Here is a 72089-nt window from a genome sequence, read left to right as displayed (position 1 = left end):
CTTCACTATTTTCCCTCCGACTTGTATAGATGTTAATTGAAGGACATGTTACTGAAAGATTTTTTTTTTTTTTTTTGATAAGTAATGTTGTGTATAACAAAAAAGCGTAAAGAGATTATTTGCAATAGATAGGAATGAACTTGAAGAAGGCAACATCATTATAAGATAGAAAGAGAAAAGCATGTCAAGAGAATATGACCCAATAAGTGAGAATGAAGAATAAAAAAGCAATCAGTAACAAGCTCTTAAGTTGCAAAGAAAAAGATAATGAACAGAAAAGTAAGGGATTTAAACAATAATAATATTGACGATTATAATAACAAACCTATAATATAATATAATATAATATAATAACTTATCAAAAAAAATATAATATAATATAATATAATATAATATGATTTAATCATAAATAACATAAGATAAGAACTTTTTTTGGGGTAAATGGTGTGAATCAAAAACTAGATGCAACTTGCATAAAATTCCCCTACGACATAGGTATTCTTGAAATATAATAACTTTGTTAAACAAAAACAAATGCGAGTATAGATCTTCGCAATTTGAACATGATTAACCATGTAAAGAAGAGTAGTTAAACATTCTTCAAGGGCTATTATTGTAAGAAGAATCATTTGTCATACCGCCAGGCAAAACAAAAATCATGAAAAAATCTCGTCAACCCAATTCCATTCTATCGGAAGAGGAATGTGTTAGTTTGCATGTGTTAGGAATGTAAAATGTTGTACAATTTTATTGCTATTGCAGCATACAGTCATTTCAAATGCATAAGACAGATCCAGAATAATTACTGCTTTAAGAAATATTAAGGCAAATAAAAATCTTCTCCAACCTCTTCGTCTGTTGGTGCATTTATCCGCACATTCAAGCAGCGGGACCGGATTGCTTCAGTAACCTTTGAAGAACTGTTGCAGCATAGTATAAGTCTACAATAAGCACTATATTTCTCCATAGTTCTTCGGAGAGAATGTTGGGCTTCTCTCGAAAGTTTGTCTACCTCATTGAGCACTAATACTGGCCATGCACAATTAGAGAAATCATCAGTAAATGAAAATTACAGACAGTGTTATGAGACTAGAATCCCAGCATCTCATCACTACTATCTCAATTCCTCTGTTAAGCTAATCAACCTGGATATTAGCAGGCCCATTCAACAAAACTTAAAAGGTAAATAAGAGAAAAGCTTGGCTGGTGGGCAAAATCCTTGAAAAATTACCTTTGAGTATCAATAGGCATAAATCAGAGAATGAAAGGGAGAAAAAAGAAAGAATCGTTCAGCAGTACCTTTAAATCCTCTTTTTCCTTTTGTGTCAATAGGTCTATTTTTAGCTATTTCTTTAATTATTTCTTGAACAACATATCTGTCCTGAAACCCTGCATCACTGGGACTCAGTTCCACATGGTTGGTGCTTGACAATGTGGTAAGCTCTATATCAAGAGTTCTACTTCCAGCCTGAAACAAAATCATCGAAACATCATTCAAAGCTAAATGATCAATTTCATGTTTCACCGTGTACTATCGCTTTACTAGGATTAATAACAAAAAAAAGTAAAGAGAAAAAAAGGAGAGAGAGAGAGAGAGAGAGAGAGAGAGAGATAATCTCACATAGAAACCATGTTCAATAGGAAATTATATATAAATTCACAATTAACTAGCAAAAGGAAAAGCTTACATCGACTTTCCATGTCTTATTCTCCACCTTCACCTGCAAACAAACAAAGACAATTTTTCATAATCCACCATAAGATGTTACCAAACAATAGCCCTCAGCTCAGATAACTGAGAAAACCAAGAAAGATTAAAGAACGAATAAATTCATGAACCTTTCGTTTAACGCTGTTTTAATTACCAGGGGAAAAGAATCTGGAGAAAGCATTATTATATTTATGTTACAATAATAGGCTCAATTAGGTGAGAAATTATGTATTATTACTTTTTCCCCAAATTTTCTCCGCAACCAAAAATACCCAAGACACCCCATTTGGTTGACATTCAAGAAAAAAAATAAAAAATAAAAAATAAAAATTGCTAGGGCCAATCTTTTTCTCTCTTCTTTATGAATCCAGTAACACCAAAAAGATGAAGAAAATTAAAAATTAAAAATAAATAAAGGACCTTCTCAGCGCTAGGGCCGAACATCTGACGAATGAGGGCCATGATTAGGGTTTTCTTGCCGGAGCCCGGAGGACCATAGAAGAGCAGATGCGGGCAATCCTGCTCCGTGACCTGCGTGTGAGGAAAAGCGATTGGGAAAAACAGATATAAGACACCCAAAAAAAAAAAAAAAAACCCTAGAAAAAATTAGAAAGAAAAGAGAAATCGATTAGGGTACCAGTTTCTTAAGGTTTTGGGCGATGTCTTGGTGGACCATGACATGGTCTAAGGTTTTGGGTCGGTACTTGTCCACCCATAGCATCTTTGCATTCAAACCTTCAACGCTGTATACAGAGAGTGAGAGTGAGAGTGAGAGCGAGCGCGACAGTTGACGGTGTAAAAGAGAGAGAGACAGTATTGGAGAGGGCAAAAATGGCGGGAAAGGTAAGAGGACCTCGCACCTGGATACCAGTCTTTGCACACGTGGCTCGCATTTAGTGTCGTGGATTTTATTTCTTATTTTTTGTTTAAGGCCATGCTTTTTCAATAATGTCAAATGTTATATATATACACAATCTTATTATTTAAAATAAAATTCCAAAATTATTAACAATAAGCTTAAAAAATAGGCAAAAAGAAAGCCCAAAACACTATCAAAAGTCCTTATATAAAAAGCGGTTATCGGTTTTAATAACGGTAACCACTAACCACTTAAGCAAAGTAGTTGCGGTAATTTAAATCCAATAACCGTCTTAGACGATTGTGGTTAGTGGTTTTAACCAATAACCACTAGCTAATAACCGCTTCCGCTTGTACACTCCTAATCTGAACTAGGTTAAAGGAAATTTCCTCTAACACATTCAAAATAATGTCAAATGTTTTATAACATATGAGATGCACATATATTTTCTAACAGATATAAATAAAGGGCATTTACTGAAGTACTAAAAATTGGTATGAAATTTGATTGTGATGATAGTGCATTTGAGTTTTATAAAGAATATGCTCATCAAATAGGCTTTAGAGCTTGTTTGAGATTGCAGTGGTAAAGAGCTTTAGGATATAGAGCTTTTGCTCCTGAGCTTTTGGCAAAAGTGTTATTACTAAAAAGCTGTTTACATGTTTGGTAACTGCATGTCTTAAGTGTTTTTTTTATGTTACTGATGTTTAGTAACAAAATTAAAAAAAAAAGTGTTTTTAGTTGCAAAAATGACAATAAAGGGCATGTAATGATTTTTTTTTTTTTTTTTAGTATAGGCTCAAAAAAAATCATTACATGTTCCACCAAATATATATCCTTCTACGTGAAATCATTATATGTTTTTCAATCAAGGCCTAAGGTTGGCAATGATTTTTTTTTTTTTTTTTTTTTTTTACATTTTATACCAACATTTTTATATAAAAATGTTTAATGTTAGCTTTCACAAGTAAAAATTAAACGTCAACATTTTCTTGCTTTTATACTTATATGCAATAAAAGTAATGTCAATTATTTTCTTTATTTCTTTTTTAAAATTATTTAAAAGTATTTAACATTTCAAAGTATTTAACACACTTTTTAACACCACAACACTTCAAAGTATTTAACACATAAAAAAGAACAACATTCAAGGAGATCCTTACAACATTTTAAATAGTTTATAACAAAACAACATTAAAAAATAAAAATAAATAAAAACGTCAGTGGGTCATAAGTAGATTAGCAATATGATCACACTCAATGTTCACAGAATTTTTATTGGACGTCTCTGGTTGTTGTATGCTTGACTCATCTTGTGCTTCGTGATCGCCTATACTGTCAGTAGGAAGTAAATCATCATCATCATCATCATATGGTTGGAACTCAGCATCCTTTATTGCATGTTTCTAATAAAGTTATGAAGAGCCATAGATGCCACCACGATTTTCACTTATTTATCATAAAGAAAATTCGACATGCAATGTAATAACTTCCACTTATTTTTTCAAACTCCAAATGTTTTTTCAATAGTGCATCTAAGTGATGAATGTGCATGATTAAAAATTTCATACATACCCATCGGTTGGCTTCCGCAACAAAAGTCTGGTAGATGATAGCGCTCCCCTTTGTATGGCCCCATATATCCCTTCATGTGAGGATATCTTGCGTCTACCAAGTAATATTTTCCTGCAAAAAAATATACGAATAACGGTTATAAAAAGCTTTTGAATTTTTTTTTTTTTCATGTATAATTCATAATTGTTATTTTTATTAAATACAAACCTCTAGGTGGGTGTGGAAATCATAATTCTTCCTTTCGAATAACTTCCAAAAAAATACGTGTATCATGTGCAGTACCTTCCCATCCAACCCAAACAAAGGTGAAATACATACGAAAATTCCAAACAGCCATAACATTCTGAGTAAGAATCCATTTTCGACCAATATATGGTATTTGTTTTGATGGAGAAATTTTAACTAGCACATAGATTTTATCAATGGCTCCAATACAATCTTTGAAGTATGGCCAATACCGCTCATCATCACGAATTTTGCCTGGAACATTCCTAAACTTCCTATCAATAGGATTAATAATGCCAATTGCCATTTTTGAAACGGCCATTAAAACACTAGTAAAATGTCTACTAATTGTTTCTTTTGAATGTTGAAACCTTTCTTGCAATATTCTATTCCCAAACCCATGGCCTAAAGTATTCAAAAGCATAGCCACCAACTCTTTAACAGTTAATTTCCTAGTACCTCTTAAATGATATCTTTCCTTCAACTCTTCACACAAATAAATGAATCCATGTATTTCCATTCTGAAATTTTGTTTGCATCTATCAGGATTACCTTGTAAAATCTCCATAACCCACTTATAACCTATTTGATAAGAGGTCCTACAAGGTTCCTTTGCAATATATGGCATATAATAGTTCTCAACAAATTCTACTGATGTAGCTGCTAGAATAAAAACATCATTTTCATTTTCATTTCTTCCTCACCGTAATCATGATCACTTGTGTCATCTTGAGTGCTATAATCATTATTGTCCATGTTTGTAAGGAAAAAAAATAAAGAAATAAACACAAAATAAATATATAAGCACCCATAAAAATAAGAAAAAGAGATAAAAAATAAATAAATAACATTCAAATAAATCCTTATAACTTTTCAAATAGTTCATAACAAAACAACATTAAAAAATAACAAGATTATTCCATGCTACGACGATTAATTTCTCTATTCCCATTTGCTTGATAAAGTCAATCTGCAACCATGGCTCTTTAATAATCACAAACATCTCTCTATATGGCCTCTTAAGAAATACCTCTGTTGCAAACTTAAGGATGTCAATGTCATTTTCTCTTTTAGCAATCCCCTGAACAACATCCATAACCACTTCAATATTACATCCAGACTTATCGTAGCTCTTAGATGTCACTATATTCTTACTTTCTATTACATCACAAATACGACTCAAATGTTGACTAACGATTTGAACTCCTTTATTTCTTTTCTTACATTGAATTGCAAGACCAAGCTTCTTATTTCTTTTATCCCGCGTATCTAAATCACCAGAAATATCATCAATGCCATGTGTATTGAGATTTGGTTCACATCCAAAACATCTAAACCTTCTACAACATTGTCATCTTCATCAAGCATTACAGTTGCAGCATCTATGCCACCAATATCATTAGGAACCAACCCTATGGATGGTGCCCAAGATCCCTCACCGGTAGCAGTTATATTTCTAAGCAATATTTCCAGCGTCATAGCATAAACCAAATCTGTCGTGCGAAACTTAGTTGCTTCTAGAACTTCTTGTATTTAGGTATTTGTAAAAATCAATAATAAACAATTTTTTAAATCATTTAAACAAAAACAAATAAGTACAAATATTGTACCTGCAATTTTTTTTCCCACCATTCATCGGGCGCATCAATTGTCTTTTTCACCGGATCCCATCCAAGGCCAATTTTCTTGCCTATCAATCTCTTTCAAATGTTCCACTATTTTTCAAACTATCACACTTGTTCTTTAGTTGTTTATAGCAATATTGTTTTCCAATTTTTTCATTAAATTTATTTATCACATTTTCCCATCTTGTCCTATTAAAATGTGTTCCTGGGCGGTTACCAGCATGAATCTCAATAATACATATGTCAAGATAATCTTCTAGCATTTTTTCAATCCAAACTACTTTCTTTATTTGATTATTTGTAGTAGTAGCAATGTTGCTTTGACCTTTTCTACTCATGTTTGTCACACAATAAATAAGTTGATAAAATTATAAATAAAAAAAGTATGTTAAGAACTATTAATAATTAAAAATTTGTTTCAAGTGATCAATGGATAAAATGCTAAAATTTATATTTACATGAATAATATGCATGTCTATCAAATAAAAGGGCAACATAAAAAAAAAAAAAAAAATGGAATCAAGTTTCTGCAACAAGAATAACATTAAACAGTTCACATACACTAATATATATATATATATATATATATATATATATATATATATATAAAGTAACTGAAACTTTGAATTTGTTGGTTTCTTTACATGTTCTTTTGGTTTCCAAGAAAATGAACGAGTTGTTATCCCATCATAAGCTTTATACATATATATAGCATGCTATACATCGAAATTCACGCCTTCTATTGTTTACAGCTATTTCAGTCTTCAACTCACGCACAACTGCACAAGCCTACTCCTTGTAGGCATTTTTTTTCCTTAAAAAATTTCATTATTATCTTTTAAGTTTTAACCACTCATTTCTAGAAGATTTCCACGAGACCCTCACTCGTCACCCCTGACCTTCTCATCTTCAATCTCTTACCTTCTCATCTCCTCTCAGTGCTCTCACCTCTTCTCTTCCCATCTCAAACTCAAACCTTCAAACAAATGAACAACCAAACACCCACTAGGACTACTACTTGTAGAAAAGATGAGAAGGTGAGGAGAAGATGGGGTGTCGTGGTAGGAAAAAAGAAATTTTTTTTTTTGTTTTTTTTTTTTTTTAAAATCACGGCACCCCCAAAGACCATAGTGGATCCGCCACTGCAGTGATCCAGGCATGTGAGTTATCTCTCCTTTATCTTCTTCCCTTCGATTTATTCTATATACTATTCGATGTTAATCTATATTTTTCCTATATGTATTGTGTAATAAATGTCAAAATATGTGTTTTATTGGAAAAAAAAAAAAAGATAGATGAGCAAAATCAAAATTAAACGGAGCTATAGCTCACCTGCCTGGATCTCTCTCTCTCTAGAGCAGCTAGAGGCAAAGAGAAGGATTTATTGAAGGTGGGAAGAGAAGCTTATCTATGGATTTTGTTGTTATTTTGTGAAATTTGTAAGGGTATATTTGTTTGTGCATATATTTCATTAATCACAAAATTGCGGCGCGCCTTTCTTCTAATCGTCCATTTGAGCAGAAGCTTCATTATTCAGCTTATGCTCAAACGTGAGTTTCAACGTTTGAAACTTCAAAAGCACTTTCACAACCATTTTACCAAACAACTGTATTTTGGCTGAAACGAGCTTTTGATGCTCCAAACGTGCGTTTTGGGTCTGCAACCGCAGACCCAAAACATGCTCTTAGTGTAAGAAAATAATTTGTGAAGCGAACAAAGTCAATACTTGTTAAAAGGACATTTTCCAGCTCGAAAGAGAGTAAACGAGTTGTTAACAAACAATAAAAACAAATATATTTTTGTCATGCAGTTTTCACGTGTGGGCGAAACGATAAGCTAGAAATGACTTATCAACTTCAAAATGATAATATGCTAGAAGTTGTTTCCTTTCATGAGCAACATAATTATAAATTTGCATCTTCTCCAACGAAACATATGTTAAGATCAACAAGACAAATTGCATCTGCTCAAAAAGCTGTTGCAGATGATGTTGAGAAGTTTGGAATATTGATCAAATAAACTATAGATTTGTTGAGTATGCAAATTGCATCCTTTTTTTTTTTTTTTGAATATTAATTATAGAAATTACATACAGTCTAAGAGGAGAACATCTTTGAGGAAAGAGCATGTTCGTGCTGTGATGGAGTATTTTCACATGATGCAATGTGACGCCCCCAAAACAAGCCTTGGCCATTTTAGTAGGGTTATTGGCAATTCCTCATTTTCAATTAACTGGTAACTAACTGAAGGGATCGTCCATTAAGCATACTCAAAGTAAATGTAATAGAAGGTGAAAATGACAAATCTAAGATATCTATAATAAGTCACCAGGCATGCATATATTATCATCAAGGGGAAAATGCAGTTTACCTCCCTAAAGTTTCAGGGATTTTGCAATTTTAACCCCGAAGTTCAAAAATTGGCAATCTACCCCCCTAAAGTTTCAAAATTTGGCAATTTAAACCTTCCATTTGATTTTTCTGTCTAAACGGACGGAACTCGGCCCACGTGCTCCTCACGTGACTTTTTCACTCAATACCTTCCAATTTTGCCCTCAATATTATTACATGCTGACCGACCCTCCCCTTTTGAACCCCACCCACACACTTGCTTGACATTTTCACTCCAACAAACCCACACACCCACACACCCCACACACCCACACGTTGAAGCACGACAAGGTGAAGAAGAAAGTTCCAAAGGCGTGGTCCCCTCGTGTATTCAAGCAGCAAATCGCGTGGTCTCCTTTGGTTTCTACCCCACCCACGCGACACATCACGACAACACCCAGCCGACAATTTCGGTGAAGTTGTTTGTGGTCCCCCGTTCGTGGTCCCTTGTTCGTGGTCCCATTGCGTGGAGAAAGGGGACAGCAAAAAGCAAACAACTTGTTCCCATAAATTTCGCTTGCTATCTAAGTATGCCCCAATTTTACAACTAATTATCAACCATCTACTCTAGGGTTTTTTGTAAAATTGGGGGTTTTGGGGGTTTTGGGTTTAGGGTGTTGAAATGTTTTGGGGTTACAATGCCCCAATATTGTGAATTGTTGAATATTTTAGCGTTCATCATTTTTGTCGGTATGCCCGAATTTAGCAAGTAATTTTGGACCATGTACTAGGGTTTTTTTGTTAATTTGGGGTTTGGGGGCAATATTGGTTTTGGGGTTATTTGTGAATTGTTGAATATTTTGGGTTCATCATTTTTGTCGGTATGCCCCAATTTTGCAATTAATTTTGGACCATCTACTAGGGGTTTTTGGGGGGAATTTTTTTTAGGGTTTAGACTTCTTCCAAATGAGTTACAATTTTGAACCCCCATTTCTGAAAATGGCAATGGGAAATGTCAATTATCTTTTGTGAATCAAACTTTCTTTGGAAGAGATGCACACACACACACACACACACACATATATATATATATATATATATATATATACTTGGAAGTTGGATGAGGGACAAATGTAAGCAACCACATATTGGATTTTGGTTGGAATTTAAAGTAAAAACAGTATTGGTGTTTGGCTATATATATCTCCCTATTTTTATAATGAAGCTACAATCTTGATAGACTTGAAAAATGTGACTTACAAATCATCATCATATGCTCCATCTCCTTGTTGCACATGTGATTATATTCACTTAGAATTAGATTTTTTTTGTCTACTCCTTCCTATTGATTTACAATTTTGAAACCCCATTTCTGAAAATTGCAATGGGAAATGTCAATTCTCTTTTGTGAATCAAACTTTTCTTTGAAGAGATGCACACACACACACATATGCATATAAAATATGTACCAGATAAAATGAGGGCCACACACTAGTATAATTCACGTTTATTGCTGGCATGCACCCACTAGGTGGGTGATTCGGAGAATCTTAGGGTTTCTGTTTTTTGGCAAACCACCATTTGAAGGAAACAAAAGAAATTAAGAAATAAATAAATTAAATACACACACACACACACACACACACACACACACACACACATATATATATATATATAATTTATTTATTTCTTTATTTCTTTTGTTTCCTTCAAATGGTGGTTTGGGTTTGTTGGCTTTTGGATGGAATTAACTATGTCAATTTCTAATGCATCTCCTATATGTGACATGTTATTGAGTTTGAAATTAATTTCAAATTATTAGTTTAGGATGGCCAATTGAATCAAATTATTCACTAAAAAATGTTTATTTCAGTTTGTAGGATGGCCAATTCAAGGTTATTGTTTGATGTCCACCATGGTGGTAGATTCAACAGGACACTTGGATGTGAGTACGTGGGGGGTGATGTGGCAGTACATACAGAGAATGTTGACCCTGATGAGTTGTCATACTTCGAATTGGAAGGCATATGTCGACAGTATGGGTACAACTCGGGGAATTTAATCTCTTTTCAATAACATGGTAAAAGTCTAGTCAATGGCTTGCATTTGATTACATCTGACCATAATGTACTTTTTATGGTTGCTACGCACACTTGTCATAGCGTAGTTCACTTATTTGTTGTTTCTTTTGGAGAGGGTGTAGTTGATGAGGATAGTGCAATGTATTGTTTTCATATGAGGATATTGCAATGTAATGTACAGCTTGAGAATTTTTGGTATATTGTTTTGGTATGAGGATAGTTCAATGTAATGTAAAGCTTGAGAATTTTGGGTCTATTGTTTTGGTATGAGGATATTTCAATGTAATGTAAAGCTTGAGAATTTTTGGTCTATTGTTTTCATATGAGGATATTGCAATGTAATGTACAGCTTGAGAATTTTGGGTATATTGTTTTGGTATGAGGATAGTTCAATGTAATGTAAAGCTTGAGAATTTTGGGTCTATTGTTTTGGTATGAGGATATTTCAATGTAATGTACAGCTTTGGTATTATTTTTGGTATATTGTTTTGTATCAGTATCTTTAATCAAATTTATAGCTTTGGTATTTTTCGTATGTTGTTTTGGTTTTAGGATCTTTATTGAAAGTTGTTGAACACAATAAGGTCTTCAACACTATCTCGCATACTACATACTCGTTGGAAGGTCTTGAACACACCTCCCCCCAGTCTTCAACACAATAATGCAAGATAAATCGCACTTGGGACTAATGGAGTTAAACTAGGGTTGAGGTCCAATTTAGGGTTTATGGTTTAACCCTAAACCCTTAAACTAAACAAATCCCACATGGGACTAATGCATTTAAACTAAACAAATCTCACATGGGACTAATGGAATTGGCGAATTCATGATCCAACACAGGGACTAATACCTATAAAACAAAATAACTCCGGTTAAATAAACCCTGATTTATGGAAACCTTCTAAGGTTTATCTTATACGTTTAGTAAGCAACGCGTGGCAACAACATATTGCTCATAACCCAAAAAATAAAAAATAACAAATAAAAAAAGAAAAAGAAAATCCTCCAAACAACACATATTGGCTAAGATTAGTGTCACAACACATGACACTAATGTATTTAAAGTAAACAAATTCCCATGGGACTACTAGATTCATAATCCAACATATCGACTAATGTCATTAACAAAGTAACTTCACATACAACTACATAGTTCTATCATACTACACATTGGTAAATATATTAACATATCACAAAATCACAACAAAAAACTACACCACGATCCACTAGCTCAACCATGACGACCAACCTCAGGATAGCATCACACGACCTAATTTGCAGACGTGGTGACCATTGGGAATGTATCCAAAGAACAACATGAATAATGCACACATCATTATGATACATGAACATACAATGATTGTAAGGTAATTCTTTTTCATTGCATTCATCTTTATGTCCACAATCTCGAGTTGTTTACGATATTGGGATATCTTATTCAGCAGTTGTTCCTTCACATGCCGAGCTTCACTCTCCATTTTTGCCTTCAGCTGCACAGTTTTTTTCTCATGTTCTGCTCTCACCTTCCCAACATCAACTTCAACCAATGTTTCATATCGTTTTGCTTGAACCTCCAAATATTCATGCCTTTGATGCAAACGATGTACCACCTTCTTACCAAAGGAGCACATTTTAGGATCAAGCCATTCAAAGAAACCACAGTCATGGTTAATCTAGAAAACACATTACAACTAACAATTACTAACCGAAATTAATTGAATAAACTAAACAAAAGCAGTAAACAATGACAGGTCCTATATTGATTACATAAAATATCAAGTACTTGCCTTCCAGTTTTCGCAACTCACAAACCTCATTCCAAAGTTTTTCTCAGTGTTGGTTGTTTTGACAATAATCGGCCACTTGCAGAAGCAAACGCGCTGCACCGTAGATGAACCACTGCTATGAGCTGAACCAAAAGAGCTTGCACCTTCATTTGAGGTATCCATTCTACATGATATAGTAATACATAATTAGTCCGTTTCCACATTTGTTTTATTGTTGATCACATTTCAAATGGGTAATAATGCATGCATGTGACCAACGTATTCTGAAACCTACGCTATTCTTTTTTTTTGGAAAATAATTAGAGAAGGAGAAGAGTGTAGGAAGCTTATTTCAGCCTGAGCTTTGGGCTTACATTGTTCAGCTTTGTCTGCTCCTCTTCATATTTAATTAATTACGTAGCATTTTGTTAACTACAACCTCAAACCATAGAAAATAACCACGGCCAACCAAGCTACAAGTGCTTACAACCGTTCATCCATTAATCGTTGTAGCATGAAAAAGTAATGTTTATTGGAAGCTAAACCATAATAAAGAAGAATAAATAAGAGGCATATAATATTCCCCTAAACATAAACAACCCTGATCAATATTCCAACAAAACCCCCAAATTTTTCTCTACACAAAACCCTAAAACATTAGATGATCTAATATTTTGAAATTTGGGCATACCTTATAAGAAATGGCAAAGATGGTAGATGGCGAACTTTTGGACTTCGTTGCTGTCACTGGGCAAAACTTTTGGAGCACGAGATCCTGGAACTTTCTTCTTCACCTTGCGTGCTTTAGCGTGTGGGTGTGTGGGTTTGTTGGAGTGAAAATGTCGAGCAAGTGTGTGGGTGGGGTTCAAAAGGGGAGGGTCGATCAGCATGTAATAATATTGAGGGCAAAATTGGAAGGTATTGAGTGAAAAAGTCACGTGAGGAGCACGTGGGTCGAGTTCCATCCATTTAGACGGAAAAATCAAACGAAAGGTTTAAATTGCCAAATTTTGAAACTTTAGGAGGGTAGATTGCCACTTTTTGAACTTCGGGGTTAAAATTGCAAAACTCCTGAAACTTCAGGGGGGTAAACTGCATTTTCCCCTATCATCAATCATAGACTGGGAGCTACTAATTGAAATACGGTTATCCTATCAAACATGGTATAAGTACACTAATCATCATTGTGACGTCTCACATCGCCTAGGTATGGAGATGAGGATGTACTTAAATGTATTAATACACCCTTAATGACAACAACGCGTTTTAAAGCCGTGATGGTCATGATCCCATCAGAACTCCGCAGTTAAGCGTGCTTCTGCTGGAGTAGTACCAGGATGGGTGACCTCTTGGGAAGTCTGGTTTGGGGGAGCCAAAAGCGGACAATATTGTGTGTCATTGAGGTGGGGTGTTACATATGGTATCAAAGCCATTGTCCAGCCTGATATAGGAGGAGCGTGCACAAGCCCATGAAGGTCGCTAGCGGGCGCTCGCTGGGGCAGACGCCAAGAATGGGCTAATCCCTTGGGGGTTGCCAGCGAGGACGCTGGGTCCTAAGAGGGGGTGATTGTGAAGTCCCACATCGCCTGCGTATGGAGATGAGGATGTGCTTAAATGTATACTACACCCTTAATGACAACAACGCGTTTTAAAGCCGTGATGATCATGATTCCATCAGAACTCCGCAGTTAAGCGTACTTCTGCTGGAGTAGTACCAGGGTGGGTGACCTCCTGAGAAGTCTAGTTTGGAGGAGCCAAAAGCGGACAATATTGTTTGTCATTGAGGTGGGGTGTTACAATCATACTTTTTCTCCTTCAAGTCTTTTTAAAACAGATAACCTGACAAGCCGCAAAAACTGTGTAAGTCTAAATCTCACAGTCGAGTATGATATGAACTCTTGTTATAGGCATAAGTAAATATGCATTGCTTTGTAGTAAGTAAATGAGGTGTTGCCTATTTTATTATAGCATAAAAAATAGATTTGGTTTCTGAGATGTATAGGTATAATCCCAATGACAATCGTCTATAATTTTAATGTAGAAAACTAATATGTTAATAGGTCATAACTATCACATATGATCTACCTCAGATATTACCAACTCTCAACAGAGTTGGCGCTGACCTGAGGGATCTATAATACAATATTGGTGCATTGGCTATTGTACATTACCATCCATAACACTAACAACCCAATTGAGTCCAACTCCAAGTGTACATCCTGTAGTGATCTACCAATCAAACATAGTTGTGCCAGTTATAAAACAATGATTGGATCCAAGGCCCATATAAAACGCACACATTTGATTTGACCATATATATATATATATATAAGTCAATGGCCATTATACTGCACATACTGGTGTATCATGTCATACAATACATCTCATAAATCAGTTATTAAGACCGTTACTAAGTTGCTCAAAAAGTAATTATACTCATAACATGCGTGTGCTCAGCCAGCTAACATATTACATGTTTTTAAGGAAAACAATCGTAAATATTTATTTACCTCATATACTCGCTCGAGTCCTCAGACATTTTGAACCCTTATAATAACGAAACATAGTTTATCGTTATACGCAGTATTAAAGAATATATTATAAACACAAAAGGTCTTAGTCGAGAAAAATTCTAACTAAAAAGTCATAAAACCCTAATTTCACTCATTATGTACACTGGTCGAACATTTGCAGCTTCTGTCCAAACTTTTGGGCTCGGGTCGAACGTTTGATCAGTATATAAGGAACGTTCGGTCAGATGCCAGAATGCATGCATGCTTCTATCCTCAAACAACTACATAACAAATCACATCTTAGGTCCTTAATGAGTGCATGCAATAATAATATAGTATGACATAATGAAAACTTGGGAAAACAGTAGGTGTTCTCAAAACGTTTGAAAACCCTTTCACTTTTTAAAGAGAATAATAATGCAAACTCACCATAGTATCCTCAAGACTTGTAAAGAGCATAAAAATTACCAGAATATGGCTGAGGGTGAGAGCCATCTACTACTCTCACCTCTACTGCCAATCTTTTGTGAGACCCATCATTGTGCCAAGCCACACAATGTGTGAGGGATGGTTTAGTAGACTTGATTGATCGCATCTTTACCTACCAAACTACAATGTCACTTCTCCCTCCAATGAGACAACTCATGGGCTTGATTCACGGTTTCCACGATGCGGGTGAGAGCCGGGTATGGCCGAGGGTGGCTAAGCTTGTGTAGAGGTTTTTCCTTTTTTGACGTCTACACACTTGAGTGGTTGTTGATCTAGCTCTTTGCACGCTAGAGGGGCTTAGTCTGTGTAGAAGGCGATCATGTGACATCTTTTAATAATGATGAGACTTTATTTTGCAATCCTTAACTTTCATGTTTTTTCTAAGAGGCCAAGGTTTGATGTGGATTCCTTTTAGTATTTTACTTTCTCATGGGCCACCTCTTCAAGTATTTGACCAAAATTGATATGGGCCGGTATGGCCCTCTTTTTCCATCAAGCTCTGGTTGACCAGCTTAGCCAATAATGTTAAGCTCTCTCTAAGTGAATAGGGAGACGTTGATCAGCCATTTGGACCTAATTGACCCAACCAATATTGAACCAAGTTGTGATGAATCATAGACACTACTGTTGTCTTTGTATAACGGTTGTTGTTGTTGTTGTATGGTTGATTTCAGACGCCCGGGTTGGTCGTTAAATCTTTTAATGTCGTTAAGGGACCATTGGTCTTCCTTATTTTGCATTGGGTAGATGATCACTCAATGGCTTGTCACAGAATGTATGACCCTATTTCGATTGTCCTTCTTACTCTGATCAGCTGCTTAGCATAATCTAATACAAGGTACATGACAATATGCTCGCCAATTCTCTAATATAATTTGATCTATAGTACATGAGCATATGCTGGCCTACTGCATAGTATAATATGATCTTGAGTGCATGACTATATGCTATCCAATTGTTCAATATATGTTACATATAAAAATCGTACCAAAATCTATGGGCCCAAGGCCTCATAGTGAGAGGTAAAGACCCAAAATGATATGACAAGCCCAGCCCAGTGCCAGAGACATAAGCTCATCGTCATTGCCATTCTATGACGGCCTAAGATAGCTTACTCCCGAGAATGCTACAAATACCACGTCCGCAGTGACCATCGAGCCGACAATTTCGGGATCAAACACATGCAGTAATCGTGGGAGCAATATGCATTGATCATATCAACGGTTACATACACCCTTATATACTCATTGATTACAGGAATAGTTACAAATCGCTCTCAGATCGACATTCATGACAACAACCGATACGCACCATTCTCGGGGTCGACATTGGTTACAAGCATTCTCGGATCGATATCTATTGCTATGAAAGTTATGCGCCACTCTTGGGATTTGCATCAACTATAGGAGCGGTTTCACATTAAGCATAACAGTGAGGGAGCAAAAATATTAACTCCTACGTATATTACGCCCGGATGCCAGATCCTCCACTCGGTCATCATCACTACATCCACCTAGCCTACCTATAAAAGACATGGATAACAAGGAGACATGTACATGATTCATTCATGCTAAAACCCTATATAGAACTCATAAATGAACTAACTTTAACATTGGAGAAGGATTCGTCAGAACACCCCTGATGTATTCTCTTAACCCTGTTTCTATCTTGCAGATTGAAGGAGGAGCGCTACCCAGAATTATGATCTCACCCCTTGGGTCCACCATACCTGAAACTGTACCAACAGTGTACATGATCATATGTTGTCTAATTGCCAATATAATATGATATGGGGTCCATGGACATATATGCTAGTCATTTGCCCTGTGAGCATCATGGCTTCCAAAAATAATATGTCAATTGCATCATAGTCCCATAGCAATAGCACCTAAACTGGATCGCAAGCTTTCATTGGTATTATTTAGTGGAATTATGGTTATCCAATGGTCGTATAGCAACAATCCTTTAAGCTATTACTGCTATCAGTGGTGGAGGCATGATTTTGGGTTAGGGGGTCAAGATTAAAAAATAAAGTTAAACAAATATTGGTTAAAAATATTAAAAAAATAAATAAACAATTAAATAAAATTTAATTACTATTTAAAACAAATAAAATATACCTTACAGCTTATTTTCTCAAATCTAGCGTTTATTTATTCAGTTGTCCTTGATGAGTCTTCATATTATGAAATGTTGTATTCCGACCGATCAACATATTATTTGAACCATACTGGATTAAAGCGATGTCATGTCTTTTCAAATTGTATTTTTGAAAAATCATGATTAACTAGTTGATAATGTCCTTTTTATAAATATGCTCTTTGGGTTTGGTCTCTATTAGCATGGTAGTCATAATTTTTTTTTTAAGCAATGACCTATTGACAAATTTGTTAAATCTACCTCGAACAAGCTCGTTTAAAATTTGATTGAAGCTTAATATAATCATTGTTATTTTCCATAATCTCATGTAATTACAATTATATATTCAACACAAAAAAAATATGTAATAAAAACTACATATTCATAGAAAAATAATTTAAAAGAGCAATTTAAATATAAAAACTTAATCAATATAAAAATTTAAGTACATACTTGAAACTTTGCTAGAAAGAAAAATTGTCAAAAGAAATGTTGATTTTTTGCTATGTCTTTTCATTTTACACCTACTAGACTCTCAAAAAAAACTAAAAAGATAAAAAGAAAAAAAAAAATTGGAAAGAACTACTAAGAAAAAAAAAAAAAAAACCGATGGTCATCGTTCAAAGTTGAACTTGTCTCAAACTTCATAGGAATTGAAATTCACAAATTCTAACTCAATGTCTTAAATATATACTTTAGGTTTTCTTTGTGGGTGTCGTTAAATAGATACATATATTAAGTCGGTTTGGAGAAAAGTCTCTCATTTACCAAATCAAGACATTGAAGTGAACTGTGATTCCTCTTAAGTTAGACCTTGATGCGTTAAACCAACAACATTGAGTTTGCTTAAAAAAAAAAAAAAAAAAAACAATTGAGTTTTAACTTAAAAAAAAAAAAAAAACGTTTTGAGTTTAAAGTTTTGTTGTTTATGACTTATATATATCAAAACAAGAGTTTTGATAAGAACAAAAGAGGTTGATTAAAAAAAAAAAAAAAAAGAGGTTGGTGACATACCGACACAGATGTGACCAGTTGAAACAAAAAATAGGGCAATTGACAAGTTTTAAAACAGTTCGTCTGCAAGTCTCAAGTTAAACGAGCGTTTTTGTCAACTAACACAACTCTAAACGGTGCATTTTGAAGAAATCATAACAGGTCGTCTTCCACACTTCGTCTAAATCTAAAAGTCCAGTAACTCTGAAACAAACTAATAAAGACGGGGCAAAACGTCGTGTGAGTCGTTTGTCAAGATGTCTAATGAGTAGTACAGATACTGGTGTAAGGAAAATTTGTGGGGGTTGAGGGGAGGCATTTGACCCATCTCGACCCCCCTTCCCTCCGCCCCTTGTTATGGCTCAATGAGATTGTGGTCGTCTAGAAGCCTTTATGATTGAGCAGCAACAATCCCTTGTTGGTTCAACATAAACACTTTATTTGTCTCCCCTAGCTCTTCCGACAAGTCTTCTGGTCTCCTCCATTCTCTCTCTCTCTCTCTCTCTCTCGACCCCGTCCCCTCTTCCTTGTATTTCTGTTTGTTGTTGATGTTTCTCATCTTACCCATAGATTAAAAAAATAAAAATAAACTCTTACACTAACAGTGGTCATCAAAGGGAAAAGCTGCTATGTGCCATTATGGGAGTAGACTAGGTCAAAATTGTAAGTTGCTGCACAAGGCTATTGACGTTGCTTTGTACGCTTCACGGTTTTGGAAGTGATCAGAAAATAAATCGTTGAATGAGAAAGACAAGCCTAAGTATGATGATTTACAACACAGTTTTCTCGCGCTTGGAACAAGCCAACAGAAAGAAGTATTGTATCAACATCGACAGGAGCTGTATCTTCACATACTAGCCAAAAATAAAATTAAAAATAAAAACCTGAGAAGAGTTGAATAGAAAGTAGCATTATGACATCCTTCTCTGAAAGCTTCAAAAGCAATGTTGTAGCAGAGGTGATGAAGTACCATAACTCCAAAGCATTCTTACCAGGACACTTTACCCAACATCAAAAATGGGAATTCTGGTTTAGTCTATTGCTTCAATGAATCTCCCCTTGCCCTTTCAGCCTTTGAAAAGGACATGATGAGAGAGCCATGGCTGATAAGGTTCCTTCTGCCACGTTAATATTTGACGAATACATTACAATTTATGCTCCCTGCTGGAAAAATATTGTTATGAAGTCTCCTGTCAAAGACGCAATCAGCCATCAGTCATTGAGAGAGAGAGAGAGAGAGAGAGAGAGAGAGAGTATCAATTACATGCCATTAACATCTTGATCAGAAAATAATGACCATGAAAACATGAAGATCTTATCATCATGGACAATCATACTCAAAGAGCTCAGAACCAACAAGAATAAGAACATGAAGCACTAAATTTTTATAATTCGAAAAAGGGGAAAGAAACGAAAAGAAAAATAAACACAAAGAAGCTTTAATGAGTTTGCAAAAGCTGTAAAAGTTAAAAGCCATCAGACTTCATTGGGAGAACACACATACTTGATATCTAAACCAATCGGGTGGTATTAGGGTTTCTGTTGTTGATTACAGCATGGGCATATAAACTCCAGCATTAGTTATCAACCTATCATCATCACCATCATTAGAGTCTTCACTCCAAAAATAGATCAATGATGGACATACGAATAACTAGAACTTCATTAGCAATATTTAGACCAATACATGAGGTTTTTGACTCCTTGTTGAATGGGGGCCCAACTCAGTGAATAACAAGTAGCTATTTAACACCAAAATAACATCCAGTTGATATTGATTATAAATCAAATTTTTATACCAGTAATATGTGATAGAAGTAGCCAGTTCATACCCTTGTTGCAGAATGGAGGGCCTTGCACTGTCATTCACATCATGGGAATGGTGCCAACAAACACTGTGTAACACCAGGAAAGGAATATCCACTTACTACCCAATTTTAGCCTCTCCGTTCACTAAACTAGTTTCATCCTTGCTGGAGACACTACTGACTTCTTTACTACTGCTCTTCTTTGAAGTGTCTTTAATAGTAGTGGACCTATCTTTGGCTGCGCCAACCAATCTCCGGATGAACTTCTTTTGAGGGAGTTGAGCATCCTCTGCTGCAGTACTTCTAGTAGAGCTCGCAAGTTTAGTAGTGCTACTTTTGTCCTTGGGCTCTTCATTGTTCTTTTCAGCCAAACCGTCCTTTGGAGCATTCACAACTTTCTTACCTGAGCCTTCTTCAGGTGTTTTTTGCTTTGCACTGGGATTCTCAGGATCTGCATCAGGAAGTAGTGCTCGGCGGCTAAGGCGAAGTTGTCCCTTATCGTTTACCTGTATTCCACTCTCATGATTATCAAGAGAAGTTCTACTAAGTAGTCGAAATCCAGAAAAAAGCAAACTATATCAAGAAAAAGTTAGGAGAGCGAGGATCATTTTATCAGGATTTTAATAAGGCTATGCAGGATCCATCAAGCAGGAAAAATTGATAGAATATTCAACAGTGGGCAACTGCTAAGTAATAATTTATCATTTCATTATCATTACCAGCAAATAATTTAGTAATTTCACCTAACATTTTCATGTTTATTACGATTAACATAGTGAAACCATTTCTAGAAAAAACAATTTAAAATAATTTATGTCAAACCTTTTTATCAACCTTCTGAGTTTGTTGATCTAGTTCAGAAGTTTCTAACACGTGAAAAGTCAGAAATTAATATCAGAAATGAACGAGATTTTGAAAACCCTACCAAAAAAATTGTGACCAATAGAACAGCAACATGTGTTACAATGTGAGACCACTAGTAAAATTCCGAGTCCCCCCTCCCCCCCCCCCTATTAAATTGTTATCTTATTTGGCAACACTCCCAAACTTTAAAAAGTGACTGTTAGGCTTTAGTAGTGACAAATTCAGAGTCAAAACATATTAAGTTGTAGATTTTGATCTACAATTGAGTCAGTATAAAATGCGGTTCAAGAAAAGGTTGGAATTGAAGAGTTGAAGACTTCAATCAGAAGTTCGATCAAGAATGTGTATCTCTTCACATTCGAATTCCCGAGAGGTTTGATCACAAGTTCGATCACACTTCGTTCTATTTTTGAAGATGTGCATCATGTCCCATACTTAACCCAAGAGCCTTGATCGTAGTTCATTCGGTTTAAACGATGTGATCTTTTGAAACCCTACAGTCGCTCCATTGAAAAGATGTGATCGTTTGAAACGCTAAAGTTCATTCGAACGAACTGGCCGCATGCAGTTTTAATTGTTAGCTCACTTAGTTTTTAAAACACAGATTTTACCTCACCTATATAAGCCTAATGACCTACAATTTTCATAAGGTATTGTTCATTACTCTTGGAGAGATTCTTAAACAGTTTTGAGCCAAAACAGACACACATCCTCTCTGTGGTAGCTAAAAATCAAACTATAGAAAAAGCTTCAGCCACTAGAGTTATGAGTTGCAATGGATGAAGCTTGTTTGTAGAGGAAATTCTACATAAGAATGCCAGAGGTTCTGCAATCATTGCGGTGGGAGGCAAACAGGTCATTTGTTGGTGTTGTAAGCTGAGTTTACAAAGATTTTGTAAGTTGACTAGTCTGTAAAAAAGGTTTTTTTTTTTATAGTGGGTTCCTTTAGGCTTAGCTGGCCTCCAGAGTGGCTTTTCTTTTGAAGAGTTCTTCAAAAATTTTCACTTCATTATTAAAATCCCCGTGTTCATTTATTTTCTATTTGCTTGGAATTTGGTGATTATCTTTGTGGCGTTTGGATTGAAAATTGATAAACTTGATAAGTTGGATTGAGTGATAAGAATGAGATATTCACCGAATTGTCAACCTTGGGGTTAATTTAGAATTTTCAATGACAAACCCTTCAAACTATGTAGTGTTTTCAGGTTATTCTTCTGTTTGCATGTTCTATCAAGTTAAACGGAAATCACAACACATGATCAATTTTGATTGATACCATCCAATTCCATGAACTCCATATCAGATAAAATATTTAAAAAAGAAAGAAAAAAAAAAAACCAAACCCTTCGTTGGTCAACCGCGATGGCCCTGGAGGGATTGGCCATGGAAAGGGGAGAGACACACGGCCAAGCTATGTGTCACCATGGCCAGAGACCCACGATCATGTCCATGAAGGTGGGTCCTCCATGCCCTAGCCGTGGTGGATTCTTCTTCTTTTTTTTCATCTATGGCACAATTTTATTTTCATAAATCTAATGTGAGGGTATAGTAGTCAAGAACTGTAAAAATTAGTCATGTGTAGGTCAAATTGGGTGATTACCATCCTGGTTAACAGAAAATGCTAATAGAAGGGTTAACTTGAAAGTGTTGCATTTTTTTAGAGTATCGATTGTCACATTTTAAAGTTTTTGGGAGTGTTCGCAAATAGGGTGAGTGGGTGGGTGACAATTGGAAGGGGTTAAGTGTAGTCCCCCGCCCCCCCTCAAAAAAGAAAAAAAAAGTCTTCCTTCATATGTTCCTAATTGTATCTGGAAAACAGGAGTCAATATGGGCTTTCATCATGTTTACTGTACCCAACTGGTCAATTTTTCATCAAATTAAGCAGTGGATACAAAGCAACGTCTCTCAATAAGGCAGTTAAGCAAAATAAATGCTACTCACCAGATAAAACTTCGCATGCTATAGAATATATTGAAGAGAGAGAGAGAGAGAGGGGTGGGTGGTGGTGGGGGGGGGGGGGGGGGGGGGGGGGGAGTATCTGGAAAAGTAGTTATCCATACCTCAATAAGTTTAACATCAACGTGGTCTCCAACTTTAAACGCCTGTAACAACAAAAATATTATATAAATATTACCATGACATCTGTTTATGGTTTGAGAAAATAGGAGATGCTTACATCTTCTGTCTTTGCCAGCCAATTTGAACTCAATTCACTAATATGGCAAAGTCCCTGCAGAAAATTTGAAATTTGAGATATTTTTTGTGGATATACTTTTTGACCCCAATTCCTCCCATAAAAGAAATCTTAAATCGGTGTTGCGTAAGGTTTATAAAAAGTAGAGCAAAATCATTCGTTGATTGATATATAAAAAGATAACATCCATTTGATCACATCATTTAAATATTTTACTGCTATAAAACTACAACAAGAGCACCAGCATCCCTTAGAAACATTCTTGAAACTCAAGAAAAAGAACTGGTTTAAGAAGGATATAACTTTAGAACAGAATTCAAACATTAAATATAAACAATTATACTTGTCAGCAAAATAAGAAAATATCAACTGGGAAAGGTTTGTGCTTTTAGCAATTTGGGATTACATATATACCTCCCGTCCAGGTGCTATCTCAACAAAAGCTCCGTAAGGAGCTATTGATTTGATTTCACAGTTCCTGAAAAGAGGAAAGAAGTCAAATATCTCTCAATTTCATAAATTAAAGTCTAGAAAATTAAGCACAGATAATAGGTGGAACTCCTAGATCCTAGTCAACACTGAACTCCGACCATTTGGAGAACTATACTTTGTTATGCACATCTTTGTCTGCAGAATGAATTGCCTACTAGTAAGAAAAAGTAACGAAAAAGGCCAATGCTATCTACCTATAGACATCACCAACAGTTGGAACCATTGTCAGACTACTAATAATAGCTTTTGACTTCTCCAAACTCGATAGATCCCTTGCAGTAATTTTCACCTGCAAAAGCCAAAAATATGTGACATTGTAGTAGTTTAATAATTGAACCCAAGATAAGGTCTTCATCTGATCTTACTATTCCATCATCTTGAGTGTCAATTGCGTCTACCCCAGTTTCTTCAATAATACTCTTGACCTTCTTCCCACCAGAACCGATGATAATGTTTACTTTCTCAGGTTTGACCTATAAAACAACAATACGCCAAGGAAGGAGTACATTACATGTTGCAGGTCATCAGTTCTAGTTGGCCCTGCAATATAACGAGTTCTGTGGGTAGGAAACAAACCTTCATAATGTGAATTAATGGAGCGTACTTAGAAAGGCTTTTTGAGGGAGCAGGTGAGCATTTCAACATTTCAGCTGAATTGTGAAACATGAAGGAAAAAAGAAAAAGAAAAAGACAATTAAATTAATTTCACTTCAAAATGATAGGACAAAGTAGCGCTCAAACTGATTTCACCATATAAAGATATCTCTAAACCATAACTTAAGTCAAAATATGGCTCTATAAAAGTAAGAAATAGGACCACATGGATTGGGTTTATAGCTGGAAAATAAGCACCATCCAAAGAACAAAATATATGGACAAAAGAACCGTGTAAACTAAAAAATAAACAACAGACAATGAATAGTTGCTGAATAGAAAATCATAAATAATCCTTCATGTTCTATCATCATAGGTGGTGTCACAATTGAAGATATCATAAAAGTTCAGTCATTTATCTAACCGTCATTGTAATAAAGGAGACACCACTAAAGTGAGCAATCAAAAGTAAAAAGGTATCCTATATCTCACTCCAAACAAAAATCCTGTTGTATATATGTTATGATCAGAGTGTTACATTCCAATGGTGGTGTTGTAGTTTACATGAACGAGTTTAAACACAAAAGGTAGAGGCAATTCAACTTGTTACGTAGCCTACCACACATCTTATCATATAGGTTTAGAGAAATAATACAATGACTAAAATATCTCCAAACCTAAATGACTCACAAACTTAAATAACGCTTCTAACACTCTCCCTCAAGTTAGAGCATATACATCATATAAATCTAGCTTCGAAAAAACAAGCAAACGAAAAAACACCTAGAAAAACATACTAACACTCACCCTCAAGCTAGAACAGCTTTGAGCACACAATACAAAAACTGATAAAAATAAAAATAACAAGAAAATTCGCTAAAAATGTCAAAGCTGGTCAAAAACTCGGTGGGAAATTGCAACTGGAGGTCAGAGAATCTCGCCAGGAAATATCAAGGACTGGTTGGAACCCACCGGAAAACAACAAGTCCAGTTGGAACTCACCACAAAACAAGGCCGGTAGGATCTTGCCGGAAAACACCAAGAACCGGTCAGAAACCATTGCAAAACACTGAGGCTGGTCAGATCTCACCGCAAAACACCAAAGCCGATAAGATCTCGACAACCAACAGCAATCACGTGAATAACTGGAATGAGAACGACTCCCCCTGACCAACAAAACCGATGGGAGCACCATGTAGCCCAAACCACATGAACTGGGCAAAAACACAACTGAATCGGACATGAAACGTCACCAACTTTAAAGAAGTTGAAATGGTAAGAAAATCACTGAACTGGTCAGAAAACACACTGAACCGATCAGAAATCACATGGAACTGACCTGGAATGAATTGAACCGGGTGAAAAACACATTGAACCGGGTATGAAACTCATTGAGCCGGTCACAAATTTCACAGAACTGGCTCTAAAAGATGCTAAACTGGTTAGAAAACACACTGAATCGGGAAGAAAACCATTGAGCTGGTCAGAAATCACACTGAACCGGACCTGGTATGCATTGAAGAAAACCATATGAACCAGTCACGAAACACCAAGAACTGATCCAAACATAAACAAATTATCAAATCGGGAACATGGCTATCCTTATCCAAGATAGGAAACAACCACCAGCAGTAACCAAATAGCGATCTCCATCTCCAACAGCACGCCGGAAAAATCACCAACGATCAGAACTCAGCGACCTCTGTACACCTCAAAGATCATCGAAGAGCACAAAAAAACTACCGGGAAACACGTGGCGTCCCACATTGCCTGGGTGTGAGAAAGGGGAGATACTTATATAGAGCATGCTCTTTCTAAATGGTCTGAGACCTTTTAGGATAAACCCAATAATAAAATTGTGCGGGCTTAGCCCAAAGCGGAGAATATGATATCATTTAGGACAGAATGTTACATATGTTATCAGAGCCATTGCCCAGCCTAAGATGGGGAGAGCGTGCACAAGCCTATAAGAGTCGCTAGTGAGGACGCTGGGTCCCAAGAGAAGGTGATTGTAGTGTCCCACATTGCCTAGGCTTGTGCACATTCCCCCCATCTCAAGATGGGCTTTGACTCTGATACCATATATAACACCCCGGCCTAAATGATATGATATTGTCCGCTTTGAGCTAAGTCCGCATGGTTTTATTATTGGGTTTACCCCAAAAGACCTCATACTATTTAGAGAAAGCATACTCTATATAAGCACATCCCCTTTCTCACACACAGGCAATGTAGGATGCCACATCACAAAAGTCACCGGAGTAGCCACAAAAACCATTGGAATCACCAGATTTTACCGGATTAGCGACCGAGTACCATTGTGCATGACACAACAACAACGATAACCAACTCGAATGAACCTCGCACGCCCAACAACACAGCCACAAACAACGCCGACAACCACTACATGATAGACAACCACCGTGAAAACACACGGCAAACTGTTTTTTTCTCACAACGAACAACTCTTTTAGAGCCCTATCAGGGTGCTGCCACACAGGCGGTGCTGCCACCAGAGGGACACTCGCCAACACCGAGTCGTAAAAGTTTAACCAAAGGAAGAAAACACAAAACTACAAACGAAACAGCTAGACAAAGGGTCTAAACCCTAAGGCTCTGATACCATGTTGTAGTTTAGATAAACGATTTAGATACAAAAGGTGGAAGATATTCAACTTGCTTCATAGCCTACCACACATCTTATTATATAGGTTTAGAGAAATATTACAATGACCAAAATATCCTCAAACCCTAATAACTCTTCTAACAGGTGGCAACTTTGCAAACTCTATTTATATGTTGTATTTCATATGCGCAACGACTTAAGAGTTATTTACAAAAGTATGAGGCCACTTAACAATAATCTCCAAAAATTTAAAAAAAAAAAAAAAAAAAAAAAAAAACAGTTTTCTTTTAACACTTTTGGGTAAGAATTTAATTTAATATAATTTGATGACTAATAATTTTATTAGTAAGAGAAGTAAAGCTCGCGTACACGAAAAGTATACAAGGGAAGCCACCACCCTAATGAGGTCGAATATCTAAAAAGTTAACAAGATCTACAAGATTATAGGAAGAAAAATTAGAAACAAACATTACAACCCAGTCTAAAAGAGATTTCAAGGAGGATTTTAATTGAAGCTCACTAGACTCGCGATCCTCAATAGACGCCGATTTCTTTCTCTCCAAATGCTCCACATTGGTAAAGTAGGGATGACTTTCCATATGGCCTCTTTGGATTGACCCCAACCTTGTGTCTTGCAACAGTAAAGTAGCTCTAGTATATTGCTAGGCATGACCCACGAGACTCCAAATAAGGTAGTCCCAAATCTTGACAGTAAACTCACAATGGATGAGGAGGCGGTTAACAATCTCCTCGCTCTTTTTGCAAAGACAACACCAATTAACAAGAGTAAGACCCTGCCTCCTAAGATTATCAATTTTGAGGATTTTGCCCAAAGCTGCCATCCAAGTGAAGAAACGAGGAGGAGCCTTCACATTCCAGGAGCTCTTCCAAAGAATTAGACAAGAGTATCCAGAATGTAGTGAAATGTAATAACTCTCAACATCAAACCCACGATTACCTGTTGGGGTCCACAACATTTTATTTGTCTCTCTCGGATGGGTTTTCGAAGAGCACAATATATCAAGGAATGCAACAAGGGACTCAAGCTCCTGGACCGCATTGAGAAAGCTTGGGTTCAAATGGACAGAATTGCTTGAAGCGTCCATGTAATCCAACACTAATTTCTCTTTGTCACAAGCTATGGAATAAAGTTCAATGAAAAAAGATTTAAGATTTGCTTCTGTGCACCACACGCCTTGCCAGAAACAAAGGTGAGACCCATCCCCTACTTTGTAGGAGAACAAGTTGGAGAGATTGCGGGGGTATATTAGACCAAATCAAACTCCTACTACTAGAGATATCGTTGAAGATGAAGACAAGGAAGCTAAACATCAAGTGTCAATAGAAGAACACTCATGATAGAACTCTAGTGTCATCCAACACTCACGTGTGTGTATATATATATATATATGGGCGGTTAGAGGTTTTTCCAAATCCTAAAACTGCTAATCACACCGTTTTAGGCAGTTAGCAGTTAAGGCGGTTAATAACCAAAGGACAGAAAACAGATCCTCCTTTTTGCTCTGCACAACCCTACCCCCATTTGCAACATCAAGTGATGAAACGTCTATGGCACAACCAGTCCCGTCTCCATCGATTGCACCACCACACAAATTTGAAACAGCTCGGTTCTTACCCAAAGGATAATCCAGTGTCCTTGGAAGGTTCCTCTTTCGCCAATGGCTCAAGAAACACCCCAGCCCAGGACCCAGATTCTTCTCATTCTTCATCCAATCCAAAGGAGAGTCGCTGGAAGAAGGAAGCCCTCTCATGGCTTCGAAGAATGCGATTAATTTGCTCAGCTCCCCAAAGAATCTACTCCAACTCTGCCCTTCACGATCTTCCGGCAGCAAAATAAACCCTCCCCGGCACGGCACCCCACATGAGTGGATCTTTCAAAACACCCAGAGATCATTATTTTCAATAGCCTTGTATAAATTAATCACTAACTTGGGTAGTATTCCAACTTTTTCTTTCTTGTAATTTCTTGGTATATGAACTTTTAGAGTTTGTCCAAGAGCTTTTATACAACCAGGATAATTAAGGCAGCTCCCTCTCAGCTTTCTTTATAGAGTTCTATTTACTTAAAAATAAAAATAAAAAGAAAAGAAAATGAAACCATAACTAATTGCTGTACATGCGCTAAAAACATGCCCCGCACTTTACCATCAGGCACGAGCCAAGTATGACGAAAGATTAGAAAGAAATTTTAGTCTTACAAATTAAAGAAAACATGAAGCCGAAGAAACTTTTCATCTTTCCTTTCTAACTAGGGCATCGAAAGGCATGCCTAGAGCTTAACAGAATCTTCACTCCTGCTGAAAGTGTATAATCTTGTATGCCCATGCATACGATATTGGGCATTAACTTATTGTTCATGCATGTTGGTCATGCTATTTATATGTTAAGAGCCATTTGAAAAGAAATTCAGACTAATTACCATGTCAACAACAAGAAGAACTCCAGAGGATCAAAGAGAGAATTTTTCATTAATTCTAGTATTGCATATTAGTGAGCATACCAAGAATATGCTTTCGGCCATCTCTTGCTTGGAATAGTGCCTGTCTCATAATGGGTATAGTAATTCCTCCCACCTATCATAAAAGAAGGGTCAGTGGTTATTACATATAATTATCAAACTTACCAATTTACAGAAGAACACAGATACATCGGATTTTTTTTTTTTTTTTCTTAAAAAAAAAAAAATAATAAAATTATATATACTATCCAGGGAAGGAGGTTGGATACAGAATAGCATCCTTTATTCATAAATGGCAGTTACTCATAAACAAACAACAAAAGGAGAGAAGCTATAAAATGCAGATAATATCTCACTTTTATGTCCATTTGAAAGGCAGTTATTCCTTCTTCATTTCCAGCAACCTGCAATCACCAATTTGTTTAACTAAACGTGTTATTTTCTTGTTTAGCATGATATCTCAGTAATTCATCTTGAGTACAAGCATTTTCAGATCTTATGGAAAATTTAATTGAAAACCCATCGAACAAACTAAAAATTAAATAACTTGAGTTCTAGAATATGACCTTAAAATCCATATCTCCAGAGGCATCTTCTGATCCGGTTATGTCAGATAGAATAAGTGGAGTTCCATCTCCCCCAAATTCCTGAGTGTCCAGAACCATACCCATTGCTATCCCAGCAATAGAGCACTTAATTGGAACCCCAGCATCTTGCAATGCCAAGCAACCTCCACAAACAGATGCCATGCTGTTGCATAATAGAAATTGATGTTAAGAAGTAAACCTTAATGTCTAAGTTACATGGTGAAGGCCTCAATATGCAGTTCTCAGAAAAAAGAAGAGGTGTACTCTAGACAAATATCCATGACATAAGTTGAACATGCTCTTTAAATTTCAGAAAATACTTGAAACATAGAATAAAAAAAATCACATTTTTTAGTTTTTACTGATCAACTCAATAACCATCCACCTTGAGGAGCCATTGCTTTCAGTGATGGTACTCTCAACACGTATGGTGTAAGGAAAATCATCATCAGAAGGCAGGATTGGTTCAAGAGCTCTCTCGGCAAGCATTCCATGACCAATTTCTCTTCTACTAGGTGCCCCAATTCGCCCAACTTCTCCAACACATGACGGAGGAAATGAGTACTGAAATATTATACAAGTTCTTAACAATCAGCAAGGTTCTAAATATTTTCAGGGCTAATATATCAAAGTTGCAAATCCAAGAAATACAGTTATAACTAGCAGCTTCATAAGCAAGTTGAGAAGCTCCATAAGAATATAATAATGATGATGATGGTGATAAAGCAACCAAATATATATATATATATTAAAGAACAAAAGCTAAATAAGCATAAGTGGTGCATATAATTAATTATCATGATTAAGTCACTCATAAAGTAAAACATGCAAGCAGTAGCAGAATGCAAGGAAGAGCACCAAAGCATGATTGTTCCACACAGAAACAGACTTGATTAAAGTCAACAATTTGTTATTTTTCAAACTCCACTTATCAGCATCGCATGTAAACCAGAGAGCCAGCGAGCTTCCTTTTTGCAAACAAAAAGTTTTGTAGGAAGGGGAATAGAATTACAAGTTGACATCGAGTGTAACCTTTCCTCATTTTATTAGCTCTCTTCCTGTACAAGAATTGACTTATTACATCCAAATTTTGTATTAACTTTCTTCCATCAGGACTTACCATTTTCATACATAACAGTAATGTAAAAAAACTTATTATGATCTCATGATTTCCCACCCAACAACTTCACCTTTAAGACTATAGCTCATGCTCAACAGTAACAGTTGAAAATTCAAACAATAGTCTTAAAAATGGAGACGTAAAAAAAATGCAAAGGCCATATAATTTCTCAAACATAGGTTATGTAAAACAATAAAAGCTTAAATATAATGTTTCTAAGAATATTATGAAGCACAAGATAAACCAATTTAATTCCATAATAATGGGCCACAAAATGAAAATTTGCAGGCAATATATAGACTTGAAGCATATTTATAGCTAAGAAAAAATGTCTGTTTATGTTGCCTACAAGAGAGGTTCTCCACATATTATTAAATGGTACTAAAGATAAATTAAGAGACCTGGAGATAAAACCTCTTCAGTTCATCCGCACCCTCAAGGTTGTCTATTCTTTGTGCCATCTGTCTATCACCAAGTGTAGTCACTGCCAACGCCTGTAAACACCAAAAATAAAAAGTAAATTGATGATAAACATAGAAATGAAATAATGAACATTAATAACCTTAAGTATACACATAAAACTGCATTCATGATTATTCTACATCTTATCACCAAAAAGAGAACACACAACAATGTCAACTCCCCGAATAGTTCTCACTGGTCCCACTACTAATCCTGACTAAATGATGATCAAGAGTGTCATCAAAGAAAGTACCTCCAGTATCAAAATTCAGTTATTTTGGGTGAGGTATGGAGACACAGGACAAGGGTACAATATGGGCAGGTCAAATACAAATGATCCTGGAAAAGTAGAAATGACAGAGAAGAGATTGCAATGAAGGTGTGTGTGTCTACATCTAATAAATATAAGTTATTACAAATTCATGCATTATCATGTGGCCTATAAGCTATGTTTTATATTTATTTATGATATATCACAACCATGGTCATAACTATAACAAATGAATGACACAGACATACATCCATTGCTTGTTAAAAGAAAGTCAAAGAAAATAAGAGAGGCAAAGGTAGTACTGAAAATTAAAAATGTATTAATAAAATTATGCACACGGTTGGAAGTGTTGAAAAACATAAATCACATAGTGTACAAGGGACAGCATTCAACATTGACAAGCTAAAAATTTGGCACCCCAGTCAAAACACAAATCTGTTAGAATATATTGTGTGAGATTTGATATTATGGGAATATATTAGCATTGATTGTACTTGATAAAATCAGATCAGAATTGAATATATTTGATTTGATTTTATCAGCCATATCATTTTGTATTCTCTCCACATCCCTATAAATAGGGACCTTGTATTGTAAAATTATCCAAGTGAATAAGAGCATAATGTAGCCTTAGAACTTTATCCTGTGGACATAAGTTATAGATCGAACCAAGTAAAATCATTCTCTCTATTTTATTTTATTTCCGCTATTATCTTATTTTTCCATTTGATTATGATTTTCTTCATTGTATCAAAGCCTTTCGGCTAATGCCAGTGTTTCGATCCTAGATAGTAATTTTAATTTTGTTCCTTTTGTTTGTTTTGGATTGTTTTCAATCATAGTCACGAAACCTTTATTTCTATTCTTTATTTCCATTTGAGTTTATGTTCGTAAAAAATATATATATATGTGTGTGTGTGTGTGTGTGTGTGTGTTTGTTTTGGATTGTTTTCAATCACAGTCACGAAACCTTTATTTCTATTCTTTATTTCCATTTGAGTTTATGTTCGTAAAAAATATATGTGTGTGTGTGTGTGTGTTTTGCTGGGCAAGAATCTCAGATCTTCGTCTTCGTCACTCGACCTACAGAAGACCCAGTTCCACCCTGCCTCCACTAGGGTCGTCTCCCTCAACCTCCAGCTTCAAACAATCACTTGCTCCGACAAATCCATTTTGAACTTCATCTCGTCCTGCAGATATCGCTCCAAACTCTTTTTTTTTTTTTTTTTTTTTTTCTTTTTATAAATAAGTAATTTATTGAAAAGCGCAGAGGGGCGCAACCCTAGTACACAGAAAGTATACAAAGAAAAGCCCCACTATAGACAAAAAGTGCATAGGGGCGCTCCAAACTCTTCTCCGATGCCGTCGCAGCCTTCATATCATGCCAGCACCATGATTTCTTCTAATGCCGTTGCTTCTGCCATAAGATCACTGAGATGCAAATTCAGTGCGAGATTTGGCTCTTTTGTAGTCTTTCTTGGTTTGAATTAGTCAAAAAGATGAACAAGTAGTACATTCTAGAAGATGCAAGGTGTTTAAAAAAATAAAGTGAGAAAAAGGTTGTTTGGAGAATAGGTAGTCGGCTAGTGTTATAGCATACCCTTGGCCTTGGGAAGATGAAAAAAAAATTGTGTGATTTTGGATTGGTTCGTTCAATGGGAATGATGAAAAAAAAAAGATGTGGTGAGAGTTATAAAAATAAAAAAATAAAAACTGAAGAAAGGAGTAAAAAATTCGGTTGAAAGAAAAAAAAAGAAAAAATTTAGGAACGAAGATGAAGAAGTGAGAAGGAAAGAGGAAAGAGGGGTGACAGTCAACCCCCGAGTAGTCGCAAAACTTGAGGAGATCAATGGTGGATCCGAGTGAATAGGAGTACATCGAAGCAGGAGGGATCAGCTCGGATTATAGAAGAGGGAGGGGAAGTGGTTGGGCTCAAGGTGGGTAAGGAGGCAGTTGGTATATGATTAAAGAGAAAGAGAGGAAGGAGAAGCATCACCAACTGTGGGTTGCTACAGTAAGGTTGCTATGGTCGGTTCCATACCACTATTCCTCCAAGCCTGCCATGCTTAGAGAGACAGAGAGAGAGAGAGTGGTTACCGCATAGAATAGCCCTTTTCTAATGCCCTTTCATGTTTAGAATGCAGGCCATGTAATAGCTATTCCCACCCTTAAAAATAAGAAATAGTTAATACAGGAAATAGCTATTTCTTGTAATCAAAATAGAACTAAACCTATGGATTAGCTACCCCAAGGGGTAAATCAATCGGTTGGGAATCATGCCTCATTAAGCAAAGGTCATTAGTTCAAATTTCTCCTTCCCCCTCTCCTTGGCCTAATTACTTATAAACGAAAAAAAAAAAGAAAAAAAAAAAAAAAAACTATGGCTTAGCTATTTCATTATAGACCTACTTTACCAACAAACTATTTATGGAAAAACAGCAGCTCCATGTACACATACAGAAGAACAAACAACAGTAGGCAGTCATCAAGGCATGTATTCAAAACCAAAATTACATTGTTTCAAACCTGAGTTTCCCCTCGGGTGAAAAGAGAACTTCCATGTGCCCTTGGAAGTAATCCACAAGTTGAATTAATTGAACGTATTTCAACAGGGGTTCGTCCATCACTTCTTCTTCCACCCTACAACAAGTTCAGCAAAAAAGAGTTTCGAATATGACTTTCCTGGTATCAATCACACTCGACAAAGGGATCCTAATTGTCTGACATTGCCCTAACCCCAAAAGTGAGGCTTGAGGGATCCCAGTTATAGAATGCTTCTCCAGCTCCTTGAAAGAATTGTTACTAAAACAGAATTAAATGTCTGGAACTACAAAGAAAGATATCATTCTTACCTCCACAATGCGCTTTCGCAAAAATTTCGATGTAACTTCTTTAAAAACCAGCTTCACGTCTACTTCAGAAAAAAGCTGGAAAAGGACAGTGATTGTAATCCATTGACGCTTGCACCACAATATGCTATTTAAAAATTTAACAAGATAAACATAAAAGATAGACCAGCAATAATTCATTTAGCAGTAAAATAAAATAAAATCCAAAAGACCTTCAAAAATTAAGAAAATATATAAAATTTGCCAAATGAAGTAAAATTATTATTTCCCCTATAGGTCTTAACCCATATAACTTAAATAATTGTAAAAACATCAAGATAAATGCAGGATCTATATCAACTCAAAAGGATATTAAGCCATTTGCATATGACGCAGCCAGCCAAACAAAGCAGATCATATCTGCAGCTTAAATGTCAAATAGAGTCCCTGATACAAACTCACATTGGTATCTTGATTTTTTGATTAAGTAAAATAATTAACTAAAAGCATAAAGAAAGGGGCACATCCCTGGACATAAAAGATGTACACTAGATATGCACCAAAAAATTAAAGGAAAAAAACTCTCAAGGTAGTATCAAAAGTTGCTCCAAGAAGCCAGGAAAAATTAAGTAAGAGAATCAGTCCAACCAATCAATCATAACATAGATGGACCTGCAATTCCTCGTTCTCAACTAGAACTGATTGTGCATCTTAGCATAGATGGACTTGCCCTGCTAAGGAAATCTAGAAATTGTCTGCCAGTTTATGTTTCAGTTTAAAAGCTCGCATTGACAGTGTTGCTAGCTTACATCACTTACAATTGATACCTCTCTTCGCACCCATTTGGGATTACGTTAGGAAGTTTAAAAAGTACTTCAGAACCCAAAATGCTAGTATGTTTGGTAAAAATATTAAAAGTACTTCTTTGACTTTTTTACTCTAAATGGCCAAAACAAAATTTTGGAAAAAGCTTAAAAATGAAGCTTTTTCTAAAAAACTCCTTTGGCTTTAAAAGCGCAATTTCCCAATGCAAACCTAAACATACCCAAGAAATCGTTTGGAGAATTCCATTCTTACGAAATTTGTTTTTATATTATCCATTAATAGCCACATAGTTACATGGAAGTACAAAGATCATAATATAATCATAATCTTGTTCCAACTGGAGCCTTTGGGGTGAGGTCGTGGAAGAATATCAAGAAAGGGTGGGATAATATTTTCAGCTTTATTAGATTTGAGGTGGAGGGTGGCACCAAGATCAGCTTTTGGCATGACCAGTAGTGTGGTAGCGGCTCTAAAGGTAGCTTTTCCAGTTTTATTTGGTCTCGCTTGCGCTAAGGAAGCCTCTATAGCGGCTAATTTGGAGCTTTTGGGCGGTTCCAACAAGTGGAATGTGAGCTTTGCAAGAGTGGCGCAAGATTGGGAGGTGGATGTCTTTACTTCTTTTTACTAGGTGTTTTTTTTTTTATAAGTAATGTAGTATATATCAAAAAAGCGCAAAGCGCCACTAAGTACACAATAAAGTATACAAAGGAACCCAACCAAACACCCTAACAAACCAAAAACCCAGAAAAAGCCCAAGAAAAGAGCACAAGAAGGAATACAAGGGACCCAACCAAACACCCAAGAAAAGCCCTAGTGCACCTTAGGGGGAAAGGAAAATGCATTTTTCGAACCCAAATATCCCCTCCGACGCTGGCCCTTCACCGGAGAGATGGAGAAATCCAGATTTTTGAGCTCCCTCATCCCCTTAACCTTAGGAGTAGAAGCTTCAACCACGGGCTCCCTCTTTTCAACCACAACCTCGACAAGCAGGTCCTTGTTCTTATGCAGCTGCTTTGCGACTTTTTCCTTCACCCTCCGGGTATACCACAATTGGGACGTGGATATAGAGGAATAAATGGGAGTACCACTCTCTGTCATGCGAGGAAAAGGACGACTAAGACTCCTACCCATCTCAGCCGCCCCATCGAAAAGGGAAGTAGTCGAGAGAGAAGTGCAGACCAGAGACAAGAGCAAGGAGGTAGCAGCAAGGGAATGAAGACCCAGCTCAGCCACCCCAAAGGTAGGCGAGACAGTAGAGCCTACTTGAACCTCCACCAGCAAAGTGAGAGAGACTTCCGGAATAGGGTCCTTTCCCTTAGAAGACAAGGAAGAATCCTTCAACACCACCGGAGAGGGAGAGACAGCTCTCCGACCAAAGAACCCATGACGAATCAAGCCTTTCGCCAGAGAAGAAGGACGAACAACTTGAGTTTCCTCCCCCCCCCAAAAAAGGAACCTCCCTATCCCTGCAAAGAGGGCTCACCGGAGAGTCCATCTCCCAAGGAACAGAGAAGGCCTCTTTGAGAACAAAAAGACGCCCCGAATCAGAAAGCTCCAAAGGCACAGGCGCACCTAGGCGGGCTTCAGGCATCGAAAAAAAAGAATCCTCCCAATCCCTGCGCAAAGGGCTCGCCGGTAAATCCTCTGCAGAAGGGACAAAAACAGCCCCCTAAGAAGACCCATCATCGGCAGACCCGACATTCTCGCCCAAAGCTCGCATCGAAGAGAGAGAGAACTCCGTCGGAGAAGACCCATCGTCGGAATCCAAACCCGTAACCTACAAACTCAAAGAAGACCTAGCCAACGGCTCCAAAACATCTTCAGTGACCAGAGGAAGCCCCGGAGAAGGCACCAAAAGCGACGCACACGCAGAAACAGGATCCAAAGGCAAAGAATTCGAGACAAAAATTAGATTCGAACCCAGCTCCAACTCGGAACCGAATTTTGAACTGGATCCAAGTTTTGATCCGGATGAACCAGATCCAAATTTTGACCCGACCCCGTTTTAGAGACCGACCCAGAAACGCAACCCAAAACAGAATTGGTTAGGCCCAAAATACAAACCCTTTTCCTCCTGCGATTGGGCTTCGAGGCAAGCCCAGCACGAACCCGGTCCAATTTACGTTGGATTTGCCCTAGAAGCCTCAATAACCCACTAATACCGATCTTACCCTTCTTCTTCCTCGAACTCACAGACCCAGCTGCCACCGCCGGAGGAGTAGGCAAGCACTCCAACGCAGAGCAATCCATGGCAGAACGCAACCAAAAATCGTCAAACTCCGATTCCAAACAAGACGACCCCGGAAACAAATCGAGAGACCTCGGGTACCACACCTTGTAATCTACTGCTCTCGCCTCGACGCCCGGAGTAGAACTAAGGACATCCACGAAAGACCTCCCGAAATCGACCCCCAAAGAAGGAGCATCCATGAGAAGCCCCGCCGAAGATGGAACCCCAAGCTCCGCCGTGCTGGACAACTTGAACTGGGCCGCCAACAGTTGCCAAAGCTCTCCCACAAAACGCCGCCAACCCCTCCCAAAGCGTCCCTCCGGAAGCCAAATGACTCCCTTACGACCACCCTCAGCCAACACCGATACCTCCAAGAACCTTCCGGCCTTATTACCTCCCCCGTGGACCATCGTGGCCTTATCACCCTCACGGTAAGATTTGGCGATTTCTTCCTTCACCTGAGCCTGAATCGCCGCTTCCACTGTATCTACCAACCACGATGAACACTGAATGCTCGCGAAAATATACCCCACGAATCCTTTTCTCCTTTCCTCCAAACGAAGGTTATGACACCCAACCTTTGCCGAAAGGCAGAAGGTTTTAGCTTCAAAAGAGAGGCTGCGTTCCATAACAAGCACGCCGAACCCTAGCGCGCAGCACCAGCCGTGCCACCGCTCGCAAAACTTTTTCAAATTTCAAAATTTCAAAATTTGAAAAACATCCGAATCTGGTCGCAGATCTCGCCGGAGAGTCGCCATGAAGATGACATGAAGATTAGCTGTTGTGGGCTTCTTCCAAAAAAGGTTTGTTCAAGGGCGGCAGTCTTTGTATGGTTAGTGGCTCTAGGCAAGATCCTCACCTTGGATAATCTCAGAGGTGGCACATCATCATAATGGACAGATGTTGCATGTGCAAGAAAAATGCAAATTCGGTGAATCAGCTTCTTCTCCATTGTGATGTGGCTTCTGCCATTAGGAGTGCCTTTTTTAGTTGCTTTGGGATGTCCTGGGTTATGCCTAGAAGTATTGTTGATCTGCTTAATTGTTAGTGGCCCTATGGCAGGCCTAAGAGTGCTGCAGTGTGGAAAATGGTGCCTACGTGCCTCTTCCGGTGTGTATGGAAGGAAATGAATGATATGTGCTTTGACGACAGAGAAAGGACGTTGGGGAAAATTTTATCTTTGTTCTATGATACTTTGTATTTATGGACGGCGGCGTATGTGTCTCTTTTGTTGATTAGTTCCAGTGATTTCTTTGTTCGTTTTGCCCATGCTAGTTTGGTGGTTCCTTTTGTATGCTTCCGGTGTACATAGGGGCGCCTTACACTTTAATGAGATTGGTTTATTACTTATCAAAAAAGATAATCATGTGAAGACTCAAGTGTCTAATAATTGCCCAAATTTGCATTCATCATGTTTCTAAAGCAACAAGATGGCACTTTTTCCAAAGAATAGGAGAAATCCTGGGATAATAATGTAATTTTAAGATTACATTTGAGTTGGAAAATCCTTGATTTTAAAAATCTCAACATTCAAGACCCTTCCAAAGCCATTATCAAAAACTAAAGACCCCCATTAAGACCAGATACTAGAAGTATATAAAAATAGCATCATGCGAGCAATATCTACATAGAATTCCTTAAATCACAAGTATACTAGGAGATTTTTGTATTTACCAAGGGTGTGGATTTTCGTAAAGTTGGCTTTATATGAACATCACCTTCATCTACTTCACCATCCACAACCACTTCCTCATCCTCATCTTCATCCTCAAACAATTCTGGTACTGTTTCAGCAGCTCCAGAAGATGCATCGATTTCGACATACCCCTCTTCTGTAAGTATAGTAAGAACCTTTTCTTCCAACATAGAGAGAGCTTTTCTTCTAGGTACTTTATTCCTGATTTGCAGGGCTTTCCCCAACTCTTCTCCAGCAATTTCCTGCACAAGGTGAATTTGTTTACTTACCACTCATTACTATTCACATTCCAATAACCATAATCAACCACAGCAGCACTAGAAAGGATATACAGAAATAATGAAGAATGGAGAAATAGCAAGTATGTAGTACACATGAAACCCTAGTATACCATGATGAATTATGATGAATTCTTGAAGTTGAAACTAACCATATAAAAAGGTCTTTTTGATCCAGCACCCCATACCCTTTATTAATCATATTTCAGTTGTGTGATTAGTGTGTGCGTGTGCGCAGAATACCAAATTGTCTTAGGTAAACATGAAGTAAGAGAGTATATATAAGAGGCAAGGTTACCAGAAAATGTGAATAGGGATAAAAGAATTGCAAAAATCTATGGTCAAGAAATACCAAGAAACTAATATATTTTAGGTCTCTTGGGTCTATCATCCACAAGGATGAGAAAATTAGAGGGTGATGTTGCTAAAAGAATTGGGGCAGATAGGATAAACCATGAAGAAATGCATCCGATGAGCATAAGATTATCTGTCAATGATTTGGTATGGAAATTACAACTTGTATGGAGTTACCATATATGGCTGTAATTGAATTATCAATTGTAAACTTATCAGCCTAAGACAGAATGTGAATGGATGCCAAAATAAACAAGTGAAAGGTTATTCAATAATTCAGTTACAAAAGAAAAAATGATATTCAATTACTTTATACCTCTTGCCTCTGCTAGATACTCTATAACATATCTATTTAATACATAAAAGCACAAACTCCAAGGAAATAATTGACTGACCAAAATACCCTTAATGAACTACAAGCTAGACTTTTAATGAATATATGAATGTTATTTAATTCTAGCTACTGTTATAACTATTTAAGAGAAGAAATACTCTATAAAAAGTATCCAAAGGGAGAAAAATAAAAATAAATAAACAAATTTACAAAGAGTTGTTCTCTGAAAAATAGAGTTGGACTCAAAAGATGGGGATCTACAAAGTATTTGCCTTGTATGTATTATTAATCAAGCTAATATATATATATATATATATTAAAACAAATTATTATTTGATTCAGTTTTTATTTTGTTCAAATGCTAACATTAAAGAGAGCAGCCCTAATAAGGCTCCCTATGGAAGCAAGTGCTGTAATACTCGTAATATAAAAAGCATGTAACGCTCCACCAATTATAAAAATAATAAGCAGGGAGAAAATAAGCACTCATGCAGAAGCCAATATAGAGGTCTATATATTTGCCAAGCTAGACCCCTTCACTTTATAGTTCCTAACACCTTTGCAGTACTACTTGTGCTATAGCATTTCCAAGTATAACTATCGAATTTCAAAGCACCTCTAGTAAAATACATCATTTTCTTATATACAAACCACCTTTCAAAATTTCCCTTCATTATCTAAACCACAAATATTGGAAGAAATTTGCTATTAATGGAAAAAAAATATTTAGAGAGAGAGCGAGAGAGAAAGAGAGAGAACATGCTATACAATAAAAGGGTAGCTATAAAACATACTTCAACATGCTTATATAGCTCAGGAGGAGGTAATTTGATTGCGTCAAGCATTTTCGGTTTCCCACACTTCTTAACCAAAGCCTCCACCTCGTTGCAAATTACTCGTACTGCATCCTGATATAAACAAACAGGCAAAGGCTTATCCATCGATACAGATTTGTTTGCTGTTGAGGCATACATCTAATAAACACTCAAAGAAACAATGGCTAATCAAAACTCTCACTTTCTCAAGTACAATTACGAACATCCAAGAAATGACAAGTTATATACTTCAAACGTTGCATTTTCCGAACACAGGAGGTGAAAAGATACAAGAATAATATTTGAAGGCAAATCGCCTCAAAACTTAACTCAGACTCTCACTCCTAGTAAGAATACGATGACTAATAGAAAACAACTAATGACAACTACAATATTAAGGCTTAAAACAAGAACTTCTCAATAAACAACAATAAGTAGACATTCAAGAAAGTAAATGAATAATCAGCTAACTGACAAGAGAAGTTATCAACAATGACCCACTAGCTCAATTCTGCCCTAACAATGTAAATACAAAAATAATAGCCAACAAAACCAACCAATCCTAAGATATTATGCAGAATGTTGAGACGTGCTCCCTAAAGAATGTCACTGGCTTTTAGAAAACAAGACTAGGAGAGATTTATATTGCAGCTTGATGGTCCAATTTATCTTGATGTATCACTCAATTTATATAGATAATACTCAAATTAGTCAAAGTGAAGTTTATTAGTGAAAACCTTATCCATTTACTTTGCTCAAATTCAGATTATGAAAGTACTTCATCCACTATTCTCTCTTTGATTAAACGAAATTTCTAAAAGAACATAGAAGGCAGTGAACTTTGACATGTAAAGGGGCAAAACAAGAACCTTTCAACCCAAAGTAAAAATATTAACAAAAATAACCCAACACATATATAGCATTCAATTCTTTAAACTAAAAAATCTCACCTTTTTTTTTTTTTTTTTATAAGCAATCGAATTTTTTCAACTCAAGCACACAGAAAGTAGACAAGAAAGTCCCTTACTAGAAAAGAAAGAAGAACAAGAAAATCATCAAAGCTAGTAAAATGAAGGCAAGGTGGCTCAGTAGTATAGGGTTTTGAGGGAAAGGGCCTTTAGATACTCTTAAATGAATCTAATTAATATGTAGCAAAATAGGCTACATACTTAAATGAAGCAAACAACCTGCCCAACTTCTACAGCTCGCAGCAACTTTTCTTCCTGGAGAAAATTACCGTAACCCTGCAATGAACAAGTTCACACACGTCTGTGACTAAGAATTAGCATGAAAATGAGCAAGCACAGTAATTTCTGAAGATCATGCTGTAGCCAGAACTATGAGAAGATAAAAATGACCTTTTTCTTCTATAAGTAATCGAATTTCAGTAAAAAAAACTAAAGGGCACACCTAAGTACACAGGAAGCGTGCAAGTAATATAACCCCCCCCCCCCCCCCCCAAAAAAAAATAATAATAAAAAACCTACCTAAAATTTAAAATCCTAATCTTGTGGGGATAGGATTGGCAGCAGCTAATATAAAAGCCTTTATGTAATATGTTGAATTCAGAGAAGAGTTGAATAAAAAATTCCATTAGCTTTTGAAGTGCGATTGCCTTCCCCCTGGTGTGATTGCTTAGGAAAGTCTAAAGTGTGATTTACTAGGCTCTTTTTTTTCTTATTAACTGCCACCAATATTCAACCCACTGCTGACCTAACCATCCCTTAAACCCTCTAACATCGAATTTCTTCCAAGAAGCCATTCCTCACTATTATTAGTTTCAGAGTCTACTCCCCCTTATTGAAACCCATAGAATCTGTCCAGCTCACTTGAAAAGAAAATTGATGTTGAAAGATTAAGTACAGAGGCTAAACTGAAGTTTTCTTTTCCTTCTGTTCACATGGCATGGACAGGAGGATATACAGCATTCCTGAGTTCTGATGATTAGAGATACTTCTGAAGCAAATGAAACCAAGTAAAAGGGCCTAAGAACTTATACCATGGTGTTAAAGCTGCAATAGGTTTTGGACATAATGCCCACAGAGGTAATCCTTTTGTTTAAGAATAAAGATCAGTTGCCTAGTGTTCTAAACTTTGAAATGTAATTTACGCATATGATCATCCACTAACTTTCATTAAGATATAGAACAAAAAATGAAAAACAGATTAGGAAAAAACAAAAAAAAAAAGAGTACCTCTATCATCAATATTGCACTATCTGTACCAGCTAGCAACAAGTCCAACTCAGATTCTTCCATCTCCTTCATTGTTGGATTCACAATATATTTATCGCCTACAAGACCAATTCGAACTCCTGCAACTGCTTTTGAATTGGGCACTTCTGAAAGAGCTCTGTGGTTTTTAAATCATTAAGACTAAAGAAACAAAAATGCCTTAAATATAATCACATATCCTAAACCTCATAGGAAAGGGGGAAAATGAAAATTGATCAGGCTTACATTGCTATTCCAGCTGCTGTGACTGCCAAAGCATCAGGCGAGTGCAAACCATCATAACTCAAAACCTATAAGCATGATATCACAGTAGAACTTCTAAGAAGATGAAATATAAAGCTAGTATGCAACTGCCTCTGAATCTATCATGTTTGATGCATGCTGTATAACAATTCTGAAAAAAGGGCATAACCAACAGCTCAAGAAAACAGAGTGCAAATAATCTCTACCATTTAAACAACCAAAAAAGGAGGATATACATTACAAGTTTGTACATCGATCAGAGTAAAATCAAGCCATCGCTTCTGCATTCATTCTATTCATTCAAATATAAAGGACAAAACAGCTCATTAACCGACAACTAATGGGACACCTTACCGGGGACAGCTAGTGGGGGCACCTCCAACACTCCCCCTCAAGCTAAAGTTGAAACATATATGCTCAACTTGAAAGAAACAAACAAACGAAAAGCATACTCTAATACTCGCCCTTAAGCTAGAACCACTTGCAACACACAATACTTTATTTTTCCTTTTAAAAGTAATCAAAATATCATTAAAAGCGTAACGCACCCCAGGCACACATGAAGTATACAAGAAAAAACACTTAGTTATAGGGAGAAAAAAAAAGGGGAGGAAATCATGATAACTAATCACCAAAGGAGAAACAAAAGCAGCAGTCCAAAGATAAGTTTTAAAAAATAAAGCCTTAATCTCTTTCAAAGTCCTAACATGAAGGCACTATCTTCCACACAGCAGTACTCCAAGTACTACCAGCAGTCCACCAACACACATATAAGTCGACTACTCGTCTAGGCATAACCTAAGACAGCCCAAATCGACTAAAGAAAACATCTCATAAGGCCCTGACAACCTCACGATGGAGAAGAAGATGGTCCACAGACTCCACATTCCTTTTACACATATAACACCTCTCAACCACGATGACATATTGTTTCCTTAGATTATTCATGGTAAGGATCTTACCTAGGGTTGCTAACCAAGCAAAAAAGGCCACCCTCAAAAGAACCTTAGTCCACTAAATGCTCTTTCGTGGGAACCAAGACGCTGCAGAATGATCTAACAGCGAACAAACCTCTTTTGGAGGGAACCCACCAAAGCTTGTCTTCACCTACCTGTCTCACTGTAGAATCATCTAACATGGAACAAACCTCTTTTGGAGGAAACCCACCAAAGCTTGTCTTCACCTACCAATCTCACTCTAACTGAATACATCACCCTACAGAACGAGGCAAAGACATGCCCCTCCCAATCATGAGCGCTCCACCAAAACTTACATTCTATTGATTGGAGCTACTCGAAATCTCCAAGTAAACCGCAACATAAGCATCATTTTCACAAGCAATGCCATATAAATCTAGAAAGGATTCCTTAAGGGCCATATCCTTGCACCATAGATCATGCCAGAAGCTAACCTTGGAGCCATCTCCCGCCTCAAATCTAGTATGACTAGAAAACTTCTACCAACCCCTACTAATATTTTTCCATAATCCCATCTTAAATTGTAATACCCCGAATAATCACTCACTTTTTAATAATATATAATATGCCGTTTATATAAAATAATTCGTAGCTTGGTTTCTTTAAAGCTTGGAGGACTTCTGCCCATAGGTAATCTATCTCTAATCCATTGTTTTCATAATATTTACAAAACTGATATCAAGTAACAAAAAGATAGTTCAATGTTAAATCACCACTTATCCCAAAAATTTAAGGTAATAGGAAATAGTCAATTTAATCATTTAGTTAATACTCTAACACTCCCCCTCACGTGTGGGCCCAAACATTGAAATCTACAAAAAAAAAATTCATATTCTAGAAGTACTTTGTGATGAAGACTTCAAAGAGTTTCAATGAAGTTAAGCTGCACTAAGGCCCTGCTTGTTTCGGCATAAAATCTTCTATAGAAAACATTTTCCTTCTTTTGGATGTTTGGGGAGATTGAAAATCTTGGTTGAACTAAAAACATTTGCGGTTGACTAAGAAAAACAAGGGATGGTTTACGCTTCACTCTCTCTCTCTAGCTTGAACACTCGTTCTTCATCTTCCCCAGAACCATTTTCGGTTTCTTCTCGGAGGAAGCACAACCTAATGGTGGTGGCTACGTTGATGAGCTTCAACCTAGTTGGGGTGTTCAAAGGGGTCACCTTGCACATGGTGAAACTTCTTGTGGTACTGAATTTGGGAAAGAATCTAAAACTTAACCTCTGACTTATGTTATGCAGACTTGCAACTCCCCACTGCGCATGTCCCCCTTTCTTTTTCTTACAAGAATGCCAAACTGAAGCGTGCATGTATCTATAAGAAGAGTTTGTCTTGCTCCCACAACCAAGCAACTCTAACCTTAGCAAATGGCATTCTTAGCCTTCTATTGCCTTGCATTTGTCTCATTCACCTTCTTCTTCAACTCCAATATTTTGCACTCCTTTGCATCACAAGGGACCAAAGCTTGGGTGTTCCCCATCTCTTCTTTGATGAGCAAAGAGCTTTTCGATACAATATTTTTACACAAGGATGATACTGCATACCCTACCAAGGATTTTTACACATGCGATTCTTTCATCCTAGCATCTAGATGCTCTCCCAAATTCAGTACCACAAGAAGTTTAACCACATGCAAGCGTGAAATTGCTGGGAAATTGATTCACGGGAAAAGTTTAAGAATTTGGTTTGTTCTGGATAAGGTTGTTGCCAATTTGTTGATGTTGATGTACTGCAAATGCGGTGAATTTAGTGAATCCCAGAAATTATTTGATGAAATACCAAAGAGACATTCGAGTTCTTGGAATGTAATAAGGGCTATCCTAGCTCCGAAAGGTACAATTTTGATAAGGAAATGTGGCAAGTGGTAAAATTTATACAAAATGATGGATTGAAACCCAATGGGCAAACAATTCGAGTCAGGTAGATGGGATTATGGGAGGGAGTTTCATTGATATATTGTGAAGAATGAATTGGATTTGGGTTTTGGATCGAATGTTCACTTGGGTTGCTGTTTGATTGATATGTACTGAAGAAGTAATAAAGTTGTTGCGGGTAGACCGGCATTTGACAGAATGAGATGTAGAAATGTTTATGTTTGGACAGCAATGATCAATGGGAATGTGCAAGTAGAACCTGGTCTAGTGATAATTAGGCCGACTTTATCAAGCTTTAGAATCGAAGGTTTCTTATTCAGCTAGAGCCAAAGAACTCCTCAAATTATATCTCGCTATCAAATTTATAAGCTTCTTCGAGGAGATAGGATGTTGTAGCTGAAGTAAGAACGATGATGAAAGAAAAAGGTTTGAGAAAGCCTCCCGGCTACAGTTGGATTAGCATTAGGATAACCTCTTGTTCAATTGAGTTGTGTTGGTCTATTGAAGTACCAGTTGATGCTTATCATTCCAGTGTGCCTTTTGGCTGGTATCTCAGTCCGAATTTCGTATGGTTGAATGCAAACCAGAGTTGAACTAGTCTAGCTTGAATGGGAAGTAAGAAAGCTCAATCAGCATGGAACCACAAATGAATTACAAATTCTTAGCTAGGTCCTTGATCTGATAAACAAAAATGGGTTCGAGTTTGTTTATTTTTTTTGATAAGTAATATTGTATATTTAAAAAAAAAACGCAATGCGCCTCTAGGTACACAAAAAGTATACATAGGTAACCCAACTTAAACCCCAAAGGCAAAACCTAAGAAGACCCAACCCAAAAACCCAACAAGTAGCCACAACCAAACAGTAAAACCAAAGAAAAAGACCCAAAGACTAAAGCCCACACTAGCCCAACACCAGCCCTAACAACCCAAAGCCCCTAATGCACCTCTGGAGAAAAGGAAAGTGCCTTTTTTTGTCCCAACACAACCCCGACGGCGTTGGCACCTCTCAAGTTTGTTTATTGGTCAAATAGTCTAACTCATGTATGCTACTGCTTTTGACCCATGGTGGATATTGCTCCCATGTATGCTAGTATTTTGTTTGAACTTGTTGGATTGTAATCTTTTGGGTGAACTTAAATTGTAAAAACATATATGATTGAATTTCGATGGTAGTATTCAGTCAAAACTTCATTGTACTATTTATGGTTGAGCATGAATGGTAATATTTATGGTTATTTATGGCTCTACCAACTTGAAAGTTCATGATTTTTTTTTTATTTGTCATCATTAGTCGATGTGTATTTTTTAATTTAAAATAACTTTTTTAAGTTATTTTTTTAGTTGTTTTATATTGATATTTTATGTTGTGAATGATATATGAAATATTTTGTGATTTTCCGAATGAGCCAAACGCTGAAAAATGTTTTCAACTGAATTTTTAAGGTTGCAAACAAACATCAGAAAATAACTAGCTTTCCCGGAAAATATTTTCAGCATAAAACATTTTCCGACAAAAAACATTTTACGCCAAAACAAACTAGGCTTAAGATTATTACACTTAGGAACATCATGTAAACTTTTGTTGTCAAACTCAAGGATCAAACTCTTCTTCGTTTGGGGTGCTCAGGGGTTGGAAGTGCAGTGTATGCGATTAAACTTAAAAATGACAGGTGATTCACAATCTCCCAATTAAAGCTGATTGTCTAGATGGTCATGCAAGGGATAGCCAACCCTACCATTGCATGTGGAAATATTAATCCAGTCGAAATTAAATTCTGGCGAAACATAAGAGTGTGGCAATTGTCCATACAGCATTATATTCACACAAGCATCCTAAAGCAATTAGATTGGCATATAACCACAAAGCCTTGAAATGAGACAAACTTGAAGCAAACTAAATAATTTATATAGAGAATAAAAGGAAACATATAAGTAATGCAAATCTTTAGGAGGAACAACAAAAGATTGTACCCAAGATAGTATTTGTGTTTCATGGTAGAAGCCCTTAAGCATTGTTGGACGCAAAGGCCTATCAATCAATCTACAAATAAGAACCTGCATGCAACAGTAAGTTTAAAAATATATATATAACACAGCAATGTTATAGATGAAAGGGATTAAGTTATACTATAGGTACCACAGTTTTTTGCAAAGAATCAAATGCTAAAAACAATTTTGCTACATCATGCTAGTTAAACAACTAGTTTGATTGCTTTAACAATTGAAATAGTTATTGAATTTTATTACCACCCTAGGATAGAAGTGAGGAAACAAAATAAAAAAGGCAGCAGGTATGAGAGACAAGCACCTAAGAGCACTTGCAGCAGATATCCATCCATTTTCTCTAAATTTAGGGAATAAAACTACTTTTTGATTCCCTATACAAATACACTCCACAACAACTTCCCTTAATATTTTCATATACCATTAAAATATTATTTTTTATTTTTACTTTTATTTTTTTATTCACTCTCTCTCTCTCTCTCTCTCTCTCTTCTTGAAGGCATATTTGTTCCTCCCCATACTGTTTTCACCACCACCATTTTTGGTTGACAATGACTTCAGATCTTTTCACCGATGATTCCCATTGCAAGACGATGAAGAACATGATAGAGATTTGAGGGGTGTGGGTCAAATCTCTGTTTTTTGCCTCAAATCTCTGATTTTTAGAGAGATCAAAATTTTGCCACAAATCTATTCCAATCTCGTTCTCTCTCAGTCTCCTTCTATTGAGAGTCAATTCCTTTTTGTTTCTGCAGATAAGCTTCTCTCACAGTGCAGACATGAGATGAGGGGTGTGGGTCTGCGATGGGAAGGTGAAAATTGAGAGATTTGGAATTGGAAGGAAGGAAGGTGAGAAATTCCTCAACAGAAGGTGAAGAAGTTGAAGGTGAGAGAGATTTGAGGATATGGGAGATTTGGAAGGAAGGGTAGTTTTTCTTGAAAGGAAAAGGAAAGTGAAGAGGCATGAGTGGAGAGAGAAGAGAGGAGAGTGAATACAATTTTTTTTTTTTTTTTTTGAATATAATAATCCATTGGGTTGCTACAGTGTTTCCCAATACATTGGGAAACACTTTAGAAACCCAATGGTGCAGGTTATATTTAAGGAGGCTGATGTGGGTGATTTTTTGTGGTTTTTTTGAGATTTTTCCTAAATATAGGGAGGGAATGGGCTATAGGGAGTCTGCTGCTAGTGCTCTAAGGAATTAAAATCCCCGGGATGAAAAAATATGGAAGAAACGAACGAGGCTTAGCAAAAAAAAAGGCAACAATAGTAGCCAACTCCAACCAACTCATTAACTATTCAACCTAGTCCAAAAACCAGGAAGAGGAACACCAAATGATTTCATTATGCTTATATGTGAAAGTAGATCGTACAAACATGAAAACAAAAAGTTGCCACTATTGTCGTGTTTCCTCATAAAGCTCAACTATTATGAAGAGTTTTTTTTTTTTTTTTTTTTTGAGAAGTGACTATTATGAAGAGTTCATTAGGCTTTAAAAAAGAATGAGTTGAATAGTTGAAAGGTAAGAAGGAAGAATTCAATCTCATTATTTCTCAGTGATCCAATGATACATCTACACCGATTTAATTAGGGAAGCAACACACATTGGTATGGAATTACAATAAATAAGAAATATATGTAAAGAAAATCAAATCTGGAAATCAAATCTTGGAATAAAATCAATTCTAAATCATATCAGCCTGCATCTTCAACACTCAACCTCAGCCTTTGCAACCAACCTAACCTTATATTTTTCCACTGACCCATCGACCTTATGCTTCATTGTAAACACTAATTTGCATCCAACCAGTTTTTTTTTTCCACTAGGCAACTCAATCGGCTCCCATGTGTTTTTTTTATGAAGGGCTCTCATCTCTTCCTACATAGGACACAAAGATCTAACCCCTTCTCATTGAGTAATAGGACAGTCAATGTCATTGATAGCAAAGAGTGATGAAAGTAAGATATGGTTACTCTTTACTCTCAACTCCTCTACTGGTGGCCGATGCGGCTCATCAACAAATTCAGTTGTCATACCAGCAAGAGGCTCATCAGCAGATGGCAATTGTTGTTCTTGGTCTAGTAGAATAGCAATTATAGGCCCAAGGACTCCCCAACTTCTCTTCACTCCCTTTCTCCTCCTATAGAGAAGTCTGGGAAGAGGAAAAATACAATTGGGATTCAAAGAAAGTGACATCCATGGACAAAATATTTTCTTAATGGAGGGTGCTAGCACTTGTACCCTTTTTGGGTAGGTGAGTACCCCAAAAAGACACATTTGGGCACTGAGGAGGTGAACAAAGCAAACGCGCGAGGAATAACAAAATTAGAAGAAAAGGAGGGTGGTGCCAACGCCTCAAAAGGTGTCCTGAAATTCAAGACACAAGAATGCATATGATTGATGAGATAAGCAGTTGTGAGCAAAGCATCACCCCAATAAGATTTGGGAACGTGCATAGACATCAATAAGGCCTGGGTTACCTCCAAAAGATGTCAATTTTTTAGCTCAGTGACTCTGTTTTGTTGTGGAGTATTGACACAAGTGGTTTGATGAATAATGCCATGGTCATTAAGATAAGTGCAAAGAGCACTAGAAAGGTACTCACCCCCATTATCATATCGAATATTCTTGATGGAGGTGTTAAAATTGTGCCTAAACCATTCTATGAAACATTTGGAAAAATGAGAACACCTCACTTTTAGTTTTTAACACATATACCCATGTGGTTCGAGAAAAATCATCAATAAATGAAACAAACCAACGATAACCAGCTATAGAAACACCTAGGTAAGGGTCCCAAACATTAGTATGAACAATAACAAAAGGTGCAAAACTTTTATTAGGACTCAAAGGAAAATACACCCGATGGTTTTTGGCAAGTTCAAGCGTTTCAAGTTGAAACTTAGAAATATTATTTTGCAAAAAGAGAGAAGGAAACATGGGCTATAACAACAGGAAAGAAGGATGCCCTAGTCGCTGATGCCATAACCATATCCTTGCAGCTAAGTCATCTACCCATACAACATGATAGGCTTGTTTGAGCCAACAAGGACTTCGGGGTTGAGAGTCCAAGTAGTAGAGACCATCCCTTAGGCTACCACTACTAATCATCGTCCCTGAAACCATATCCTGAAAGAATCAGTAATGAGAATACAACACTACTCTACAATTCAAATCATGGGTAACACAAGCAAAAGATAAAAGTTAGCAGCAAAACCGGGAAAATGCAGGACCGGGGAAAGAGACGTAGAGGACGTTAAAGGAATGAACCCTTTACCAGATATGGGTGATACAGAACCATGAGCTATTTTGACTTTGATGATAAGATTAGAACAAGGAGGACAAACCAGTCAGATGATCTGAGGACCCCATAACAATGATCCAAGGTTCATCTGATTCAATGGAGTTGCATGCAATGCAAAGACGAAATTACTTTTGTGGGAAAAAGCAGAAGATGCAATGGTGAGCGAGTCCAGGCAAGACATAAGCCACGGAAGAGTCTCTACTTCCTTGCTAAATGCACCAATATCAGATGTAGAACTCAGAGTAGGCGTAGAAACAGTCACCTCTACTGTAGAAGAGTGATTTGCACAAGGTCGTGGTGCACCTAATGAGCAACCTCCTCTGCCTCTTGCAGGACGATCATGAGGTTTCCAACATGTATCCCAAGTATGTCGTGACCTACTACAATGATCACAAAAAAAGTTTGTCTTTTTCATCTAAGTAAGATCTAACGTCTTACCACCATCACAACTCTGGAATCCCCTTTGCCATTGCGTTGGGAGATAGAAGCTCGAGCAGAGTGTTCTTGGGCAGGAGAATGTAACATAGCATTGTACTGACTTTCTTCATTCTAAAAATATACAAATACCTCTCGAAGGGAAGGAAGAGGCTCATTTCCCAAGATTTGAACCCGAACCAGATCATACTCAGAATTACGGCCAACAAGGAACTCATAAATACACCCCCTCTTCTATCATCCTCTGAATTTCTACTCAGTCTACAGCGCCCGTTGCCTGAAAGTTCTAATAATGGTCCAGCTCTTGCCACAAACTCCATAGCTTATGGAAATAGACGACAACAGACCATTCACATTGGGTTGTCCCGTGAATCTGACACTTCAGTTCATAAATTTGAGCAGCATTCCCTATCTTTGAATAGGTTTGAGCAGTTGCATCCCAAATCTCCTTTGCAGTGCGGAGAAATAAATTACCCTTATTAATATCTAGGTGCATAGAATAGCCACGACATAATAGTAGAATTTTCTGCTTTCCATTAATCATAAGAATCATCTAATCCTACTTCTTGAATTTTACCATTCAAGTATCTCATTTTCCCTCTACTCTTGATATACAAAAGAGTATATTTTGACCAAGCAAGATAATTGAGCCCATCCAATTTCACAATTGTTATTTGGAGTGTTGTATTTTCACCATGAGAGGTCACCTGACTATCTACCCCTTGTAGTGAATTTTTGTGGTTTGATTTATTTCTGACATTTTGAAATAGACATCCACCCTACCAAAAAATTCTACTACAAGACTAGGCTCAACGAAAAAAAAAAAAAAAAACTAACCAATGCAAATCATATAGTATGTAAGCGTAAAAAATAGAACAACAATTTTTTCCTGTTCCTTTTTTCTTTTTTATATTGCTCTAAACGATCAATCATTTAGTAAGGTTACTTATCGTTTAGTCGGAAACGACCGGTCGTTTGGGTCCATTATGTACAACACGTCGTTTTGCTCATGGCTATACGACCCACCATTTCAACCTTCATATTGAACAACATGTCGTTCAATTTCTCCTCTACCGTCATTGCACACATTGCACACAGACACCGAAAAATTTCATGACCAGATCAAAACACTGCAATTTCTCAAGAAAACACCTCATATTTCACCTTCAAGCACTCTCACCCTCATACAATCGCCTATTGTCCACCCAGACCAATTGTAAACAAACACATGGTCGTTCTAGACTCTTAAATCAACTTTCAAGGCTTTAAGTTTATGAGCCAAAATAAAGTTCAGGGAGCCTTGAAAATAATAATTAAGTCCACCACTGTTTCACCTTGTCCACAAAACCCTTGGCCTTTAACCACATATTCTCAAACTTAAAATTTATTGTACCACCCTGAACGCCTTGACAATCAAGAAGAATGGGAAAATGGTCTGAGCAAAGCCTAGGTAACCTATTCTAAAAAAAATTAGGAAAATAGGCTTCCCAATTCAGAAAGACAGGAATGAATGTGTGTGCAAGATCACGTCTCACTGGTGGGGGTGCTAACCTAATTATTGCTATGAAACTAATTATCAAAAGCTTTGAGACAAATATTTTTGAGTTAAATGCACCAAAAAAAGAGTGAGTTGCAGTTAACAACCTTTTGCACTAAAAGTTATTTGGTTCTCTTTGTTCTTGGCCACCTAAGTCTCACAGATACAAAGGCAAAATTTCACGAACTTTCCAACACAAGCTAATTCAAATCCAAATCAAGCTCATAAGAACGAATATAGAAATAGCAATCACATCATGTTAAAATCTTAAGTGGAATTTCCATAATTTAGCAAGACAGCTTCACGTACCTACTGGGACAAATGATTCTTATACTCAAAAAGTTAAGGACAAGTACCTCATGATCTTTTGTCCTCCCTTCTCGTTTGAAAAACCCACCACTAAGAAAATAACAGACATAAGGTATAGAAATAGTACGTCTTAATCTAGCACGTAAAATAATGAGGAAAATACACTTAATCCCCCCAAACGACCCATTTGCACTTAAACCACCAAACTTTAAAATGTAACACCTAACCCCATCAAACTACCACTTTGTTATAAGTTACATCCTTTGTTAGCATATGGAGTTCAAATGGACGGAAAATGCCACAGGCGACGCGCACATGCTAGCTTTCTTATTTGAAATCTCCAAATCACTCCTTAAAATTATACAAACTAACCAAAAAAAAGGGGGCGGGGGGTGAAGCTTGAAGGAGTGGCCGCACCCCAATAATGGTTTCAAGGGTTATGCGGACACCATCAACACTGATTTCAAGGGTGGCCAAACCACCCCGTCAAGAATGTGCCACCCCCCTCTTCATTTTTTTCTTTTGTTTTTTCTTTATATTGTTTTATATTTTTTGAGATAATTGAGGAATTTCAAGTCAAAATTAGCATGTGCGTGTCACATGTGGCACTTTCCGTCCATTTTATGCCAAATGCTAATTGAGGGTGTAATTTGCAACAAATTGGAGTCTAAGGGGTCAAGTGTCATTTTCTAAAATTTGGTAGTCTAAGTGCAAACAAGGTGTAAGTTTGGGGGTTAAGTGCAATTTCCCTTAAAATAATTATTAAAAAAAAAAAAAGGTGCAAGACATACCTAGTCCGACCTGCTGCTGAGAAACGCTCTTGATAATTGACAAATAAAGGAAAAAAATCTGAAGGCTCGCTTGGAACATCAGCCAAACAAACAGATGTGTACACAATCTGCAAGAAGAAAAAGAAAAAATTGTTAGTTCTCCACAAGCTTGAAAATTCAACGTCAAAAATGAAAATCCTGGTTACGTTTAATTAATTGCATGATAGCACCTAGATGGAGTCTAATTGTGAACAACATAATCGATAAATTTATTCCTTCTCTACACCAAACATCAATGATTATGTTTTGGTAATATAATCAAAGGGCCCTTTCACCTTTTTTTATTATTATTATTTTTCTTCTTTTCTTTTTCTTTTTTTTTTCTTTTTTTGGAGTGGGGAGAGCAATGCTAGACTTATTTCCCATAACTATCCTCCTTTAATCCTTCCAATCGATGGAGAAAAAACACGGGGAGGGGGGAAGAGAGGGGGGCCAATACAAATAAAATCGACCAAATTCAAAAGACAAGGTTGTGTAGGATCCAATCACTGCATATATAAGATAAATATCACTATTGTCCCAAAACCTTCAATTGATAGAAAATTATAAATTTAATAATTTAATTAATATTCTAGCACTTCTCATCTTCCCACGAGTAAACCTAATTACAACACAACATGGAATATTTAACTGAAATAAAAGATATAATGTGGAGTCACATTTCAAACTCAAGAATACCACTCTGATATCATGTTAAATCAATAATTGTCTCAAAAACTTAAGTTGATGGGAAACAATAAATTTAATCATTTAATATAACAAATAATTGGTCAAGAATAATTTTCCTGATTAACTAGAATAGAATTGGAATAGATATTTGTTTATTTATAAAAGAAACAATGTAATAATCTAGAAGGGCTCTCTTCCAACTTCGCCTGAGTACAGGCGCGTGGGTGGCGCATGTTTACTGTTTGGGTGTCTAGCTTGTTAGTTGTCTGGGTAGCGTTATGGCTGATTCGAGAAAGTGGATTGTGGAGTCCAAAACTTTTGAGTTACTGATTAAGAGTGGGGCTTCAGGGGTGAGAATTTTTGAAAAAGGTAATAGGAAACAAAAAACCATCTTCCTGCAGAAGGATAAGTTGGTGTGGTTGGCACGCATTATAGAGGACTTGGTGGCAATGGATTCTTCTGAGGTTTTTTGGGACCAATCCAGAGCAGGATATCCACGGATAATCGCACAGAAACGTGCTAACAGACATGGGCGGTTCCCAACAGTAGAAGAATATGATGGTAGGCAGAGGAGTGGCTCGATCATTATTCCAGAAGGACGTTATGGTCAAGGATGGACACGTCTCATATCGGAGGTGTGTCTGGCTAAGTCTTCCCTGTGTGAGTCTAGGGAGGTCAGGAAAGTTTATAAGAATTATGATGTAGGGGGGAGAAGAAGGAGCTATGTGAAAGTTTTGGGGTCATCGCTGCAGTCGACAAAGGACTGTTTCAATGATTTTGCTGAGCCAATAGCAGGGTGCCAAGGTGGTTGAAGGAGGTTTCTGCAGAGAAGGATAAGCAAGTCCAGCTTTCTACTATACAGGAGGAAGGTTTGCACGAGTCCTTAATCCCGGTGAGGTCGGACAGTGGCGGTATGGAGGGCCCGAAGAAGAACCAATCCTTTGGTGGGGAGGGAACGTGCAACCCAAAGGTAAAGGAGCCACTGGATGTTCACTACGGAGCTCCGGCGAGCAGGTCGACCACCACGACGAGGCTGACAGCTTCAGAATGTGGTGCTAATCACGTGAAGGAATGGGAGGGGGAAGGTAGCCACGACGTGTAGGCCTGGTTTAGTGTAAAAGTTGATCTAACTAATGCAAAGGAGTCGTTGAGAAGATTGAGAGGCGAGGTGGATGTGGGGCTTGACAGAATTAAAAGGGCTATCAGTTTTGTGGAGGACCTGAGTGTTTTTCCTAGGTCTGGTGGGTCTTGCGATTATGGGCTAGCTGGAGGGGACAAACATAAGAAAGGAGTAGCCCAGCCCAAGAAGGTTACTAGGGGAAGGCCCAAGCACGGTATGAGTCTTCAGTCGGTAAAGATGTATTTTAGGAGGAAAATTGCCCAGCCCGTGGAGAAAGGGAAGGCATCGGACAGAGGACCGAAGCTGGTTGGTGTGCCGGACAGTCCGTAGGGAGGTCCTAACGCTCCGGTGGGCTTCGCCGGTAACGCAGTAAGTCCCGATGTTAGGTCGTTGTACTGCGACAAGGAGGCCCATGCCGGTTCTGTCCTGCAGATTGTCTACGTCTCTAGTAGAGGTGCCGACAGAGGTAGTTTTGTCCAGTGAGGGGGCGGCGAGGAAGATTCCGGCAAGGGATGGTGGTCTGGGAGATGTTCCGATGGTGGGTTCCAAGTTCAAGGCTATGGCGACGTTGGAATTAAGCGATCAAGCATCGGGTTCTCCGGTAGGTGAGTTGGACTGCTTGACGGGAGGTCCAAAGACTTCAGTGGGAGTCGCCGGTATCTCTATTAGTCCCGATTTTAGGTTGTTGTTCTGCGACAGGGAGGCCCAGATCGGTTCGGCCCTGGAGATAGCCTCCACATCTCCAGCAGAGGTGCCGACAAAGGAAGATTTGCCCAGTGAGGGGGCGGCGAGGAAGATTCCGGCAAGGGATGGTGTTTCGGGAGATATCTTGACGGCAGGCTCCATGTTCAAGGATACGGCAATGATGGAGTTAAGAGTTCAAGTATCGGGTTCTCCGATTAAGACGCAGGGGCTTCTAACCAGTCTTGCCGACCAAGGTTCACTGAAGGGGGTCTAGAGCGTCTCTAGACCAGGGATTCTGGGTAAGCAGCCTGGTAAGGGAGAGTCTCCGGAATCCTCTAGTTCTGCTGCCGGCGACGGTGAGGAGGCCAGGAAGGGAGGTTCTCTGGGGAGCAGCCCCGGTGAACAGCCTCTGGGTGTTTCTGTGTTGGGTATTCTGGGTAAGGAGCCGGGGCGTTGCATATCACAGCTTGATAACTTGGGTGGAGTTTCTATAGCAGTGGAGGGCTCTATTTCCCAGGAATCTTTTGTCCCAGATTCTGTACAGGAAATGCAGTTGGAGGTGCAGGAGAGGAATTTTATCATTAAGGCATGCAAGGAAGTTGGCCTATCTTGTGATGGAGAGGAAGGAAAGCTTGAAGAGACCATTGGGGTGCTTATGGCTGACAACAAAGGCAAAGAAGTGGAGAGGGAAGTGTGCACTCTTGCAGTCAAAAAAGGTAAGAGGGAGCTTATTAACTTGCAGTCTTCTGTTAATTTTTTGGAGCATTCGTCAAGGGACAGGAATAAGGGGAGGGTCAATCGAGTTAAATCATGAAGCTTAAAATTCTGTCATGGAATGTGAGAGGTTTGAATGAGAGGGATAAATGGTTGAGGGTTAGGAATTTGCTTAGAAGCTGGAAGGCAAATGTTGTTTGTTTCCAAGAGAAGAAGATGGACTTTATTTCGTATAACTTAGTGAGGAGCTTATGGGGATGACCGTATGTGGAGTGGTGCTTTGTTCCTTCCATTGGAGTTTCGGGGGGTATTTTGCTCATGTGGGACAAGAGGCCTATTGAGAAGGTTGATGTAGTGTTGGGAAGTTATGTGGCGGCTTGCTCCTTCAAGAATGTTAAGGATGGTTTTGAGTGGGCGTTTGCGGGGGTATATGGTCCTAACAAAGTAAATGCTAGGTGTTTTCTTTGGGAGGAGCTGGCAGGGGTCATGAGCTGCTGGGACATGCCGTGGTGTATCGGTGGGGATTTCAATGTCACCCTTTATCCTAGTGAAAGGTCGAGGGGAGCTTATTCACGGTCGGCAATGAGGGATTTTGGTGAGTTCATATCGGAACAAGGCCTCATGGACCTTCCCTTAGTGGGGGGGGGGGGGGGGGGGGGGGGGGGGTTTTGACTTGGTCAAACAACAATTCTTGATATAGGCTTGACCGTTTTCTTGTCTCTCCGGATTGGGAAGCCCGCCATCCGGACTTGCGTCAGAAGAGGATGCTACGGGTATGTTCCCATCATGCCCCTATTATTTTGGATTGTAACTCTCAGGGGGGAGGCAAAAAGCCTTTCAAATTTGAGAATATGTGGCTCAAAGTGGAGGGTTTTGTGGACAAAGTGCGCAGCTGTTGGGACTCGTATCATTTTCAAGGCACTCCGAGTTTCATTCTTTCCAAAAAGATGCAAGCTCTAAAGTGGGACATTAGGAGATGGAATGCTCAAGACTTTGGCAACGTAGGGGTTTGTATTAAGGCTCGTATGGAAGATCTTAAAGCTCTGGATAGGGTGGAGGAAGAGAGAGGTTTATCCATGGAAGAGAGCGAGAAGAAAAGGGTGCTCGCAAGGGAGTTAGAAATTTCCCTCCTTCAAAAAGAAATCAGTTGGAGGCAAAAATCTAGAATCCGTTGGTTGAAAGAGGGCGACAAGTGTACTAAATTCTTCCATCGGATTGCTAATGCCAATCGTAGACAGAATTATACTGAGTCTCTGAACATTCATGGCACTACTACCTCTGATCAAGAGGCTATTAGTAATCATATTACTCGCTTTTATGAGACGCTCTTCACAGAGACTCTCAGTTGGAGACCGAGGTTGGATAATCTTCATTTTGATATGTTGGAGGAGGAAGAGTCTTCTAGTCTGGAAGTTCCTTCTGAGGAAAGGGATGTGTGGGAGGTGGTCAAAAAAATGGATAGGGATAAGACGCCAGGCCCGTTGCTGGGAGGTGATCAAAAAGGACGTCATGGCTATTTTTGTGGAGTTCTATGATCGAGGTAAATTCGAAAAAAGTCTCAATGCTACGTTCATTGCTCTTATTCCGAAGTCGCATAGGGCATCCAATCTGAAGGACTTCCATCCTATTAGCCTTGTGGGGAGGATTTATAAGATCATTGCGAAGGTTTTAGCCAATAGAATGAGGGGAGTCATGAACCGGGTCATCTCCAACCCGCAGAACGCTTTCGTCAAAGGTAGACATATTTTGGATTCGGTGCTTATTGCCAATGAATGCCTGGACAGCCGTCTCAGATCTGGGGATCCCAATCTCTTGTGTATGTTGGATATGGAGAAGGCTTATGATCACATGAACTGGAAGCTTTTACTCTATTTATTAAAAAGGTGCGGCTTCGGTGAGAAATGGTGCTCTTGGATTGAACATTGTATCTCGTCGGTGCGGTTCTCGGTGTTGATCAATGGTTCGCCTTCCAGTTTCTTTGTGAGCTCGCGTGGGGTTAGATAAGGTGACCCTCTTTCGCCTTTTTTGTTCATTATGGTCATGGAGGCCTTCAGCAGGATGATTAATGCCTCTATTAGTAGGGGTTTCATCAACGGGTTCTATGTGGGTGCCAGGGAGCAAGAGCGGGTTTCTGTTTCCCATCTTCTTTTTGTTGATGATACGCTAGTGTTTAGTGGGGCAACTTCTAAACATGTTAGATTTATTAAAGCCCTCATTATTGGCTTTGAGGCGGTATCAGGGTTAAAAGTTAATCGGGCCAAGTCTGTTTGGGTCCCAGTCGAAAATTCGGTAGAGACAGATGAGTTGGCTAGCGTTTTGGGTTGTGGTACTAGTTCTTTACCCTTGAAGTATCTGGGTCTTCCTTCAAGTAGTTGGCTAGTTGGGATGACATGTTGGAGAAAATTGCTAGAAGGTTGGCCCCTTGGAAGCGTTCATATTTGTCCAAGAGGACGAGGCTTACCCTCATCAAGAGCACCTTATCCAATCTCCCCACCTATTTTTTGTCTCTTTTCCCCATCCCTATTTCCATGGCAAATCGCATTGAGAAAATTCAACAAGATTTTTTATGGGGGGGGTTCAAGGACGAGCCTAAGTTCCATTTGGTCAGTTGGCTTGAGGTTTGTTCTCCGATTGTTGAGGGAGGTCTAGGGATTCGGAGCTTGCGTCTTTTCAATCAAGCTCTCTTGAGGAAATGGTTATGGAGATTTGCAAATGAGGAAGAAGCTTGGTGGAGAAGTATCTTGGTGGCAAAGCATGGGGTGGATTGGGGTGGTTGGCGTTCAAATGTTCCTCGTGGAATGCATGGGGTGGGGTTATGGAAACACATTTGTGGGGGGTGGAGGTCGTTTCGGTGCCACTTCAGATTAGTTCCTGGTTTAGAGGGGAAGGTCAAATTTTGGGAGGATTGTTGGTGTGGTGAGACGTCTCTCAAGGATGCCTTTCCGGGTCTTTTTAATATTGCTTGCAACAAGGATGCTTCCATTGCGGATATCCGGGAGTGTGTAAATGGGATGGTTCACTGGAACGTTACTTTTACCCGTAGTATTCATGATTTGGAGGAGATGGCCTTAGACTCTTTCTGGCCTTATGTCCAATACTTATCAAAAAAAAAAAACTCTTTCTTCTCGCTCTTGTATTCGTCTTCGATTCGGGGGGGAAGGGGAGGACCGAATGTGGTGGATCCCTTCAAGAAAAGGGAAGTTCGAGGTTCGTTCCTTCTATAGGATGCTTGCCTTTAAGGAGCCTAACCATTTCCCGTAGAGAAGCATTTGGTGCACTAAGGCTCCTTCGAGAGTGGCATTTTTCGCATGGTCGGCTGCCCTTGGGAAACCTCTCACGCTGGATAATGTTCGGAAGAGAGGTATTGTTGTGATTAATCGATGTTGATTGTGTGAGGCGGATGGGGAGTCCGTGGATCATCTCTTCCTTCATTGTGGGGTAGCGCGCAAGTTGTGGGATGTTATCTTCTCTCACTTTAACATGAGTTGGGTTATGCTTAAAAGCATCAAGGAGATGTTTGCTAGTTGGTGGGCGGGAGGTAGATCTAGTAGTGATGTGGTTTGGAAGATGGCTCCCCTTTGTCTTCTATGGTGTCTTTGGAAAGAAAGGAATGCGAGATGCTTCGAGGATTTGTCGAGGAACCTTGAGGACCTTATTCACTTCTTTTTGTACACTTTATTCACATGGACTGCAGGCTGGCTTGCTCCTTTAGTGATCAATTTTCCTGATTTTCTCTTTATGTTCTCTTCTTCTTTCTCCCCTACTTAGTCGCTCTCTTGTATACTACCTATGTACTTGGGTTGCGCCCCTCTGCGCTCTTTAATGCATTATTACTTATCAAAAAAAAAAAAAAAATTGGAATAGATAATAAAGGCAATTTTCACAAAGTGAAGGCTTAGAGGATCTCCAACAAATGGTAAAACATAAAGATTGCATAAGTAATCCACATAGCTATTAGCACCAGACCAAGCATTGTCATGCTTTAAAGGGTTACTAGTCCAACCACAGGATCAATCAGCCAAGCCCATTAAGTTGGCCAACACAAACACCAAGAGACAAAAGTAGGGACACAATTAGAACCGGGTCTACTGCCATTCCCATCCATAGATGTATGCATTGAGTTTCTGGAGTAAGTTATCAACGACAGAATCATAGGAATTGGTAAGCCTGCCCAAGAAATAAGCCATGTCATTTAGCTGCACATAGAATAAATGGCCTGACAACCTGTGACTCCCTTTGAAAAGTAATAGGAGGGGATGCCTTCGGAAGAACACCATAGTCTATTCATGTTTCTCACTATCTTATCTCATACAGTAATAGCTACATACTTAAGAAGTGAAACCCTATTAAGTAATATATGGTTTCAGCTTGCAACACAAACAGCCACTCTTAGGAGCCAAAGGACAATAAGGTCATGCTATGATAGTGTCATTATACCTTCCAATCTTAGCACTTTCAATTCAGCATTCTTCATTCCTAGAGGCTAGGTTCACGGTATAAAAAATTTCATCAACTTCTTAAAAGATAGCCAAAGTTTAACACCCCAATTATATATTGGGAAAATGAGTAACTCACAAAGAGTGATAGTGCAGATGTGGCTAGCGCTTTCTCTGAGTTGTAACAAAACTCCTCTCCTTATAAAAATCCATGTGGATCTCACAAGAGGGACAAAATATACAATTACCAAAAAGAAAATTTTAAGTCTAGCTAGTTAAAATGAACTTCTTATCCACAAGAATCAAGCTGCAATCAATTCCTGCCCATATATATCTCTCTATGTGGAGAGGAAAACAGAGACAAAGATGGAAAGATGTGTTATATATATTTCATGCGTGAATGTAATGCTAGTGAACAAAGAAGAACTTACAGTTTCCCCATCTGTTACTGTAACAGCACCACTAGTTTGTCTCCCTATACGGCCTGTCTCAACCAAAATCTGCAAAGATTCCAATTGGAAATTAGAAATTTATCCAAACAAACATAAATTAGAAAACCGTTTTTACAAACAGAAATTCACACCAGAATTCTAAATACAATTGAAATCCATTGAAAAGAACACTCCTGAAATTTAAAGACCTTTTTGGAGCAAGATGAGTATAGTCTAAGAGGAATGCAAAGAAAGGTTTAAATGGTCGGTAAGGTTCTGTTTATTTTCACCAAAAATTTCCACAAAAAAACTATTTCAACGTGAATTTAAATTTCTAAGGGTAGAGGAATACAACTGTAGAACGTTCCACCCTGTGAAAGATACAAGTGCTAAGCTACAATGACAAACACCCCATCAAACAAAAAAGGGTTGCGCTCCAAGCTAGCTTCCTAGAGATAAAAAGTTGTCAAATTTAAGAAGCATCTCCATCTAGATTGCTAGGGCAGGAGTTAGACATTTCATCAAATTATACATGCCCTTCAATACAACATAGACCATTTACAAAATCCCAAAGGGACCCACAAAGCATTGAAACCAAAATCCTTCAAAAGATCAAGTCCTGACTGCACAGTACAAAACCACATTCAACAACTGCGCTTATTTACAGTATCCTTATTTCCGCTGAAAGCCCTACAAAGTAAAAAGCAGCACATTCTACAAGCTATCATTGAATTTCCGATTACACAAACCATTTTTTTCATTACCTGTCCTTAAAAACTATCCTAAGTAAAGTTTCCCCAAGATAAAGAACTGACCAAGAAAAACCCAACAAAAAAACAAATGCAAGATTTGATAAAAAAAAAAATGCAAAAACATTAAACAAAAAGAAAATAGAGAGAAAGAGGAAAAAGAAATGCACAATGCTTTGAACTTACATGTCTATCACCGACCGGGATTTTGACAGAGCATGGCTCGGAGAAACACAGCGGACCATCGCTCGGGACCGACTCCGAAGCTTGGGGTTCTGCCAAGGCTCTGATACAAAGAGAGCCCTTGCTCTGCTTTCTGAGTGAAATCAGAGATAAGGAGCGGGACTTGGATTTTTTTCGAAAGTGGGAACGATGTGGAGAGAGAAAAGGTTTGGAATGTGAGAACTGAGAAGGGTGAGTGTAATAGGCCCTGTTGCAGAGGGTGCTCGTGCTTGCCAACATTTTTCTCTCTTCCTGCTGCTCCTGTGAGGGTTGAAGAGCGAGCGAGAGAGTGTCTGCCAGACTTATCCGCTTTTGGTTTACTGTACAGGCGCTCGAGGTTTGGACCTTTTTCTTTTTTTTTTCTTTTTTTTTTCTCTTTTGGAAATTATTAAATTGATTAGTTTTTTTTTTTTTTTTTAATTAATAATCAATCTTATAAAAAACGTAAAGGCGCCCCAAAATACACTAGAAGTATACAATAGGATCACATAACTAGAAAGGGAAAACGAACAAGAAAGTCATTGTAACTAATCGACACTGAGAAGACGTACACCACAGTCCAAAGGTATAATGTATGAAAGCAATAGGTTAATAAGTCTTCCAAGGAACTCTCCAAGTCCTTTAAACACTTATTATTTCTCTCTCTCCATAGACACAAAAAAAAACAAGTAGGCACCATCTTACAAACCGCAGCGCTCCCCCTCATTCCCGAAGACCACCAACAGACGAGTAAATCGGAAACCCGTCTCGGCATCACCCAAGACAACCCAAACAGACCGAAAAAAGCACACTACAAAGCATAAGCTACCTCGCAATGAAGAAGAAGGTGATCCATCGTCTCCTCATCCCTCTTGCACATACAATACATGTTCGTCACAATCACATGCCGCTTCCTTAGGTTGTCTGGGGTCAGAATTTTGCCCAAAACCGCCAACCACACAAAGCAACTTGCCCTCAAAGGAGCTTGTGTACGCCACACACTCTTCCAAGGGAATCGCCTCCCTTCAATACATGCTAGGGAAGCAAAAAGAAGTTTGACCTTGACATGGCCTTTTTTGGAGGAAATCCACCACAACCTATCTTTACACCCTTGTCTCACTTGGGCAGAGTGCAACACCTGGAAGAAAGAGGCAAATACATCTATCTCACAATCATGAGCCCTTATAGAAAAACTAGCATTCCACTGATTAGAACCACCCCGCACCTCCAAATGAGCCGCAACTGAGGCGTCCTTTACACATACAATACTAAACAAACCAGGGAAAGCTGTCTTAAGAGTCGTATCTCCACACCACAGATCATGCCAGAAATGAACCCTAGTCCCTTCCCCCACCTCAAAACGCGTAAGGCCTTGGAAAGTGTCCCACCCTTTCCTAATATTCTTTTATAACCCTACCCCAAAAAGTACCTCCAAGCTCCATAGAGCACCACCCTCCCCATAGGCTTCCAAACTTCGCATCCACCACAACCTCCACCAAGCATCTCTTTTTGATCTATAACACCACAACCATTTTCCTAGCAGGGCGCGATTGAACACCATTAAGTTTCTAATACACAACCCGCCTTCCTTAATCGGAGTGCATACCTTCGACCACTTCACCAAGTGGTATTTGAACTCTTTGCCTAGCCCAACCCATAAGAAATTGCATTGTAGCTTCTCAATGCGCTTGGCAACACTAGCTGAAATAGGGAAAAGGGACAGATAATAAGTAGGCAAATTAGCAAAAGTGCTTTTAATAAGCGTGACCCTGCCACCCTTCGACAAATACAACCTTTTCCAACCGGCCAACGGACGTTCTATCTTTTTGATAACTCCATCCCAAATATGCTTAGCCTTATAAGGGGCCCCCAACGGCATACCAAGGTACTTAACTAGCAGAGAGGTAACCCCACACCCTAGAATACCAGCTAACATGCCCACTCGCTCTACATTCCCCGCTGGAATTAACACCGACTTAGCCAAGTTAACCTTCAAACCGGAGGCAGCTTCAAATAGTAAGAATAGACTCCGCAAATAGCGTACTTGGGCGGGCATATCATTTCAAAAAATCAAGGTATCATCAGCAAACAGAAGGTGGGAGAGTGCAGTATTACCGACCTGGAATCCATCTAGCAGACCCCCATTAACCGCCGCCGAAATCATCTCGCTCAAAGCTTCCATCACAAAAACAAACAACAAAGGAGACAATGCGTCCTATTGTCTCAAACCCCTGGAACTGCTAAAAAAACCATTGACCAGAATTGAGAACCGCACCGAAGAAATGCAATGTTCTATCTAAGAGCACCAAATCCCCCCAAAACCACACCTCCTTAGCATATATAACAAGAAATCTCAATTCACATGGTCATAAGCTTTTTCCAAATCCATTTTGCAAATAACCCCTAGCTCCCCATATCTCAACCGACTATCAAGGCATTCATTAGAAATCAAGATAGGATCTAAAATCTGCCTACCCTTAATAAAAGCACTTTGTGACTGAGATATAATCTTACCCAGAACTACCTTCAATCTATTTGCTAAAACCTTGGCTGGGTGGCTGGAAGTCTTTGAGAATGATAGCACGGGGAACCTTCGGAATAAGCGAAATGAAAGAAGCATCGAGGCTTTTCTCGAACAACCCTCCTGCATGAAAATCACTAAACACCTTCATAATATCCCCCCTCACAACCTCCTAGCAATTGATTAGTTAATTTTCAAATTATATCGTTCCAATTTTATTGCTTTTTTTTTGTAATTTTTTTTTTAGGGTTTTAGTTGAGTCGAGCTTAGTCAAGCAGAATATTGTATGTTAAGACTTGGCAAGGCTACATTAGATGTATTATTGAATATTGAATTCGATTTGAACTTGAGCCAATTATTTTTGAAGACTTGTTCAAACTTGGCTTATGTTCAAGCTAGCCTTGAACTTGGCATTACAGGAAGAATCAATAAACTTGTCAAAATCAAGCCCATGCTTATTACAATCAGATTTTTGGGTATGCAGTATTTTGTCAAGATTGTCATTAGAGAATTTTTCCAAGAGAGTTTTGGACTCCTTTAATTCATTTTCTAATGACTTCACTTTAGCAAGGGGATGTTCATGGTGATGAAAGAAGTGTAATCTAGGTTAGATTAGTTTGAGAAAAGTCACAAATCTGGACCTAAAATCACTCAAATATGGGTTAGGAAGGATGATACCATTCACTCATTGAGGGGGAGTGATAGTGATCTTAGTTAAGTGAGTCAATAACATGCCTATGATTGGTTGTCTTGTATACTTTTGCATATCCTAAAACATGTTGTTTATATATATATATATATGGTTCCAATTTTTTTTTTTTTTTAGGGTTTTAGTTGAGTCGAGTTTAATCGAGCATAATATTGTATGTTAAGACTTGGCTAGGCTACATCAGATGTATTATTGAATATTGAATTCGATTTGAACTTGAGCCAATTATTTTTGAAGACTTGTTCAAACTAGGCTCATGTTCAAGCTAACCTTGAACTTGGCAAGGGTTCCACGCCGAGCCCCAATCAAGTTGTACTCGACCGGCTCAAGCTCAATTGAAGATTTTTTTGAAAAAAAAAATGCATATGCTTCATTGTGAAAAAAGACCAAAACAAAACATAAAGCATCCTCATGAGGAGTATAATCGGGAGGAGATAACCAAAACATGATCATGTGCTGCCACACCAAATACAAACAACACACAGCATTGGTGTAACACCCTAGTTTTATATTGGGAAGATGAGGAGTAACCCATATAAAGTGAATGGTTTATAAAGATAACCATGAGTGTTAAATCTCATATTGCCTAGTAATTAAGTGAAACTAGACTTTATAAGAAATTTTAGGTAAGCTCGAAATTAACTATTCATTTTAGGGGTGATAGTGCAGATGTGGCTAGCGCTTTTTCATAGGTCGTTACAAATAATATCAGAGCCACCTAATAACACTAAGACACTGCATGACGTGGCCTTGATGAGGACTTCAAGACTTCAAGAGCTAACTCAACAAGATCGATCTCAGCACTTCTAGGATTGATCTCAGGTTGTTCCAACACCCGGTTTTAGGGCTGAAATTTAAAACCGCCTAACCGCAACCGTTAACCGCTAACCGCTATAACCGCTAACCGCTAACCGCCTAACCGCTTTGAAAGCGGTTAGTAAAAATTGCTAACCGCCTAGGCGGTTGCGGTTAGCGGTTAGTGGGTTTTGAAAATCCGCTAACCGCTAACCGCTACCCGCTAACCGTTTTTTTCAAATATATATATATCACGATGAGGTGTTGTAGCGTAGTGGTACATGCGCGATATTCTCACTAACATTTCCGGGGTTCGATTCCCCGAACAGCCAAACCTTAGTTTTATTATTTTTATTATATAGAAGTGCAAAACGACGTCGTTTTGCACTTCTATATATTCCTCTCTTTTCTAACCCTAAACCTATTTCTCACTTCTCAGAGACTCAGCCTCCATCCTTGCATCTGCGGCTTTGCTCTCAACTCTCAAGCCAAATCTCTCAACTCTCAAGCCAAAAGTTCTGAAAGAAAAATTTTCACCAGATTTCTCTCTCTCTTCCTCCATATTGACACCATGCGTTGTAGCATAGGTAAACAAAAAAAATCCATGATTGTATTTTTTTTTTTTCCCTTTGTACATATTCATATGACCTGGAAATATTTAGATCATTATTTTTTATTTTGATCATACAATGGGGTTCTTTTGGATTTAGAGAATTTTCTTTATAATTATTTATTATTGATTTCTTCTTGTAGAAGATGATGAGTTTCTCTGTTTCTTAGGAGTTTCGTGAAAGGAGGTTTTAAGCTATAACTGTTCTCCGTTATTTTATCTGAAACATTCCTGATAAATAATACCTGCATTAAAAAAAATATTTGTCTCATTCATTTGGAGGATCAGATCGAAATAGCAAGCATGCCTATATCTCGTAGCCTGAAAACCGCAAAAGGGCAAAAACAAAAAAAAAAATTCAAAATGAGAAAAAAAGAAAAGAAAAGAAAAGATTAAAGTGAGCCCAAAACCGGCCCAAAACCGGTCCAAAATTGGCCCAAAACTGGTATAAAATCAGCCCAAAATCGGTCCAAAAAAAAAGCCCAAAAAAAGCCTCAAAAAATGCGGTTAGGAAAAAGCGGTTATCATAAAGCGGTTAACCGCTAACCGGGCGGTTAACCGCTAACCGGTTAGTGGAGGCGGTTAGTAAAAATTACTAACCGCCTAGGCGATTGCGGTTAGCGGTTTTAGCCACTAACCGCTAACCGCAACCGCTATTTCAGCCCTACCCGGTTTTGTTAGTTGTTAGGTCATAGGTTAGTGTTTTTTTGTCTAAGAGAGATTTCAAACACTACGGTTTTTGCAGATAACCATTTTGGAGAGTTTGAGGTCAGTTTTGAGGACTTGTCCTATGACTCAAGCGAGTGAATCTCACATGGATATTGTTATATGTCTATGATTCTTTTAAGCATACTATGTTGACATGAAAGAAAACATGCATGACTTTTACTTGTACGAACCATACTTTATGTTATTTTTCATTTTAAGTTCATAATTATAATTTTATGTTATTTTTGTTAATACAATTGCTACACGTTCGACCCACAATACAAGAACTCTCTAGTTACTACATGGTCAGAGTGGCACGCTGTATGGGGGGTGGGGGGGTAGCGGCTCGGATGCTAAAGTTAGTGACTGAAGAAGGAGAAAATGAACCTAGGAGAGTGAGAGGGAGATGTCTAAGAGTATGTGAGAGCATACATGTAACTAATCATTTACTGACCTTATATAGGTTGAGTCTATTTTTGGTGGTGCGTATGAGCAAGGAATATATGGCTAGTTAGCCATGGTTTTGGCCTTTGATTATGTGCTGGAACTAAACAAAACCTATCAGATGTTGTGGAATTTACTTAGAAATTTTTGGTTGACTCTTGCATTTTTTGGAGACTGGCTGAGCCTTTCCTTTAATTAGTGAGCTTTCTTCCCTTAGGTGACTTCCCTTGAGGGACCTTTTTTCCTTCTTTAAGAGCCCATACTAAATGATGTAGATATGAGTGCTTGGGACTTTATGAGGAGAACTCGGGCAGATGTGAGCATACAGGGGCCCCAAGGAGTTAGAACACGATTGCAAGGTCTGGACCCGACATTCGTGTCCGAACATGGGGGATAAATTTGAGTTTCTGAAAAAGGTGTCTGGACAGGAGGTTCTACGTGTCCAAACAGGGCTGCGAAGAGGAGGTTACTGGAAACCCCGTCTGGACAGGGTTGCGTTCTGGAGTTGCTGAAGTTCCTGTCTGGGTAGGCCTTCTAGCCGTCCGGACGGCACTATGTTATTTTTATGCACGTTTGTTTGTGTCCAGACAAGGGGTGTGTCTTGTCCGGACACCCTTCATAGGTTTACAAATCCGACCTTAAGTTGTACTTGCTTTAGGTTTAGGTCTTGGGGGTCTATAAATACATGTTTTATAGTCCTAAGAACGCAGTTTATTATTATTATTTGGTTTTTTTCAATAAGAATACTCAAAGTTGAGTTTCTTCATTATTTTCCTTTAAACCTTAGAAAGTATCTATTGTTTATAGAAGATTTCTCTGATTTGTTATAGGCTCACAATTTTAGGAATATTTATCCCTTCTACTTGCTGTTTTTTCTTGTCTATCACAATCTTACGCTGCATCAGTTGGTATCAGAGCCCAAGTTTCTTTCCATGGCGCCGCCAAACACAAGGGGAAGGGGTAATCGCTATGCAAACTTGGAAGACGTGTATAATCGGGAGGAGACAGCTCGTGAAGAACAAGCGGCAGCTTATCAACAACACTCAGAGGCACAATTTGCGAGTCTGAGAGAACAAATTGAGGCCCTCACCAAACAATTGGCCGACAGGGGTGGTCGTAGAGGACGTCAACATATACCCTCACCGCATGATTCGGAGAAGGACAACGAACAAAGTGATGGGGATGGATACATGAACCCTTTTGTGGAGCGTGGAGTGCACGGGTGTCAACCCCCTGTACAAGTTCATGCCAATCAGTGGGAGTCCGGTTTCAAACTCGTTATTCCAGAATTTCAAGGGGGTCTCCAACCTGAAGAATTTTTGGACTGGGTAGTGGTAGTTGGAGAAATTCTGGATTTTAAGGGGGTGTCCAGGGTCGACAAGTTTCTTTGGTTGCAACCAAATTTCGGGGAAGAGCAGCGGCATGGTGGCAACAATTGAAGCAATCAAGAGTGTGGCAGGGCAAGAGGAAGATCAATAGTTGGGAAAAACTATTGAAGTACATGTGGCCGACCTTTTTACCCTACAATTATACCCAAACCATGTATCAACGGCTATAGAATCTAAGCCAAGGTTCGAAGTCCGTGGATGAATACACGGAAGAATTCTACATGTGCTTAACGCGTGTTGATCTAGCCGCGACCGATGATCAACTAGTGTCCCGATACATTGGAGGTTTGCATCAACAAATTTAGGATTCTTTAAACCTCTCTGATCCCCATAATGTGTCGGAGGCCCATCAAAGGGTGCTATTGCTAGAGAAAACAGTCTCACGAGGGCCTTTTGGAGTATTTGGCTGTGGAACCAAGGGAAGCACAAACCGATCAAATGGGCCATTCAAGGCTCAAAGCACCACGCAAACCCCAAATCAAAGTAGGGCTCCAACTACAACGGGAACACCTAACCGAGTTGTAACAACTAGTGGGCCTAAGTGCTTTCGATGTGGTGAACTGGGCCATTGGATGATGGATTGCTGCAAGGGAAAAACTACAGTAAGGGTCTACTTATTCACACGAGAGACACCTTCGATGAACAAGGTGATAGAAAGGAGCAAGAAACAACCTTCGACAACTATGGGGAGGTCGAGGAAGAATTTGTTTAGGGATGTTAAGGCGGTTATCGTAACCACCTTAGCGGTTAGTAGATGTTACTAACCACAACCGCTAACCGCCTAACGGTTAACCGCCGGTTAGCGGTTAGTAAAATAGATAACCGCCCGCTTTTTCAAAATTGGGCTTTCTTTTGGGCTTTTTGACCTTCTTTTTTTGGGCTTTTTTTTACCCCTTTTTTTTTCCGTATTTTTAGTGTCTTCTTGGACCCAATTGCTATAAAAAGAGCCCATATTGAAAAATAAAAAATATTTGACCCAAAATTTACATTTAC

At 38.1% G+C, this 72089-nt stretch overlaps 2 protein-coding genes and 1 pseudogene across 3 annotated transcripts in view; all 3 read right to left on the bottom strand.

Annotated features, from left to right (window-relative positions):
* The window catches only part of EMB2775 (ATPase family associated with various cellular activities (AAA)), an 8557-nt gene extending 6020 nt beyond the window's left edge, over window positions 1-2537 (bottom strand). For both annotated transcript variants that reach the window (XM_059572057.2, XM_059572058.2), the window contains exons 1-5: window positions 2349-2537; window positions 2132-2242; window positions 1689-1721; window positions 1300-1468; window positions 848-1029 (exon numbers count right to left, since the gene is read on the bottom strand). In XM_059572057.2, the coding sequence (XP_059428040.1) occupies window positions 848-1029; window positions 1300-1468; window positions 1689-1721; window positions 2132-2242; window positions 2349-2432 (579 nt within the window). In that variant the 5' untranslated portion in view covers window positions 2433-2537. The remainder of the gene's footprint in view (window positions 1-847; window positions 1030-1299; window positions 1469-1688; window positions 1722-2131; window positions 2243-2348) is intronic.
* A 1817-nt stretch (window positions 2538-4354) lies between these two features.
* On the bottom strand, window positions 4355-12355 carry LOC148583366 (uncharacterized; annotated as a pseudogene).
* A 6681-nt stretch (window positions 12356-19036) lies between these two features.
* Window positions 19037-64246, bottom strand: RIF10 (polyribonucleotide nucleotidyltransferase). Its single transcript, XM_059606700.2, has 25 exons — window positions 63907-64246; window positions 62972-63040; window positions 54879-54985; window positions 54135-54177; window positions 48467-48550; window positions 43623-43687; window positions 43359-43515; window positions 42351-42407; window positions 41143-41256; window positions 39361-39624; window positions 34656-34730; window positions 34330-34443; window positions 31472-31564; window positions 30336-30514; window positions 29930-30113; window positions 29720-29767; window positions 29406-29478; window positions 24241-24314; window positions 24030-24137; window positions 23859-23953; window positions 23587-23650; window positions 23155-23208; window positions 23039-23080; window positions 20139-20620; window positions 19037-19496 (listed from the first exon to the last, which is right to left on the bottom strand). Exons 1-24 carry the CDS (start codon window positions 64180-64182, stop codon window positions 20234-20236), a joined length of 2826 nt encoding a protein of 941 aa, XP_059462683.2. The 5' UTR covers window positions 64183-64246; the 3' UTR covers window positions 19037-19496; window positions 20139-20233.
* Between the last annotated feature and the right edge of the window lie 7843 nt (window positions 64247-72089).

The sequence above is a fragment of the Corylus avellana genome, chromosome 10, assembly GCF_965113065.1.
Source record: "Corylus avellana chromosome 10, dhCorAvel1.hap1.2, whole genome shotgun sequence".
NCBI classification, from domain to species: domain Eukaryota; kingdom Viridiplantae; phylum Streptophyta; class Magnoliopsida; order Fagales; family Betulaceae; genus Corylus; species Corylus avellana.
Note: the sequence above shows the minus strand (reverse complement) of the source record. Positions and strands in the feature narration are given on the sequence as shown.

Bases quoted from the DNA above. Each gene is read 5' to 3' on its own strand.
- RIF10 (XM_059606700.2), bottom strand. From the start codon at position 64,182: ATGTTGGCAAGCACGAGCACCCTCTGCAACAGGGCCTATTACACTCAC. The intron at 30,515-31,471 runs GTCTCTTAATTT...ATAATATTTCAG, and splicing joins TGAAGAGGTTTTATCTCCAG to TACTCATTTCCTCCGTCATG. The intron at 23,954-24,029 runs GTAAGATCAGAT...TGGCTTTTGCAG, and splicing joins ACACTCAAGATGATGGAATA to GTGAAAATTACTGCAAGGGA.